At 41.2% G+C, this 72,089-nt stretch overlaps 1 protein-coding gene across 1 annotated transcript; it reads right to left on the bottom strand.

Annotated features, from left to right (window-relative positions):
- Positions 1-22,973: 22,973 nt before the first annotated feature.
- On the bottom strand, positions 22,974-65,866 carry hs3st2 (heparan sulfate (glucosamine) 3-O-sulfotransferase 2). The gene is made up of 2 exons (XM_066689755.1): positions 64,586-65,866; positions 22,974-24,424 (listed from the first exon to the last, which is right to left on the bottom strand). Exons 1-2 carry the CDS (start codon positions 65,128-65,130, stop codon positions 23,806-23,808), a joined length of 1,164 nt encoding a protein of 387 aa, XP_066545852.1. The 5' UTR covers positions 65,131-65,866; the 3' UTR covers positions 22,974-23,805.
- Positions 65,867-72,089: the final 6,223 nt, after the last annotated feature.

Below are 72,089 nucleotides of genomic sequence, written 5' to 3'. Positions count from 1 at the left end.
ATTGTGGGTTCGATTACAGGCTCAAAATGGCCAGAAACAAAGAACTTTCTTCTGAAACTTGTCAGTCTATTCTTGTTCTGAGAAATGAAGGCTATTCCATGCGAGAAATTGCCAAGAAACTGAAGATCTTGTACAACGCTGTGTCCTACTCCCTTCAAAGAACAGCGCAGACTGGCTCTAACCAGAATAGAAAGAGGAGTGGGAGGCCCCGGTGCACAACTGAGCAAGAGGACAAATACATTAGAGTGTCTAGTTTCAGAAACAGACGCCTCACAGGTCCTCAACTGGCAACTTCATTAAATAGTACCCGCAAAACACCAGTCTCAACGTCAACAGTGAAGAGGCGACTCTTTGATGCAAAGAAAACGTCAGACTGGCCAATAAAAATAAACGATTAAGATGGGCAAAAGAACACAGATACTGCACAGAGGAAGACTGGAAAAAAGTGTTATGGACAGACAACTCTAAGTTTGAGGTGTTCGGATCACAAAGAAGAACATTCGTGAGACGCAGACCAAATGAAAAGATGCTGGAGGAGTGCTTGACGCCATCTGTCAAGCATGGTGGAGGCAATGTTATGGTCTGGGGGTGCGTTGGTGGTGGTAAAGTGGGATTTGTGTACAGGGTAAAAGGGATATTGAAGAAGGAAGGATATCACTCCATTTTGCAACGTCATGCCATACCCTGTGGATGACACTTGATTAGAGCCAATTTCCTCCTACAACAGGACAATGACCCAAAGCACAGCTCCAAACTATGCAAGGTAAAGTCAGCTGGTATTCTGTCTATAATGGAGTGGCCAGCACAGTCACCAGATCTCAACCCTATTGAGCTGTTGTGGGAGCAGCTTGACTGTAGAGTACATAAGAAGAGCCCATCAAGCCAATCCAACTTGTGGGAGGTGCTTCAGGAAGCAAGGGGTGCAATCTCTTCAGATTACCTCAACAAATTGACAACTAGAATTCCGAAGGTCTGCAAGGCTGTAATTGCTGCAAATGGAGGATTCTTTGACGAAAGCAAAGTTTTAAGGACACAATTATTATTTCAATTAAAAATCATTATTTCTAACATTATTACATTACATTATTTGTCATTTAGCAGACACTCTTATCCAGGGTGACTTACATTTGTACCCATTTATACAGTTAGGTATTTTACTGGAGCAATCTAAGTGAAGTATCTTGCTCAAGGGTACAACAGCACTGCCCTACCCGGGATTTGAACCCACCACCTTCATGAGTCCGGAGCCCTAAGCACTACTCCACAGTTCTAACCTTGTCAATGACTATATTTCCTATTCATTTTGCTATATTTCCTATTCAAACTCATTTCATGTATGTTTTCATGGAAAATAAGGACATTTCTAAGTGACCCCAAACTTTTGAATGGTAGTGTATATAGGATATATGTTGGGACCCAATTGCCAATGAGCTATTTTTAGGTAATGTGGCTTGTTTTTTTAATGCTGTTTCCCTTAAGCCTGTTCAAGAAACCCCTGATTAGTGTCTTGTATCATTAATCAACTAAGAGGCAGACAATAATTAAGGGCCATTTGCTTCATCTTTGATCCCGTATGTGTTTGTGTTTATATTTATCTGTTGCTCTACTCAGACTTTCAGAAGATAAAGATCAGATCCCTCAAGTTAGTAATGCTGTGTGGCAGATTAATTTTGTGACTCTAAGAAGTGGCTCAAAGAAGTGGTTTTATTGCTAGTCCTAGTGCGTGATAACATTACATATTATGCAAGTGCATGCAATGTATCCCCCCCTTCTGAAATACTCTTACAGATATATTCCCGAGAGGTGGAATAAAACTGCTGGTCTACAGCCATAGACGCATAATAACCATAACCTAAATTACTCTATTTACGTGTTCGCCCCACATACACGCTCGGGTTCAATAATTTAAATAGCACTAGGATGTTTTTGATAAGGCAGATATTTAAACTTTTAATATCATTCACTCTGTTCTGTAGTGGTTGGAAATACATGACAGTGCCCGCAAGCGAGCCAGCGACTGTTTAAATAGCTGTGTGACACAACAAGTTGCTAACTAGCTTGATTTATGCGGCAGTCTGCGCAGTTAGCAGCCTTAATAAATGATTCCACGCAGAACCTCCCTAAAGTCACACACAATTGAATACCAAGAGCAGGAGGCCATCCTTTTTAATATAAAGTTTATTAGCACTTCAAAAAGGGGACTTAATGGGGTCAAAGCTGGAAACAATGTTATTTAATTACTAAAACTATTCGGGTTTAATGTTTGCCCGATCTACGAAATTCTCCCTCTCTCTCAAATATCCAATTGTTAAAACCTCCGTGTTTTATATTGTAACGGTTGTTGTGACTCAGATTTATCACTGTGTGAGTTTGTGGCCTCTCTAAACTCTCTGAACTACAGAGTGGCCCAGACACCTGCGTTCCCCTCAGCCAATCGAAATGCTCCCAGGCTTTCTCGCGCCGCACTTGTCGTCTGGGTGTTTGTGATCAGAGAGCTGGCGGGTCGGTTCGCAGAGAGCACTGCGCTCGTATTGCACCATATGGAACCGCAGCACCGCAGTCCTCCGCAGCTTTGCATTCAGCAAGGATAGACAAGGTGATGCTTTGTGACAGAAAACAAAACACTCACCTTCATGCTGTAGTTTTATGAAATCGCTGGGGTAAAATTAATGATCGGGGCCAAGCAACCATCTGTTATGGTCGTTTTTTTGTGTGTGTGTGTTCTTTTTTTCTCTGACAAATTAATTTAGGAAATTGTTTACCTTTCTTAACAAGCAGACACGGCCTCCGGGGAATGGCAGTGCGATGCCATGTTTTACAGGGCCTCAGATTGCCAACACCACTTTTGCAAAATGTTTTTTATTGTGCGTCACTGGCTTTAATGATGTAAAGAAGCAAGGTTGACGCCCTTCAAATCTTTTTCCTCTCAGTTTGTCATTACCTACAATTTCTGTCTGTTTTATAAAGGACAATGCAGTTAAATGACTGGGTGTTTGGGATTTTATCATATCTACCAGGAAGGACAGTCACCATCCCGTTAGTTAGGCTATAAGTGGAAATGCATTAATTTATCTTGCGTTTCCCTGCCCCTCCATTGAAATCAACAGATTCATTAATGAGATATATGAAATTAACTTATTTTTCATTTGCTCTGGTAAAGGGATAATTTAGTGGCTGTCCCATCTGTTGTACAGCGATACCTTTGTTAAAGTCAGAGAGGTTACGGACTTTGTGGAGACGTATTCCTTTTTGAATGCCGTATCGACGTACCAGGAAAAAAATGATCCTCTCAGCAGGATGGTTGGGGCTAAACATCTTCTCCATGAAGTCATTTCGTCTGCGGTCCCTTTTAGACACATTTGTTCAATTCAGCGGGTGATCTGACATTTTTTTCCCCACCACACATTTCAGTGAAATCGGGGTGGGAAGGTTAATTGTTTTGCAATTAACATAATTCATCGTCTCCTCATCACTCAGACTGGAATGGCAGGCTCAGTTTCTCCGTGGGTTTATGTGAAAATATTAGAAAAATAAGACACCTACTTTTTTTTTTTTTTTTTAAACATTGAAATAAATTTTCATTATCATTAGTTAATGACTACGCCGGGAAAGTTAAGGATCCCAGAGGAGAGCCGTGGAAGCTTAATGGACCTAACAAGGTCATAATGATGGGCTCCATATCTGTGGAAGTTGAATGCTATTTAAAACATGATTAGTTTATACAGATAATTTTTCTTGTTGACGGCAGTGTTGTTTTAAATACCAAGTGAAGAAACCCTGTCGAAGTGTGTGCTTGTGCCTGAGGAAGTGACAACTCTTGGAATTTGAATTAGCTGAGCTCTTAGTCACTGTAACATTGTAACCAAAATTTGTATTACCTCTATTAACTGCAATGTGACTTAGACCAAATCAAAACACGATTTGCAAATTACAAAGTTCTACCCAGTATTGTTGGAAGTTACTTTTTTCTGCTTATAAATAGTAACACACATGGTTACAAATTTGTGATTGACAGAGCATGGATAGGTACATGTTTTGATGCAGTCTAGGCCTTTGAGAGACAATAGGATTCTGTATGCATGCATATAAACTAGGCTTTCTTCCAATTCATTACATTGCATTGTCTTGCTAAATCAATTTTCAGTTGCGCTTCAACATGTCTATGAATTAATCTGGAGGCTGCTATAGACAACAACAAATATAAACATACACATTTCAGTAATATTTTTCAGACAGGTTTCCCTCTTTGAGATGTGTCCTTCAGGGGTTGTTGTGAAGAGCCCAGCCAAGGAACTCCAGAGCTCAGGGTCTCAAATAACTCCACACAGACAGCGCTGTGAAATTGGGAGTTTAATTTGGCCTCGCAGCACCCCAGAAACCAATGGTGATATGAAACGCTCCTACTAAATAACCACTTCCACGGATTGATCCTGCTCCCAGGACCATTGCGAGGGGTGACATGTTTTAAGGGTGAACTTCCTGTGTTCCTTAATTGCTCATCAGTGCTGAAAACAGGACCCTCGTGGGGGGCCAACGCCAAGACTTGAGACCCTGTGGAATGTGATTTCTGCTCCTCTCATCTGTCATGCTTTGTAAGATAGGGGGTCAGGGGGTTTACCGACCAACCAACCCACCAACTTACCAACCAATCAACTTAATGTCAGTTTATGAAAATAGAAGCAAAACATACCACCACTGCTCATGATTAGAGTTTTAGGGCTCTGGTTCTTAATCTCCGACTCTAGACCGAGACTGTTTGAAACCTCCTCCGCTGTATGAAAGGTAACCTGTAGAAATTCCCCTGACATTGACTGATGGACAGCAATGACCCTGGCAGCCTTGCGGGACCATGAACCCTCGGGAGCAGTCAGGTTTGGCTTGTGAAGTCTGGAAAACAAACGTAATCATGCATTGTTTATTCTATACATTTCAGTATTTTGTGAAAAAATGTTCGGCACTTTTCGAGAGATGGCGTTTTTGACAATTGAAGTTCTTATTTTAAGCGGCTCCGCTTCTTGAGTACACGGCACATACAATACAGGTGAGGTGATCCCACGGGGGAGCGCTTGCCCTACATTCCTGAGTACAGGAGGACCTGCTCCAAATTCTCCCCAGTCCCTCGCTCTCTGATTCAAGTCACTTATTTCCTGGGGCTGCAATACGAAAGGGATTCTTTAATTGGTTGGCGAATTTATTTTATATTTTATTTTCAAGTTCTTTCGAATCTCCTTTTTATTCTAATTCTTTTCCTTTTCTCTTGCAAACAGTCATTAATTGTTTAAGGTCACACTAACCAGACTGCCGAATAAACAGCTCCTCTTTGGGCACTAAATTACTCTCCTTAATAATAATTAGATGCAATAAGTGTTATATGGCATTGACTGTATGCACTTTAAATAATATGCTAAGTTAGTATTTATTTAGAACAGAAATAGTACTTTTGCAGCATGCAATATTTCACCAGCAGACAGGAGGCCGGGCGCCGCGGCTGCCCTGTGTGATTCTTGTCCACATTAGGAGTTAGATGCGTTCATTCATCCTGCAGGGAAATGCAATACTGCCGGACAAATATATACACTTTTGGGCAAGTGTGTCAGCATGGCATTATACAATACTTCTGTGAGGCTGGTGTCTAGTGTTTGTTGAGACAGGCAGCGAGAACAAAAGGAATAATGAATTGTGACCTACATAGCTAAAGTTACCTTGTTTTCACAATTTTGTTTGTGCGTGATGTGTTCATTCATTCATTCGGTTTCCCTCTGGTCAGACTTTTATATTTATATTCCTGTTTATTCTTTTTAGTCTGAAAGCATAACTTATTTTTTCTGCTACTCTAGATATCGGTTATAAAATTGTCAACTTCATTACAGAATGTGGACTTTAGCAGAAGCTGTGGAGTCAGACCCGAGGAAGACTAATGTACAGGGGCATCACGGCTCATATGTTTCAGGTGGCACATAGTCAACGAATTTACTGACCCAAAGCATATTCAAATATGAGAGATTGCCTTGGGCACATCGGACGTCTTGGGCTAACAGTGTTGACTTGTGAGTTTTTATTTAGAAACATCTTCCACCTCTTTTCACACAATGAAAATCCATTCTATTATTCATGTTGGATGGTGATAGTTCCTCAGATTTAGACACTTTCATCTGGGAAATTGTGTCTTAACTTGTCATTCACAGTATAATAAAAATAAATCTTTATTTTTCTATTTGAAATATTCCTTTACAACATTCAAAAGCTCTAGTAAAGCTATATTATTCTGTCTCTTTCTCTCATCACAAAAGCTTGCCATTCCACACAATATATATTTATATTTTGAGTAAAATGAGACCTAGTGGCGTTCTTTGGATGTATTAGTGCACTAAGGAAAGTCATCTTAATTTTTAAAGGAATGCGATCATTGCCACCGAGGAATTAATGCTGACTTAATGTTATTATTCATTGCTCCGCCGGTTTTAACATCTTTTCTCTTGATAAGTTTTGAAATATTGCTTTCTCAGTGCATTATGTTCCTTATCATTCACGCATAGGTGCCATCGAGAATACAGTAGCATTGATCAAGGGAAATTAAAGGGGCACGTCACATGGCTGGAGATGAAGTCGTGCGATCACAACCAGACCCTTTTAATTGGGCGACAGTCAACCCAGACCGATCAAGGAGACGAATGCTGAGATGCCAAAAAATGTAACTCTGCAATGTACTGAAATAATTAGTTAAGGCAGACATTGCAGACAAACTTACACTACTGATCAAAAGTTTTTCCAGTTTTTATTGACATTTGCGCAGTTCAATGTCTCAATGTACTGAAATTAAAGCATAGAACAAATAAACAATTGGAGATAAAATAAATCATGGAATTGTTTTGTTTAACAAAATGTAACCCCTTAAGCTGACAAACCCCTCTGTTACCCTTAAAAGGGCACCAAATCCATGTGCTTCTATTTAATCCCATGTGTACTCTTCACTGTTGTGTTGCTTGTCAAGTGTCTGGTATCCCACGAAAGCTGAGACTCTCCGCTTTCAAACGATGTGAAGCATTTTCTGATTTTGGTTTTTATACCCCCCTGCATCTACACATTCTCAAATGGGGGGGTGGGGGGATACTTGGTCTGAGTAGGAATACAAAATCTGAGACAGTATTGACAATTATATCATATTGTGGAACCAGACAGTCTACTGACCATCCATGTTTTGGTAGAAGCAACACACACCCGTAGAGAGCTCAAAATGTCAAGATGGAAAACTGTTTACAATGTATTATTAATACACAACAATTTTACATCATTGGATCTGAACTTTTCTGTGTTTGATAGAACATCAAATAATATATTATATATAATAATAATAATATACTGGATTCATCGTTAGGTTGTTCTGAACAAAAAAAGCCTATTTGCAAAGAAATCCGATCGGAACTGAGTGATCTGTGACCGTCTGAATGAGACCCCCTGAATGACGGCGGGCGACATAGAACTTTTTTAAACCTTGGCAGTTTACCACTTACCTTTGTACCATTTCAGGTTATTCACTGGACTGCTTACATTTCAATAAAAACTGGAAAAATGGGAGTGTTCTAAAACTTTTGACCAACAATGACTGTTGATGTATTTCATAAGGGATTTGATAAGTAATATGCAAGCATATGAAACATTGTCGTTTGTATTCAGTGCAGAATGAAAACTTTTCTTCATTAAGTGTGAGTTTTAATTATTTGAGGAATGTCCATCAGGAGGTGGAACTCAGTTACAGGTTTATCAATAAAATATATTTTCAGACCAATTTGTAAAAGGAGAGGAACATTCATATGCCAGACCTGCTGGATTTATTGCATCGAGAAGACCTCGGCAATTGTGTGTCTACTTCGGGGTGTTGCTCTTTGTATTAATCACGACGCTTTCCTCCGTGTATCCCTTCAGCGTGGCGTTGTGCGGCGCATTTTGAAGATGAGATTAGGCATTCATTTCTTCAGAATTTGACCTGATTTCCACATGCGTTTGACCCCGTGTCAGGATGAAAGAATTTCTCTTGATATGACTCTGAATGATGCATGTATGAAACATCCGCATCTCCAAGAGAATGTAATCTCCCGAAAGAATCACACTCTGTAATTTGTGATTGTTGATGTCCCGTTTTATTCACAAACTATTACTCATTTCCGAGATCCCGCGGACACTTCTATTCTGCGCCGCTACTGTAGTTTATAAAGGAGACAGATCGGAGCGTGATGTCGAGGTCGGCTTCGAATCCATCTGTCAGTGGCGGGCCGCTGAATAACTCGGCGGCCCGGGACAGCGTGCACGTTCTGTACAGGCGCATAGGCAAGGTTTCACAATCATTGCCAAAACGCATATCTGACGTGCTTGGAAGTCTCGGCAATGTTTTACTCCTGCTTTGCCATGTAGAAAACCACACTCCTACAGCATCCCAGTGCTTAGGTGTTACAACTGATGGACTGCAACAGAGATGTGTGTAGATACAGTGTTTGCCAGCAACTGCCTCTACTATAGTGGTTATTTGTTTGGATCAAGCTCTATATATGTGGTGGTTCTATATATTTTTAACACTTATTTCCATTAAAAAGAGAAGCACAGTTTCCCCTGTCGTTTGAAAGGACCAATTAATTTTGTAGCTCACACTGCAAAAAACAACCTCAACAAACAAAACAAACTAAATCCAGGCCTGTCTACGTGCCAGTTTGGTCCGTGGATGTCCCTTGGTCAGGGGATTAGTGTCCAGCTGAGGTCAGGGCTGTGGGGTGTAAGCGTTAGGCACAAATTCATTACTCAGAAGCTCTTACTTTTTCCCTGGGAAAGAACGATATCCTAAGGATTGTATAAATAGCTACCTTTCCATTGACAGCACAGGCCACATTGGGTTTAATGATGGATATCGTCGTGCCACCGGGAATTAGCTGTTTAGATCTAGTGTGAAGAAATTAAAGCTATTTTCAATGAAAGTGTTCTGACGCTAAATTATAAAATATATATATCACTTACCAGGAGCATGTCAGAGACTCCGCTTTTCAGTGGCTGCTTATCTGTGCTTGACCTTGGAAAGTAAATGGATGAGCTACTGAGAGAGAGAGAGAGAGAGAGAGAGAGAGAGAGATATTAAATTGAATGCTGGGAAATGGTTTAATTCAAATGTCGATCCATGTATTTTGACCCTCAGAATTTGTATAAGCATGAACATAACTGTAAATCAGTTTAATGAAATGCACTGATATCTTTCGCACTTGTATTTAAACATGTTGGATTTGTTTTATACTCTACAATTCAACTTAAACATCTAAAAAATTGGTTTCTCTTCTGAAAACCATGCTTTCACCATGAGGTCATGAGGTCCACTACAGTATCCAGTACAGTTGATAAAAATGAATCTGAATATTATGTGGATTTGAGGCTAATTAACTGTTATCCCTGTATGAAATGAAGGTTTGGACACAATAGAAAGGGTCATTCAGTTACATTTTGTTTAGTCGCGCATCAGCTGCGTTAGGGTTTAAGTCCCCAGTAAACCTAGGCTTTCATTCAGGTTTGAGTGGCTTTTCTACTGCGTTAACTGAATGGTATGTCGATCTGCATGGGCCGAGCTTCAAACATGGGTGTTGGCTGGGCCTGGTGTTAGAAGGGCGGTGGGTGACGTTGATCTGAGCATTTTAAGCTGGTTTAAGAAATTGCTGTACAAATGTGTACTATGCAAATTAGGGTTTGAGTTGCAGAATTGCTAATCAAACGAACATGAATATCCTCTCCCCTTTTTTGTGTGAATCAGATGTCTGGCTGTCTCGTGGTTTCCCCAGACGTCGAGGAAGGTTTAGTGAGGAGCGTTGACATGCCCATGGATGGGTCTCCGCTGTGCGTTACATTCCCCTTCTAATGGAGATTCTCCATCTCGCTGCATTAGCATGCAAAGGAGAACTCTAATTAAACTGCAGACAAATACCTAGCCGTCATCAAGCACATAATCAAATGTGACGCAGCAGTAAAGCGTTTACATTATTAAAGCTGATTTCAACAAGCAAGGACACTTACAAGTCTCAAGACGGACCATGCATTGTTGTTTTCTTTTTTTGCCAGCATGTGATGAGGATATCAACTGGTTGCCGGCAGTCACTTCAATTCAGTCACATCGAGTGAGTGTTTGTGGACTTGGTAGGCCATGTATTTCAACAATGTAAACGCAATGATTTCAAAGATTTACAGTTCATATAAGTAATTCAAGTCAATTGAAATAAATGCATGAAGCCCTAATCTATGGATTCCAAGTCTCAGATTTTGAGGGAGCATATGATTAGATGCTGACTGTAGGAATGTCCACCAGAGCTGCAGTCACGTTGAGACCCTGAGAAATCCCAAACCCACAGTGTCATCAGCTGTCTGGGCGGCTGGTCTCAGACGATCCTGGGCTGGCCTGGTGACACGTGGTCTGCGGTTGTGAGGCCAGTTGGACGTGCTGCCAAATCCTCTAAAACAACATTGGAGGCGGCTCATGGTAGAGAAATAAAAATTAAATTTTCTGGCAACAGCTCTGGTGGACATTCCTGCAGCCAGCAGCCAATCACATGCTCCCTCAAAACTGAGACATCTGTGGCAGTGTGTTGTGTGACAAAACTGCACACTTTAGAGTGGCTTTTTATTGTTCCCAGCACAAGGTGCACCTGTGTGATGATCATGCTGTTTAATCAGCTTCTTGATGTGACACACCTATCAGGTGGGTGGATTATCCTAGCAAAGGAGACATGCACTGACAGGGATGTAAACAGAGAAATAAGTGTTTTGTGTACATGTACAGTATCTGTGATGTTTAATATGAGGTCATGAAACATAGGACCAACACTTTACATGTTGCGTTTTATACTTACGTGATGCATTGAGTAATATGTATTTTTAATGCTATTGTATATATTGCAATCTGCATTTCTGCAAAAGAATGGCTTGAATGTACTAAATTCTGTCTTCACTCTGTCCAGAATTTAAAGAATCGTAACACGGTCTCTGAATACGCGACCCGCGGAGGGAATTCTGTGCTCTATTTGCGAATCTGTACAGACACCGCAGAGGAAAATGCCTTAAGTGAGGAATCATGCTCCGGTCCTGTAAAAGCAAGCAGTGCATTTATACATCCTCCAGGTAATATTGACCGAGAAGTCATATTTATCGCTTATTGGAATCCCCTGAGGGGTGCCGGAGCAGAACGCCAACAAAACCTACTAATGCATTGAGCTGCTATTTAAACATTGAAATATGTTTTTAATTTTCAGAACCACATACATTTACGATAATGCAATGGAAGCCAGTGAGTGTAACAAAGTAAATGTTTGTACAAAACCTGGTTACAGTTTCAGTCACACGTTATTAAGCTTATTAATAATTGTATCTATCTATATCTATATTGCAAGTTAATAGATCGTGTGAGGGTCTCTTATTGTACAGTTTGGGTAAGAGGACTGTGAAGCGAGGCTGATATAAGATATAAATATGTGTGTGTGTGTGTGTGTGTGTATCATTATATTTAATGCAACTAGAACATCTCACATCAGCCCCCTTCCAAATGTAATCTAATGCTGACTGTTAGCACAGGTATTTTAACATTGTGAGTGGAGTTTCTTTTTCCTTATTGCATATGAGAACCTGATAAACTCCAGTCTCTGTCACCCTGAGGTGTATAATCAATCAAGATTTGCTGTGCTGGTTTCCCTGAGCATATCTGTTCAATTTGCAAGCATTTTCTAAAGTTTTAAAGTATAGTCAGCACTGGGAATTAATCAAGTCAGCAAGAAATAGCACTGGAAAAATTGTGTGGAGTTTTTTGTACAGTGTAACAGAGTTCATACAGAATGCAAATCCTCTGAGCAGAATCGGTGGTGGAGTTTAAGATTTGATACGGTTCACTGCTCTGGTACTTGAACTGCATTCTCATCCCAAGATCCCCAAATTTTTAGCTACTTATTTTAAAAGAGTTTCGGGATGTGGCATATGAAATACCGAGTCTTGCAGACGCGTCTCGTTTTGAGTCAGCCGTTGTGTTCTCGTAATTGACATGTTTCTCACAACAAGCAGCGTTATTTCACAGACAAGAAAGTGCTCAGGGACTGGGCTGGTTTCCTTTTTTGTTTTAGATTTTTAAATCCATGTTTTTTTCTTAGAACTTAGCAAGCTTTGCATGCCTCATACCCTTAACCATATGGACGCTAGCTCTGGCCCTTGAGTGTCCAGATGGTACTACACTAACTACGTTCAAGGGAGTCTTCAGTAATATATATATATACACTCACCTAAAGGATTATGTTCAATTTCTCATTAATGCAATTATCTAACCAACCAATCACATGGCAGTTGATTCAATGCATTTAGGGGTGTGGTCCTAGTCAAGACAATCTCCTGAACTCCAAACTGAATGTCTGAATGGGAAAGAAAGGTGATTTAAGCAATTCTGAGCGTGGCATGGTTGTTTGTTCCCTGACGGGCCGGTCTGAGTATTTCACAATCTGCTCAGTTACTGGGATTTTCACGCACAACCATTTCTAGGGTTTACAAAGAATGGTGTGAAAAGGGAAAAACATCCAGTATGCGGCAGTCCTGTGGGCAAAAATGCCTTGTTGATGCTAGAGGTCAGAGGAAAATGGGCCGACTGATTCAAGCTGATAGAAGAGCAACTTTGACTGAAATAACCACTCGTTACAACCGAGGTATGCAGCAAAGCATTTGTGAAGCCACAAAACATACAACCTTGAGGCGGATGGGCTACAACAGCAGAAGACCCCACCGGGTACCACTCAGCTCCACTACAAATAGGAAAAAGAGGCTACAATTTGCACAAGCTCACCAAAATTGGACAGTTGAAGACTGGAAAAATGTTGCCTGGTCTGATGAGTCTCGATTCCTGTTGAGACATTCAGATGGTAGAGTCAGAATTTGGCGTAAACAGAATGAGAACATGGATCCATCATGCCTTGTTACCACTGTGCAGGCTGGTGGTGGTGGTGTAATGGTGTGGGGGATGTTTTCTTGGCACACTTTAGGCCCCTTAGTGCCAATTGGGCATCATTTAAATGCCTCTGATGGCTACTTCCAGCAGGATAATGCACCATGTCACAAAGGTCGAATCATTTCAAATTGGTTTCTTGAACATGACAATGAGTTCACTGTACTAAACTGGCCCCCACAGTCACCAGATCTCAACCCAATAGAGCATCTTTGGGATGTGGTGGAACGGGAGCTTCGTGCCCTGGATGTGCATCCCACAAATCTCCATCAACTGCAAGATGCTATCCTATCAATATTGGCCAACATTTCTAAAGAATGCTTTCAGCACCTTGTTGAATCAATGCCACGTAGAATTAAGGCAGTTCTGAAGGCGAAAGGGGGTCAAACACAGTATTAGTATGATGTTCCTAATAATCCTTTAGGTGAGTGTATATATATATATATATATATATATATATATATATATATATATATATATATATATATATATAATCAGTATGTGTGTGTGTATCTTTCATAAATATCCTAAACAATCTATACTTTATAACTGCCCATGTGATGGAAGCATAAAACCATTAATTCTACATTTGGTAGAAATGACAGACTCTGTGAAGTAAACTTCAAACAGTCTTGTAGTCCTGTGCTGTCAGCAGAACAATGACTTTGCTCTCGAGCATCTTCGCTGCCTGCGCTGCATCCTAAGCGATCTTGAAACAAAAGGCTCCCATTCATCTCAATGTGTAAGTTCCAGAGTATGAACATCAAAACCCTGTCACCTTCTGATCTGTTTTTCTCTGGACTTCCGACTTTACAATTATAAACTCCCCTCTAAGATAACGTGCATCTTGTTCCTGTTGCCTGTGTTGCTTGGGTAGCTTACACAAGAGATAAAAGGTCATTTCCTGTGTTCAGTTTTCCTGCATCTGCAAAATGTCTAATTAATTAGCAACTTGCCCAGTGAGACCATTTAGATTTCCTGTCTTAAAGATTTTAGATGGCTTTGTATTCAAAAAATGTACTTGCAGTTGTGTCTTATCGCATTTGAAGGACACTAAACACATTAAGAGTAATTAAAATTTCAATAAATTCATACTTAACATTTTAAGCCCTACGTGTAGTCTGAATATACCCACAGAGTTTATAGCGCCTTTAAAGAAACTAAAACTGAGATATAAAAATGTCCACAGAACCTTACTGTAGTTCCTGAACCCATTTACCAATTCAATCAATTAAAACTTAATCGTCTCTGATCTCAGAGTGTCAGGATATCTTTGCTGTCTTCTCTCGATACTCAGACACAGTGATGCTGACTAATTAATGTGGACCAGTTAATATCCTGCCATTCAAAGCATCCCGTTTACCTATCAAATCAAAAACAGAACTGGGACTTGGAAGAAACTTTTAAGTTGGATATTTAATACAAATAATAATAATAATAATAATAATAATAATAATAATAATAATAATAATAATAATAATTAAAAAAAAGGATGTGAAACTTAAAAAAGAAACTTGACAAGGCATTTGATATTTCCGTCAAGTGTATTATTTGTATTATTATTCTCACTGGTACACAATGTACACAGTGTCAGACATCGCTTTGATGGTGGACTTATTTGTGAAATTAAATGGTTAACAGTTGGTAGTGAATATAATGAAGCATTGTCTGACATTGTGTACAAAAGTATGGGTATATGTTACTCTGGAGTCCTTCAAAGTTCATGACATTTACCGCTGTTCGGCTCGCTTCCTGGTATTTCCTTTGAAGGTTAAGCTGGCCAGTGTGAGTAATTGCATTGTTACTCCTGCAGATGATCATAACAAATCAATACAAGATCTCTGGCTGCGGAGAGCCGGCAAGCTGCGCAGAGGAAACGTTCGCCCCGGACGCTGAGCTGCGCTCACGGTGGAAATTGATTGAGCGCCGGCCTGCGGTGGTGATCCCAAATTGGGAGCAGTAAAGAGATGCAGACAGAAAAATGAGTTAAATGGTTCGGATTTCCAAGAAAGCGCTTCTTCGGGGGCTTATGTTCCCATTACAAATGTGAGAATCGGAAACAAAAACCACTAGAGGGGAGAAATCGCCAGAGTACGCGCTCTCTGGAGTGAGCTGACTTTGGAGACTTATTTTTGTGTTCGTTTTTTTCCTTCCACATTAAGCAAGAATTACAAGTTAAGCCAGAAATTTTTAATTCACATCCCCAGCATCCGTAACTCAGATCCAACACGTGATTAAAGTTATTGTGGCTGAGCTTTGAAATATTTAGGGTGGAATAAGAAGCTGTCTTTAATATTGTACAACTGTGTAAGGAAGGGTTGTCACTTTTAATTAGGTTAGGTGAGTAATGTTGTGCTTCATGATCCACTCTTCCACATCTTCCAGGAAGTCATCCTGAAGTATTTGGAAAGTATGGTTGGATAGGACAATTTATTCCAGTGATAACGCAGAATCATGGTAATAGCACACACACACACACACACGTTTCATTGCCTTTTTCCTTCCTCCATACGGTGACAATATTATGTTTTTCAATAGCTGGCAGGGTGACCTTGTATTCTAGAGATGCTTATATAAATGTTTGTTGTAGAACATCTGCTTTTTTGCCGATGCCAATTCATCTCCTCCAGCTGGACTCATCTGTGAGAAATGATGGAGACGAGCAAAGTTAAACACCATTGTGATGCCCTCGGGGACGGAGGCATGCTCGGATGAAACTGAATCTCAAGAAGGGCCTTGGTGGTTCAAACATGGAAACCCCAACACACACACACACACACACACACACACACACACAATGCAATGTTTACACTTTTAATGCAGACAATACTTTACTTTATGCCTTCCATAAACATCAGCTTTCCTGGCACTAGTATTGCTCAGTATTTCTCTGCAGTTTTAGGGGCTTGCTAGGGTGCTGCCTCATATGGTGAATGCTCTAAAATGTCCTTTACATTTGAGTAAAGGTAAGTAAGGGTAAATGTGCTCACCTTTATTTCCCTGCTTGGACGATGGGGGTATGTAAGTCCTGAAAGCGCACGGTTTCATATTAACACAGCTGGTTTTTCATTCTACTTCAATGTAGACAGGTCTACTGTTCTGCTTACGCGATCCGTTGGGTTTGTAGGTGGATCTCATGGTTCTAGAAGGACGATTCTGAGGAACCCACTTGTAAACAAACAACAACAACCCTTCTGTATGTGCGAGAGGCTGCCAGGAAATGATCAGATACAAACCGTACAGATCCCCTAGCCTGTCAGTCTCCTGCGAGAGAATAATAATAATTATCATTTCAATGTACATTTATTGTTTGTTCAGCAGGGATGTTATTTGTCTGTAGTATCACAAATCTCCTGACTTTATGAGAGAACTCTGCTTGACCTTTGCAAACTCTGAGGCTGCTATAAATCTGCACCAACCTAACTTAACAATAATCAGTCACAGACAAAGACCTTCATGCTTATTTTACAAAGCGCCTGTTTTCGGGACGCATCCCACTGTTTACGGCGCAATTCCGTTCCACCCCGTTCTTTGGAGGCAAAGTGGATGCTCGTTAGTCGGCCCGTGATTGGGTCTGTGCTCTGTGCTCACGTTAATGTTTGATGAATGCACTTTGATCTATAATTTATGGTATTGCCCTTAATATTAATATGAGATTTTCATCGCGTATAGCAGAAGTCTGACCTATTGCCACCCAGCCATTCCCGCCAGACATGTTCTGTTCCCCTCACATGTCGGTGAACCCTAAAGCGCAGCACACGGCACACTACCCAGGTACTGTTGCATTTTAATGAGCCCGCCTGCAGCCAGGAGCGGTGCCTGTGTCTTTAACTGTGCTCTGCCGGCGTGATTTTACTCTATAATTTGGGATCATTTTGGATTAAAAAAAACATCTCTCCACCGCGGGAAGTCAACCTGGGAGCACTTTTAAAGGCACCTGAAAAGGGGGAAAACAATAATTATCATAATATAATTTAAATAATTAAAAATACTTCTATAAATAAAATATATATTTGTGCAGGTCAGTGGTAATAGACTCGGTGCCTGGCTGGATTCTAGCGTTTAAAAGTACATCTTAGAGGGTGTAATTTAGCACATCAGCCTTCACAAGACCTCTTCTTAACTCCGGGTTAATGGCATGAAATGTGACGGGCAGAGGGTGAAATAATGAACTGTTGGCTTTACATAAATGAATGGCGGATGATGAAAACAAAAGTAAACTATGCGATGGCGGTGATGCTGTGATCCAATTCTGGTTGGAGCCCCACAGTGCGCTAGCTGGATGTTGGCAGTTCATGGAGCTGGCTGTATCCATGATCCATCCATCACAGTCCTGCCACATGCAGTCAGTCCCGCCCGGCTCTCGCCTGTGCGCTTGTTTTTATCCTGGGAGAAACGTTCATATGTGTGTGATGACTTCTCCACCATCGGCAGAACTGCCATGTCACTCACCATCCAAGCTTACAGGCGTTATTTTGTCATTGATAATTTAGTCACTTCACAGTGAATTCGTTAGCTGTCTGTGTAGACAATGGAGGCGTAGCTTGGTTAGCAGTAGAAAAGTTGATAAACGCTTGACTGCGGGGTGGGGAGATCATTACACATGGCTTAGCATGTTCTTGACATGTTCTGTACACTCATTTTGTTTCTTAGACGTACTACTAAAATATGCTCCAATTTTCATATATGTGGAAACTACCTCTGCATGGAATAAGATCTTTTGAAGCTTTTCTGGCTTTTTATTTATTTATTTTTTGGCAGGGTTGTGTTTCCCCTAATCATGTGACCATCTGATTCTCCTCAAAACCTTTTCATGTGCAGGAATGCTTTTGGTTTCGTTCTGTCGCTGTTCCCGGGATTGAAGGTGCTGTCTCTCAGTGTTTACAGAAACACGTTTTGTTGTTTAGAATTTCTCACTCCTAATTGGATTGTCGAGATGGAATTGTGGAGCCAGATGACTCCGTTTCCAGCCATAGCCTCGGAATGAGACATTTCCACCGGCACAAAATTCAATCCATCCGGCTTTCACTCATCTGAATGCAATGCTCTTTGTGGATTTGCAGGTTTCTAGTTCACTACTAGTTACGTCTCAGAAATGGGGACTGATTTCTGTCTCCTGGACCTTAGTTTAGTGCCTCTGAAAATGGATGCCAATTAGGGAGCTACTGTGTCTCTCCTGTCCCTTTTAGATCCAGGTTTAGTGGCCGTGCTTTACAGCATGTGTGTAAGTGGGTCTGGGGTTCTGCTCTGAAAGGTTTTGATCTCCAGGACCGTGGCTCTGTGTCACTGAATATTGGTTTCTGAATACTGTCAGAGTCATGTGTGTGGATTTCAGAGGAAGTGGTTTTCTTGGAAGATGAGGTAACCAAGGAAGAGACATGTTGACATGATAACCAAAAACTATAAAGAACATGGTTTGGAAGTCCTCTTGTTCGCAACACGAGGCGACCGGACAGAGAATTAAAAAATGTAGTCTACCACATCATGTTAAAAATAAAACGCACTGGGGGAAAGAAAAAAAAATACCACAGCAATCCCTTTAAGACCAAACTAAATAAAGTATTCAGAGAGTGACAAACATTGTCACATTAGTTTTAAATCAAGCATGCCTTCGGGTTTCATTAATCCTCTGCTAATTGTACACGGAGAGTTGAGTTTCAGAGACAGATGTTCCCCTCAAAGCATGTTTTTGAATTTTTAATATTTTCTTTAAAAAAAAGAAAGAGAGAACGAGAGAGAGAGAGAGAGAGAGAGAGAAAGAAACAAAAAAAAAAGTGAGTTGAGTACCGTTAGCAGGAGAGTTGGAAGTTACTTCTGCAGTAAAATCCCAGTAGAGCCGTAAGGGGTTTGGGACTCTTATTAAACATCTCAGTGCAATTATCGAGAGAGTGCATTTTTGCTAGTGTGGCAAAGTCAGCACAAGTTCCCGCAACAGATGCCAGGCTGCCGGATCGGGTCGAGTCTGTAGTTCAGACAACGGAGGAAGTCTCGGCGGAGGTTATGTGAAGTATGCACAGTAGCAGTTAATAGGTTTTGTAGGATTTTCATTGCATTTGAAAGAGCCCTGTAATTGTAATCACAGTTCATCCTGAAGCCAGACACAGATGCGCAATAAACCCCAAATAACGTCAAGCTAGCTTGGGTAACATAAATTTCCGGGCTTATTACACTTCACAGCGTTATTGTTCTCGGTAATTGTTGTTGCAGTTTTCGTCTACGGCTGCTTATTTTATATATATATATATATATATATATATATATATATATATATATATATATATATATATAATATATATATATACACTCACCTAAAGGATTATTAGGAACACCATACTAATACTGTGTTTGACCCCCTTTCGCCTTCAGAACTGCCTTAATTCTACGTGGCATTGATTCAACAAGGTGCTGAAAGCATTCTTTAGAAATGTTGGCCCATATTGATAGGATAGCATCTTGCAGTTGATGGAGATTTGTGGGATGCACATCCAGGGCACGAAGCTCCCGTTCCACCACATCCCAAAGATGCTCTATTGGGTTGAGATCTGGTGACTGTGGGGGCCAGTTTAGTACAGTGAACTCATTGTCATGTTCAAGAAACCAATTTGAAATGATTCGACCTTTGTGACATGGTGCATTATCCTACTGGAAGTAGCCATCAGAGGATGGGTACATGGTGGTCATAAAGGGATGGACATGGTCAGAAACAATGCTCAGGTAGGCCGTGGCATTTAAACGATGCCCAATTGGCACTAAGGGGCCTAAAGTGTGCCAAGAAAACATCCCCCACACCATTACACCACCACCAGCAGCCTGCACAGTGGTAACAAGGCATGATGGATCCATGTTCTCATTCTGTTTATGCCAAATTCTGACTCTACCATCTGAATGTCTCAACAGAAATCGAGACTCATCAGACCAGGCAACATTTTTCCAGTCTTCAACTGTCCAATTTTGGTGAGCTTGTGCAAATTGTAGCCTCTTTTTCCTATTTGTAGTGGAGATGAGTGGTACCCAGTGGGGTCTTCTGCTGTTGTAGCCCATCCGCCTCAAGGTTGTACGTGTTGTGGCTTCACAAATGCTTTGCTGCATACCTCGGTTGTAACGAGTGGTTATTTCAGTCAAAGTTGCTCTTCTATCAGCTTGAATCAGTCGGCCCATTCTCCTCTGACCTCCAGCATCAACAAGGCATTTTCGCCCACAGGACTGCCGCATACTGGATGTTTTTCCCTTTTCACACCATTCTTTGTAAACCCTAGAAATGGTTGTGCGTGAAAATCCCAGTAACTGAGCAGATTGTGAAATACTCAGACCGGCCCGTCTGGCACCAACAACCATGCCACGCTCAAAATTGCTTAAATCACCTTTCTTTCCCATTCAGACATTCAGTTTGGAGTTCAGGAGATTGTCTTGACCAGGACCACACCCCTAAATGCATTGAAGCAACTGCCATGTGATTGGTTGGTTAGATAATTGCATTAATGAGAAATTTAACAGGTGTTCCTAATAATCCTTTAGGTGAGTGTATATAGATATATCAACCATGGCAATTAAACACACAGATAGGGAAACTGGCTTTTGATAAGTTCCCCCGCCAATTGGTAGGAAGAAGAGTTGTATTCGTTTTCTTCAAAGTGTGAAATGGTTGGTGATGAAAATGTATTTTGCGGACCTGCCATGGACGTGAGAGTTCGACATATGCTGCCCTGCGTTTCGGGCGCTTGATGATCTCACTAATTGCGCGCTTCATTTCACTTTCCATTTTTATCTTGGGCGCCTGAAGGCTGATTTAAGTCATGAGCATTCGCACCAGAGGGCCTCGTGTTTACACGTGTCAGAATCAGAGGTGGAGCACACACTCAGCCTGCTCTTTTCACGCAGAGCCGGTTTAATCTTTACCATACGTTGTTTCCCTCCACGTTTAAAAATGTGTTCTTGTTAATATATAAACCCCCAGCCACTAACCTCACACAAAAAACTGGACTAATAGCTACAGCATGGCAATGTCCATCGGTCATTTTTAATTGTAACTTTACCCCCAGCTCGTCTCAGAGATGCATATATATGGCCAATAGATATTTTCCTTGATGCAGTGCTAGATTTTGAGAGCTCAGCGTGACCTAGTTTTGTGTATATAAGTAGCTTGTTTTGACTGGCACATTCAAAACCTGAGTTATGTGCAAAGCTAGGAGCTGCATTGCTATTCACCTTAGACATAATCAGTCACTGTACGACAGAAATACCCTCTGCCTTTCATCTGAATTCATCATTCCCAGAAATTTGAAAGTGGTTGCTTTCTTTTAGGTTAAGGGATTTACATGCATAAAACCCACAGAGAAATGGGGCAGTTTACTTGTAAATGTACTTGCAAATTAGCATCTAGATAACCCCTGTCTGGCAGCATATGTAAAATCCAATCTTTACATGGAGGCAATGCAAAACGAATAATAATCATAATTCTTAATAATATCAAATAATAATTTTGGGGATTTTTTTTTTTATAACAAACCCTTTGAGGCATTTTTAACAACTTTTTTGGGATTGGTTTAATCTAAGAGTACCTTTATGTGGATGATCTTTAATGCCCCTATGTTGCCGAGCAGTTCCAGTTTTGGCTGCTCCAGCCCTGAGGTGGACTTATCACACACTGTGGCTGGAGTGATAAAACAAGTCTCACCTTTTAAGAGCTGACGACTGACAACTCCATTCCCTCCCACAACACCGAGCTGCGAGGAAACCAGGCTGGTTCCTGCAGCTTCATTAGCTAACATTGCACATGTGTCTCATGGATGATGAATACGCCAGTAATGTGTTAGACAGCGGAGGGTTCAAATTAAAGGCGGGGTTTCACCATCGGCGTCCCAAACACACCGAGGCCATGGCTTTCTGCCCAGCCCCTCCGAGCAGACACGGGGATCCGGAGTGAGGGCAGGGAAAAGCAGTAGGGAGGCTGTTAGATTAAATATTTATCCATCTACTGTGTACGACAGCGGGCCTTTCAGCGCGGGGAGGGACTGAATCATCAGACTCCGAATACTGTTGTTTTATGTTGTTCGCCACTCATCTGTGCTTAACTGCTGCTTGCTTAGATGCAAGGTATGTTTTAAGGCTGCTGGGCTTAAAACTGTGCTGTCACAGGATAGTCATATTTAATAAGGATATGAGCTTGTTCTGCTCAGAGGAACCTCTGCAGGGTTTTTGTTGCTGCAGAATATAGTGCTTATAGCCAGGCAGTGGAGAAGCCATCACGTCAACAGAGCAAATAAATGCTCTGGGAAAACCTCTCTCTCTCTCTCTCTCTCTCCCTCTCTTGCTCTCCCTCTCTCTCTCTCTCTATCGCTCCATTTTGTGTCTGCATGTTGTGTTTTGACATCGTTGAATTAAACAATACTGCAAGGCTTACCCAACCAGCTCAGGTGTATCTTCTGGACCGATAAGAGACGGACATGTTTTAAATGCAGGGGAACGTGTTGTTCATCTGGATATGAAACGTGACCCTGTGACAACATCTGTCAGAAGTCTGAGGCGTGTTCCGAGAGTCACCAAAAAGTTGGCATAATAACCAATTTATATGCTAATGCTGTACAGCATCCAGAGTGTGTCAGTAAACTTCAAATTTGTTGTTACAGACTAGGAGAAGGAGGTGCTGTGTTTTAAAATAACATATTCATGTGTTTTTATTGGGTATAAAATATGACCAATAAACTGTGATATGGAGCAGTCCAGCCAGGTGTTTTCTGTGCATTTGAATTCAGTGTTTTCAGTACTACTAAAACATCTGAGAATTAAGGTACAAAGGCAAATACTTATAATAAAGTGCTGCTGAGCATTCATAGTTCAATTTCATGATTCTCTGATGTAGTTAAGTTTTCTTGGCTCCGTTGTGAATCATATTAGAGGTTTTAGGGGAACCATCGACTTTTCCATTACTGTCGATTCTCGATTTCCTTCCCACTCCAACAAAACCGATCGCTCATCAGGGTAGTCATAGCATAAATCTGTGCTTTATTCACAGGACAAAATATTGTTACAATACAATAAGTCTGAAGACATGTTTTCAAGCATACATCACCATTTCCATGGCTATATTTATTTATTTATTTACCTTACCTCATGGGAAATAAAGGTAATTATTTCAAAGCACTTCAGCTCAGTCCCAGTGTAGTGGTATTGATTTTTGGGTTGGTCATATGCTTGTAGCTGGAAGGCCTTTACTCTATCGTTCAGTTGTTTGAATGAGTTTCACGTGAACCGACTGCGGTGCAATAATAAGAGTCCTTGGAAAACAACAGAATTTATATATAAAAATATTGTACTGATTAATAAGCAGCTGTATTCGTTTGCCTCTTGAGCCCAAGTCAAGGTCCTAAAATATTTTTTTGCCTGTTTTTTTCTTGTTTGTTTTGTTAGATCTCTGGAAAAAGTAAAATAAAAAAAAAGAAACCACTATAATAATTCTTACGTCTTGCCAATAATTCTTGGCAACCATCTGAAACGCATTAAAGTTCTACAGCCATCAACCTTTCATTAATTTGTACCTTTATGGAGTATCCCCGTACATTTTAAGGTGAGCGATCACCCTAATTGTAACCCCTCAGCCAATGTAACATCTCGGCAAACTGTTTGGTTCAAAGACATGTTGCACCAAGAAGGCTTATAATAAAACATCTGTATTGTGAGGGTGCTTACGAAGCCATCTACAGACTGACACTCATGCATATGACGAAAGGACTCGCTTGAGATGGCCGATTAAGGGAAGACTTCACTCTAGCTTTCTTCTGCACAGACCACACTGACACTTGCCCCCCACTGGCTTAGTCCCACCTAAAATTCTGCCCTACCATTTCGTAGAATTTGATATTATATGGCCTATAAAAGTCTCTGAGTTGCTCAATGACGTCTTGGTCTATCTGGACGTGAGTTCTGCCCTTTGACTTGCCCAGGCAGCGCGGCAAGCTGCTGCTCTCGGGCTTCTTGAGGCAGGGGAAGCCCTTCGTCTTGTTGAAGTAAAAGTGCTTGTCCGTCACAATCCTCTTGAGGCCGAGGAAGTCCTGCACCCTGCCCAGCTCCCCGGCCGGGTCCGTGATGAGCCGCTCACCGCTCACGAAGTGGATCTGTGACAGAGGGAAGTACTGCAGCCAGTTCTCCAGGTGCAGCACGTACATCCCGATCCGGATGGCGTTCCACGAGGTGTCCACCAGGCCCAGGGTCCGGTTCTTGAAGGCCAGCGCCTCGAAACTGGGGATGTCTGGCTTCTTGGAGAGCGTCTGGGTGTAGTCCGAGATGGCCCTGGTCACGGGGTTGCGCACCACCACAATCAGCTTGCTGTCCCGGGCCATGGAGTGGATGCGTTTAGGCGCCTCGCGGGTCACGAAGTAGCTGGGCGTCTTCTCCATGGTGATCTGGCTGTCCAGAGTCCGGGGCATGAGGCTCCTGGAGGTAAAGAGAAGAATGTGAGAAGTCATGAGCACACGGGTGTCATATGTGCAGATGGATTGCGCTCTGCGTCACGCGTGTGCTCACACCTGACCCTGCGTTAACGAACAACCCTGGCACAGGAAGATGAACAGAGTCTCCTGGCTGTGCAAAAGGCAACTAGGTCAGTTTTGTTCTTCAGCTGTTGAAACAGGTACTTTTTTTTCCCTGTGTTTCAATTCCAGTAATTTCCCTGGTGTTCTCAGCTGTGTTTGTTTATAGATTCACATTTTGGCTTCTATGAAACTTAGTGCCCCACTATCTTGTTGTGAAGAGGCTTACATCATTAGTGATGAGCTGGTTTGTCTACAGTGGACAAAGGTGAACTCGCTGGTTCAGTGTCTGATCTACAGCAGTGGTGTCTGTTGGTCTTTTTTGTTTGAAGTCATGAACATTATTCTGCCAGCTCCGAGACACCCATCCCCCAAGAACATAAAGGTACATACTTTTTGTTGTGCCCTTAAGCACAATACTGTACCTAGATTGCTGCAGTACAAACCCAGCTGTATAAATGGGTAATTGTATCTTAAAATAATGTCATATGTCATAACAATTGTACGTCACCCTATTGCTATTATAAGAACAAAGCTTTCAATGCACAAATATTCAGCTACTGAGAGATTAAGGAAAACTACAGTGGAGATGATATCAAATGTCACTTTTTCACCACACACACATTACATCAGCAGGTTTTCATCTACACTGGCTAATAACTGAAGGATTTATTTTAACTGCATTTTTGATGAATGGTGGAGTAGACCAAAGAAACGCTAGGACTATTAAAGAAGTCCCGGATGACAGCACTCCCCGATTTCATCCCACCTCTCGCAGAATTATTTGAATTCCTGGAATCCTGCTAACATTTAAAAACAACAAAAATATGCATTTCAGGAAAAGCAAACCAAATTAAAACAAAAACAGAAAGACAATGATGAGAAAAACCTCCCAAATTCACTGCAGCTTTTCAGCTCAGTTACCTTGATGTTTTTATTCTTCAGTTTGTCTCTGACCTGAAATCAATTTGTCAAACATGCAATTTTTTCTAGCAAAGCTTCTCAGCTGCAAGAAAAAAGAAACTTCTTTGATCTCCACTGAATATAATATGTAATTACTGTAGGGAAGGAGGTCCCCACTGGGCTGCAGTGTTTACTAATCAAATCTGTTCACAACGTGTCCTTGCAGATGAAGAACTATGAAACTTGAAAAAACACACATTGTGACTCATAAATAATGCCGCGGTAAGAGTTCAAGAACTCGGGATTGCTAAGTACTGTTTATAGCAGAACAGAGCAATAACAGCCAACACAGAACCGTAAACACTGTAATTATTGATATCTCGCGTTCATTAGTCAATGTGTTTTTTATTGTCACTGTTCTTAAATTCAGGCCATTAAAACTTAATGCTTCAAGGTTTCTGTAGCTTCTTGTAACTTTGCAAGCTTCCCGCAAACGCCTGAACTTGAAAGTGCTTTGTAATGACCCCTGTGGTTTATTAGCTTCACATCAGTTATGTTTTGAATCTTGCTGAGGAGTTAATTGACTACTTTCTTTCCATGCAACTTGCATCTCTACTTCTGCTGAACTTTGCGTTCCCTTACTGTAACACAACAAGTTTTACAATGCTTTTAGATGTCGCTTGCCATAAAGCAGCTCCATAAAGTAAAAGTAGATGATGTGTATCCTGAGAAAGGATTGCATATCAGTTCGTTCCCTGAAAGTGTTTGAGGGAGTGATCTTGATAAATATTAACTGAAGTAATGTCTCACGCAGGGAGTCGGGCAGAATTGGTCTTGTGGAGAGTACAGTTTGAGCCCCTAAGTCAAGGAATGCCTTGTTTAAACTTGTGCCTAATGAAGTACATATGCAAATGTGGAGATCTCAACAGGCATTGATTGTTTAATAATTGATACGGGCTGGCTGTGTGTTTATTTTAACTTCAATTTTAAACACATGAATAAATTGCCTGCTCAGAGAGATTCGCACCATGAGTATCTACTGTGATACTACATTGTCACAGCGTGGCACAAAATGACAAACACAATCTCAAAGGATACAATTATTTACAGTGAAGAAATGTTTATTTTTTTTCCAAAGGAAAGAGAAAATGCAGAGACTTCACATTGTTTCAGGCCTACGGTCAACCGTTATTATAAATATTTATTGAACAGCACCTGAAATGCATTAAGACAGTCTGGGGTTTATCCGTAATTTGTCATTTTTAATACGTCGAGTATTGAAAGACAGTGCTGTCAAGCGGTTTCTGAATGTGTTGATTGTTTCCCATTAAGACAACATTTTTTGTTATGAAAGTCACAGTGTTTTGGAGGAGTTGGATTAAAGGCCTTTTAATGATATAGTTTCTAATGCAAAACTTAATTTGCTGGCTGTGCTGATGACAGTCTCATTATCTTTTGTCCATATTATTTTCCCTTGCGTGTGTCATTTGTGCCTTTTAAGAACCCAAAACTCGGTCTTCGCAATTGAAGGCTGAATTTGCTGATATTTATTGCCAGGCAGTGAAGAGCCAATTTTCGGCAGCATTTCAAAAAATCTAAACAAAAACAAAAAACGGATGCATAAATAAATTAGCATATTTGACCTCAGGCAAGGAGTATAAGTGTCTGTCAAGCTTTATGCTTCATCCTTATGCAAGCTTGATATCATTATTTACGTGAACCTCCCCCCCCCACGTGACCACTGCCAGTTTCTCTGCCTGTGCCCTTTTGCTGTGCAGTGCCTTTAATTAAAAAGAAAAGCAAGACCGCAATGCAAATGCATCTCCTGTCGCCGCACATTAACTCAGAATTCTGCAGACTATATGGCTTGTGTTTGAATAATACAGGAAAGCTCATCCGTGCTTATTAGCTTCTCATTTGACTTAGCAGACAATACACTTGGAAACTGATACACAATGTAGAGTAAAAATGTAATTAATAAAACGCTCGATTGGCTTCGTAACCCAGAACGACTAACCATTAACCATTGCAGTGTTCGGCGCAGAGGGCGATGAACAGCATTTGTTTTAGAGGAACTGAGAGACTGTACAGTACGCGTGCACGTGCATCGATGTGTTTCATTACTGCCAGAGAAATCCCCATGATCTGAAGTGTATTTTCCACTGAGTCAGAATGTAAATAGAAGTTGCAGTAAAACAATCAAAGGGCTTTGGTGTGTAGGTATATAAAACGCATATTAAAGTCAGATAGAGATGCACATTACTTTGTTAGGTTGTCGAATGATTTCACACTTGCCCTTTGTTCCACAGCGTAACTTTTGTAATGTTTCATGAAGGGCGTTTTAATGAAGGCAGCATCACACAGGCAGTCACCACAGTTCGACACTCCTTTCTAACTCTTTCCGTATGTTCCTCTAGCTGCACTGGTCAATACCTCTGAATTGCAAAACAAAGAACAACCGTTCACCTGTACCTTGGCAGTCTCTGTGGGTCGACACCCAGATTCCCCGCTGCTGTGATGAGGTGACAAAATAACAAGTCCTTTCTTCAAACAGTCCCTTATTATGATCATATACACTCACCTAAAGGATTATTAGGAACACCTGTTCAATTTCTCATTAATGCAATTATCTAATCAACCAATCACATGGCAGTTGCTTCAATGCATTTAGGGGTGTGGTCCTGGTCAAGACAATCTCCTGAACTCCAAACTGAATGTCTGAATGGGAAAGAAAGGTGATTTAAGCAATTTTGAGCGTGGCATGGTTGTTGGTGCCAGACGGGCCGGTCTGAGTATTTAACAATCTGCTCAGTTACTGGGATTTTCACGCACAACCATTTCTAGGGTTTACAAAGAATGGTGTGAAAAGGGAAAAACATCCAGTATGCGGCAGTCCTGTGGGCGAAAATGCCTTGTTGATGCTAGAGGTCAGAGGAGAATGGGCCGACTGATTCAAGCTGATAGAAGAGCAACTTTGACTGAAATAACCACTCGTTACAACCGAGGTATGCAGCAAAGCATTTGTGAAGCCACAACACGTACAACCTTGAGGCGGATGGGCTACAACAGCAGAAGACCCCACCGGGTACCACTCATCTCCACTACAAATAGGAAAAAGAGGCTACAATTTGCACAAGCTCACCAAAATTGGACAGTTGAAGACTGGAAACATGTTGCCTGGTCTGATGAGTCTCGATTTCTGTTGAGACATTCAGATGGTAGAGTCAGAATTTGGCGTAAACAGAATGAGAACATGGATCCACCATGCCTTGTTACCACTGTGCAGGCTGCTGGTGGTGGTGTAATGGTGTGGGGGATGTTTTCTTGGCACACTTTAGGCCCCTTAGTGCCAATTGGGCATCGTTTAAATGCCACGGCCTACCTGAGCATTGTTTCTGACCATGTCCATCCCTTTATGACCACCATGTACCCATCCTCTGATGGCTACTTCCAGCAGGATAATGCACCATGTCACAAAGGTCGAATCATTTCAAATTGGTTTCTTGAACATGACAATGAGTTCACTGTACTAAACTGGCCCCCACAGTCACCAGATCTCAACCCAATAGAGCATCTTTGGGATGTGGTGGAACGGGAGCTTCGTGCCCTGGATGTGCATCCCACAAATCTCCATCAACCGCAAGATGCTATCCTATCAATATGGGCCAACATTTCTAAAGAATGCTTTCAGAACCTTGTTGAATCAATGCCACGTAGAATTAAGGCAGTTCTGAAGGCGAAAGGGGGTCAAACACAGTATTAGTATGGTGTTCCTAATAATCCTTTAGGTGAGTGTATATGTCTGTGTATATATGTCATTGTTGTTCTTTAATTTTCTATAGTTGTGCATAGTTCAAAACAAAGGACTTGCAAAATGGATTTTAATAAGCTTGGAAAATCACATTTATATAGAGGCACACATGGTTATGTGGGTGTTTTGTTTCTTCGAAGAAAAGATTCTCAGAGGTTAAAATTGTAGAGGCGAGAAAGACTGCAATTAATGCTGGTGCGGTTCTTTGTAAATTCCCTTTGAAAAGCTATGAAAAAGAGCCGACCTGTGGAGCCTTATTAGACCTGGTACTCCTTGAAGTCACCCTCAGATCTTGCTGTCTGAATGTAGACGCTAATGCCCTTGAACTGAAGCACTAGCCCCTCTCTGATAGGTAGATCAAAGGTCACATCACTTTCTTGTCGTACAAGGTTGTGTTTTTCTTGCGCCCCCTAATCTTTTTCCAGCGAAGCTTCAAGAATAATGACAGGAGAAACTAAAGTCAGATGAAGAGGAGCCGAGGTCTGCTTTCTCCAGTGTCGTCCAAGCCCGTATGAATACCTTTCTGTAGGCTTACGAAACTTGAAAACCCTTAAGATGTTTGGGTTTAGATGTAGAATCCAGAGGGGGTTGAGAACCTGCAGACTTTGTGATGACCTCACGTGTTCCTCCCGTTGTCTCCCTCCCTGTCTTGTGCTGTTAATTCTCTCCGGCGCCGCGATGTCTTTGAAGGTAAGCGGGGATGGCAACGCAACCCTATTTTGCCGCTACATTCCAGTTCAGCGCTGAATAAAACTTTGCCACCAGCATGTGCAGTACGAGTCCATTGTTCTTAGAGAGTTATAGATGGAAGTAGAGAATTTGTTGAAATTAATAAATAAAATAAAAACTATCGAATTGTGTCACTCTTGAAGAAGATAAAAGTTTAACATTTTATAGCAGGAAGGCGCTACTCTGGTTCTGGAATGCCGCCACATCATCAGTTTATTTTTTATTGTTATTATAATTTTTTTTTATAGCATATGAGCCTTTAATGTTTTGTTTACTTTCTCATAAGGAAAATATTAAATTTAATAATGGGTAGGAAGGTGTGATCTTTATTTTTTTCATAGGCCAAAATTGGCACATTTTGAATATTTTAAATATATGGCGTATATTTTAAATACATTTTAGTCTGTAATCCATACATTTATTTGGGGTTTAACCTCACCATGTTCAACTTCTCGTCCCATAAATATACAAAAACGTGTCAATTGTGATATATGAAAAATATAAAGATCATACATTTCTAACGCATATGATAAATATATATATATCTGTTCCATACAGGTTGATCTGATTCACTTATTGATGGTTTAAATGCAGAGCTGTGGTCCTCCAGAACCAGAGCTGTACTATAAAAACAATAACAATCAAACCTCACATAAAACTAAAAATAGAGATCTTTGAAGTTTTGAAGTAATACTAGCACTATGCCATCTCTCTCGGGCACCTTTTGCTGTCCACTGTTTTGGTGCTCACTGTTGTCAGCAGAGTGAACTGCTGTCTGATACCTTGACCAGGTAACAGCAAACGCACAAAAGACTGCCAGTTTCCAAGTTTTGCAGTGGAAGCTGTGGTTGACTGTATTAAGTTTTGGATGTGGAGCTGGGATTTTGCTTCCCAGGACAGAGGAATAGCAGTTCGTTGAGTATTTTGTTTAGCTCATGCCAATGCAGGAAGTACATTTTTCATAATTATCTTGCATGCCTGAGATTAAATGAACAGACTTAAAGAATTAGACATGAAAATGATCCAGGCTGGATGATCACTGCGGACAAACCCACACTTTTGAAGGACGTTGCCGTGTCATTGGTTTCACTCTGAGTGTTGTTGGTGTTTTACGTGTCAGCATTTTGAGAATTATGTTTTATATTACAGGCAGATATTTATCCAACAGATTGAGAACAATTTTAAATATAACATTATCTTTTGGATTCGCTCCTTCATTTTGCATCCATTTAGCCGTAATCCTTAAATAATTGGAAAAACATGCAGAGGAGGTTTTGAATGTTACAAGACGGTTAGTTCAAGGAACTCACAGTGGTATAAACTTTTATTTAAAGCATTTAAAGCTTTTGCGTTTCCAGAACCATTTCTCAGATTTCATTTTATAAGCGAAAGGGGCTTTTGTTGCTTCAAATGCCCTGCTGTGGTGTTCATTTTAGCACATGTATATGATCAGAAACTGGAAAAAATAATCACATCTTCGGAAAATGAAACAGAGGGATTAACAAAGTGATTGGGGGTTTAAATGAGTCGGGACAGTCCAATAAGATGCAAAAGAAGCTTCCAGATTGAGATCCCATTATTTTTTTAGACCTCCATGTAACTTGCAGTCACGTTTATGAAGTGAACTGCTTTTTATATTCCTCCTGCACAGGGAACTGGTGGGAATGGCCAGTGCAACATCTCAAAGGCCCGCACGACTTCACACGGAAAGATCAACATGCGCTTAACAAGACAGGCCAGGTCAGGGGAGGAGAAAAGCACACCGGGCCCAGTTTCCTCAGCAGCTCCCTGAATGAAAAACTCTGCGACACAAAGACTATCAGATTGACACGCGGTGCCACACTCTTATTGCAGAGCCGTCGCCCCCTATGGCTATGGATGTATTTCAGTCCTCTCCGAAAACATCCCTCAAGTGACTGAGGTTGTCGAAGCCACTGTGAAGTTATTAGGTCTCAGCTGGATCATGTGTTTCCACTTATAAATCACTATTACCAACGATATGGGGGTTCAGAGGAAAGATTGGAATTGAAAAATCTGGGGCACTGGAAATAGGTCAGAAGATTATGGTTCCTTCATTGGGAAGAACGGAAAAGGAAATCTCTCTGAGATTAATGCAGACATACAGCATGTTTTTGGGGGTATTTGGGGGTAAAACAGGTTTGTCTGACTTGCATGAATCTTATTTGTGTGCATTTTTTCAAGAGGAAAATGCTGCGTATATGACATTATTTTTCTTCTAATGTGCTTGAGCCATCTATGCAGAAAGGAGGCGGTAAACATGTTACATTACAGACTTTCCTAAGCATTTGAGTCATGATCAAAATTGCATTTTAAGGGAAATTAAAATGGTACTAATGTCATTATGCCTTTACTTGCACTATATTTATTCAGAGCAATCAAGTCACAAAACATTATCGGAAACCACTTAAATGCGTTCGTTGAAGCATATTATTTAATAGACTTTAAATGAACAGTTCCATTGTTGGCTCTGTAATTGATACCATAAATCTGGTTGTCTCTTCCTTATTTAAATCACTTAAAAGTCAAGTGAGTCAGCCAGTTCTTGGGGGGTACAACTTTGTTGATTGCAGAGTTGGTGACAGACTTTCACGTGAAGTAGTCTCCTCCGTGCCTTTTATTCATCCATACGTTTGTTTACCTTGACTCCGCAATTCCCTGTTGTGTTTGTGTTATTGTATTGTCAGATAGCGATCTCCACTGTCAGGTCTTTTGTAGGAATTAAATTTTAGTGTCGAGAAGACAAAATAGAGGGAGTGCTGGGTACCGTGCTTTCAAAGCCGAGTCTGACACCGAAACAAAGTGAAACAGTCTTCACCGCTGCCGTTATGTTTGTAAACCTCCTCTGTGCTTGACACATTAAGGCATTCTCAGAGGTGCAAACCAAATAATTCAAAAGGTGCATTTCTGTACTGTTTAAGAATGCATGCTGTTCAAAAAATTGTTAACGGCATGAAAAACTGAAGGAAAGCCATTGGGGGGAACGCAGCTCTCTTCTGGCTGCCTGCACTGTGGAGGCTTTAGGGGATGAAATAGAATTTCAAATGCAATGCCTTCGTTTGTGGTGTTGGTTTGATTTGTTTGATTTGTCTCTCTAATTTGGAAGATCTAATTCTCAATTTCGGCTCCTGGCTGAAGCGTGGCGCACTGGGACAAGATGATAGGATCAGGACGGCTGTTTTCCTGTGATTGTGACTCTGCGTTCGGGTGCACAGAGCTGGGAGATGATACTTGAATTAGAAAGATTCAGGGTTCAGCTTCCCATCTAGTTCATGATGACCTAGCAGCAGGACGGAGAGGGTCTTCTCTGGAGGTACCTGCTGCTTCTATAGGGCTTGCTAGAGCAACCCAAACCCCACAGGGTGGCTCAGGAGATACAATCTCGGCAGCACAGGTTATTCAAAGGGACTTAGATAATATTCAGTTGTGGGCCGACACCTGGCAGATGAAATTCAATGTGGACAAGTGCAAGGTATTACATGCAGGTAACAAAAATGTCCACTATAATTACACTATGGGAGAAACAGAACTAGATGAAGTAACGCATGAGAAAGACCTAGGAGTCTACGTGGACTCCTCACTTTCACCATCCAAACAATGTGGGGAAGCAATAAAAAAGGCAAACAGAATGCTAGGGTATATTGTCAAAAGTGTAGAATTGAGAACAAGGGCAGTGATGTTCAGACTGTACAATGCACTAGTTAGAGCTCATCTGGATACTGTGGACAGTTCTGGGCTCCACACTTCAAGAAAGATATCAGAGGAGAGCAACCAGACTTATTCCAGGTCTGAAGGGAAAGTCCTACTGAGAGACTGAGGGACTGAACCTTTTCACCCTGGAACAGAGGAGACTACGTGGGGACTTGATCCAAGTCTTCAAAATCATGAAAGGCATCGACCACATCAAACCAGAGGAGCTTTTCCAGATCAGCAGGGACACACGCACCCGGGGACACAAATGGAAATTGGGCTTCAGGGCATTCAAGACAGAAAACAGGAGACACTTCTTCACACAGAGAGTCACAACTGAACAAACTCCCCAGCGATGTGGCTGAAGAGACAATTTGGGAACATTCAAAAACAGACTGGATAGGATCCTTGGATCACTTAGTTATTAATGGACACCAAACGAGCACAATGGGGCGAATAGCTTCCTCTCGATTGGACACTTTCTTATGTTCTTATCGGTCTCAGAGGCCAGTATCGTCCTCCCTGGAGAGACCTAACTCTGCAGATCACTTGCTCACTTGCACAGTCCTTTGTAAACAGGAAGAGGTGAATAAGAATTAGATTTTGAGTCTTTTCAGTTTTTATGTATCAGTAGACTGTGTCAGGAAGAAGCAAAGTCATCAAGACAGTCACCTTGACACAGCCAGGTGAAGAACCAGGGACGTTTGCCCCACGCCTACCCCTCTGGGAACCCCTTCGCTACCACATACATTTCACATTACCTGCCTGCAAATCTCCTGCTACTACATGGAGCACAACAGCAAGGACCTGACAAAAAATATCTAATTTCCCACATTGTAATATTATATTATCAGTGTGAATTAAACTGCCTTGCTTGGAGGAGATGGCAGGCCATGGAAACGTTTCATCACGACTGCAATGTCACATGAGATTTTTGTAAGAGGATAGGCATGAAGGAGGTGTGGGGCAGGACTTGAACAAGCTGGGGGCTTTCGTTGGACCCTGTCTGGATGCTCTTGAGACGTGAGAAGGCTGCAGTGCTCCGAACACATTTGCGGGCAGCTGGATTCCAGATGTGATCCAGACAGACAGAGACTAATTGCTGTGAAGAAGGAGAACTCTAATTGCATCCAGTAGGAGACTCAGACTGTAAACAGGAACCTGCGGTGATGTCTCCCTTCGCATTGCCATAGCTGGGGTCAGTAGCTCAACAGGGATTTGTGTCTCACCTCTACCTAAAGTGAACGTATTACTTAATAGGTGTAACGGTGTCCCAATAGGACTGCCTTCTTCCTGGACCTCAGATTGATGTTTATTGAGTGCCGTGTATTGTAATCTGGGTGGCTGTCACTTCTCATTCATCCTTCGCTCAGCGTGATCCGAACTAAACAGGGTTAAACAGCAGAACGATTTTGCCTGCAGTATTCAGATATGATTCCACATGTCTACTCCTGTATTCCCATGTGGGCAGTACCCTCTCTATAAATGTTGTTACAGGAACTGAAGGCTGAAATAGTTTTTATTTTTTTATTTTATTTTTTTTAAAGCATCTTTCTCACACGGCGCATTATAGAGAGAGAGCATTCACGATGTTGCCCTTTGAAAGTTGTATTTGTTGCGAAGACAATGCATTTTCCAGACACATCCTTTTGGTTCACAAACAGGCTGTGCCTCGTGGTATTTTCTTTGCTATGAATCAATATCGTTATTGCTGATAGCATCTCTTAATGTCAGCATTTCCTAGCTGTAATGTATACCTCACACATAAGTCCAAATAAGCTTTTGCAACAGAGATAAGTCATTTTGTACAGTATCAGGGAGACATTCTAATGCTGTGCAGTGTAATGTTTCAGCTCCAGAGAAGATATATTCATTGTTGTTTTTTTCTCGTGCTGTGACATCTACCATCCAACAACAGGGCGTCCTCCTGTTTGTTTTTTTGTAAATCTGATGCTTGAATCTCTTTAGGGTGAAAATTACGGTTCAACCAGCAACTCCGTTAATTTATATTATATACACAATTAGCATACACGCTATTTACCAGGTCTCCTATACGCAGTAGATTAATGAGAGGTAAGTAGATTAATTGCCACTCAACATGCATTTGCAAGACGCTTACTGCCACAGTAGGCAAAGGGTGTGTGGTTTAAAAACAACAAGGGGATATGCGATTGTGTGCAACGCTGCTTTGTTTCAGTCAATTGCAAATGATTTAGGGCTCCTGCAGTAGTGTTTCCTGAAGTAAGTACAACCCACAGTTACCTGGGCAGTCCCAGAAATATTTATCAGTTCGCCTTGATTAATGGATCGTGTGCTCCATGCCAAGATGTCTCTGTTAGCCTTACTAGCTCCAGGCCATTAGCAGCCATTAATCTCGAATGGAGGGAACAGAACCTCTTGTATTTGTGCAGTTTTCAAGTTTATCATACTTGTGTTTAAATGCACGTGGCAAGTATTTCAGGCCGTGGCTAATTCATTCACACATCGCTGTTCTCGTAAAATGCCACGTTTGATGTGGTACCTTTTAAATGTATTAATTATTATAATTGTAATTAGTTTAAGGATAGATTATGACCTTAAAAACCAAATCTGTACACCTGAATTGTAGCCCTAAGGCTGTGAAAGTTTACACTGCTGTTACCATATGATATTCTGTAACATTAAAACATCCCCAATGCAGGCAAATCTTACTGGCCTTCTGACATCTATATCATTTTTAAATCTAGGACTGAGCTTCTGTCACCAGGGTATTTGTAACCTTTAATTAAAATACACCATTTCCCTGACAGTGCCTATAACTTAACAGATTGTAATAACCCTCATTAAAACCCTGAAGGAGCAGAGAGCGAACCATCCATATTGAATTCTTATATTTCCCGTAACTCCGTAGCTTCGAGTTTCAGGGTTTCATTTAGATGCATTTCTTAGCCTCTGTCAACAAGAAGAAACACACAGACAACAAATGTGAGAAAAACGGCATTACTCCTGTTGACGTTTGCGACTATATTTATTCATGTTTAACAACGTCGAAACTTTCTGATCTCGCTTCCCGGGGATTATTTCGGAGGAGGAGAAAAATAAATTTTCATGACTGCTTTGTCATCACCAGACATCAGGCAATATGCAGCTTTCTATCTGATCCTTATGTCTCAAGAAGCAATTTAATACTGTACAAGATTATAAAGACAGCTGTGGGGGAAAAAATAAGAAATAACGAAATTGGACTGCAAATAGGATGTCTTTCAAGTGACTTAATCTCCTCAGACGAACGCTATCAAATTACTGAAGACGTGCCAGAGATCTGTATGCAAGGGCATTCTGTGTGTGAGGAAATTCGCATCTCACTTTTGATTAAACTTTTCAAAGTGTTCTTGCATTTTTTTTTTTCAATCTGTTTACTGTAGCCTCGGATGCAAGACGAGATATCCTTGGCTCTAATAAATACATCGATCTGTTCCCATATTAAGATTTCTGAACTGGCAAATACAACAACAACAACAACAACAAAATAAGCGAAAGCCTACCAGTCCCTCCAGGCAAGCTAAGGAATCAGGAAACATTACATGGCATTCCCCTAGAGGTTTAGTACAATAATAGAAGGTACCAAAACAAAAATGGTGTTGATCAATAACACTACAAGCCTAATGCCTCCTCCTGAACAGCAGCAACATCAAACAACGTTGTGGTGTCTGACGTGCGCCATGTCGGTTTGAAATTAAGCTAGAGACGCATTGCAGAAACATGCCCTTAAACCAGACTGTATTGATGTGGGTAAGAATGGGTGTGAGATCACTTGTACGTTGGTGTTGTGGTTGAATTGCTCCAGACATTTCATTACTTATAGATTAGGGCTTATGCGCATGCATATCGAGGCAGAAGCATATAGCTCTGTGACTCGGCAATGCTGCACAATTAATTGAGGCTGATGTAGACCGCAATTGACAGGAGTATCTATTTAACATTGTCTGATATTGACCTTCTTGTCCAAAACTCATTAAATCCTCCCACAAAGCACAAACAAAAAGCAAATAAAAAGACAACCAACCAACCAAACAAACAACTAACTTCATTTGGGCCAATCTGCACTTCGGGAGAAACATCTGTACGTCTTCAGAAGGCAAACCGCAGGCTGTCTATGCCTCCTATTTTCCAGCATCTATCTGACCTTATGTTACATCATTTCTCAACAGTTTCTTTAAGCCTTCCCTTGTGTGGTGTCAGCCTTCCCTTCGGGGTTTTGGATTAGTCACTGCAAGGCAAAAGGCCGTGGCCAGGGCCTCCTGCCCTGTGAGGGTCAACGCCACGAGGCCGGCCAGAGCTCAGTGGACTTCAAACGGACAGCAACATATATGTAATATATAACCCTGAAACAGCCTACACAGGTTCTCCCGAAGAGGCTAATCAACAGATGAAGATATATTTAAACTTTTTTTTCTCTCTCTCTCATTACTCCGAGGTTAGCGCCCCCATTTTTTTTTTTTTTTGTTCAAGATTTCCTCTCTCAAATACAGCTGTATTTAGTGAGTGAAATGTGAGAAAAAGGACATAATGTGTGGGGGAAGATTTCCATCTGCTTTAGAGTTAAAAGTATATATTTTTCATCACCATGAAAATAATGTATACATATATATATATATATATATATATCAGTATTTTTACACCCTTTGGAATGTACATGTATAGCTGCCAATTTCTTAACTTTAAATGAATCTAGCGATGCACAAATAACTTCCGTCTGTTTTAATGACTAGTGGTATATATAGCGTTATGTGCACAGACTAATATACAGAAATATATTGCATTGGAAATGCGTCACTGAGTTGTAAATCATCTCAAATATGGTAGAAAATTACCCCCCTACCCACTCCATCATTAATTTTGTCTGACTGGAATCAGCAACTAAAGAATATGATCTGGACCAATGATTGTGTGTCCGAGGCACCGTCCTTAGCTCTCGGTGTGAGAGAGAGTAGACGACAGGCTCTTTATGAATGTGAGAAGATGTTAATAATTGACCTGTTTGTTTCCATTTCCAACACCACGGTATAAAGCAGAGGGACTGTGGGATACAGGTGTCAAACATGGGCTCAGCGCATGAGACATTTATGAACCAGTCTGTCTGACCAGTGCGCATCTGTCATAAAATTTGTGCCCAAGTTGTTTTATTGTCTTCTAAAATACACTATGGATTGTTTTCCACTTTCACTGAAACATACAAAGGAAGTGCTCAAACTCAGAATTTGACTAATTTATAGTTGGTACTGGTGGGTAAAATTGTTCTGAATATGACAACCCAATACTGGGAACACAACCTTGTGTTACCATCAACTGGAGCACAATGATCTGCACAACAGGTCAGAATTTGTCATCGAGCGAAGCCCATCACTTTACACTCAATACTCCATCATTGATCAAGTTACTGCGTGTGAGTGTATGATTATTTGCATGAAATCAATTTTACTGCTAATTAGTCAACCTGAGGAAAATGACTGTGCCTTCACCAAGCTGCTACAACTCCACATCCATTAGAAGCAAAGCCTTGTAATTCGAGCAAAGATGCTCCCCCCCCCCCACCCCACCGACCGTGCACTGCCTGAAATTAGACTTTGGGAGGAAAGAGAAAAAGAGAAAAAAAAAAGCCACTTATTCCACTGGCGCTTCTCCCGTGGGCCCTGTAAAATATTTCAGTAACAGGAAGCATATTCCAACCTAACAGTGTGGGAGAATTAGAGAGTGGAGCTGGTGCTCTCTGGATTAATTTACACTCCAGCGAGCCCCAATGAAACTGACAACCTGATGGATTTCAGAGCGAGATGGGAACCCGCGTCACAGCACTGCAGGAACATCAGCCCCGGCACTAAAGAAGCTCATTAGGCCCAGAACACTCACACTCTCTCTCTCTCTCTCTCTCTCTCTCTCTCTCTCTCTCCCCCTCCCTCTCTCTCTCTCTCTCTCTTGCCCTATCTCTACCTCTCTCTCTCTCTCTCCCTCCCTCCCTCCCCTACCCTCTCCCTCTCTCCCTCTCCCCCCTGCCCTCTCTCTCTCTCTCCTCTCTCTCTCTCCCTGTCCTACAATTCACACCTCGTAAACAGTTAATCTAATGTAAAATTTTGCCGGGCTACCCTGTGTAAGCCGAGCTAAATGCCACGTCTCCCGGCGCTGCTGTACGGCGCTCTGTTGACCAAGGTGAAACCAGACATTTGCAGTTAAGGAGCATTATACATGCAGATTAAACCGGACTAGGCGAGGCTTTTAAATGCTGCAGTGGCCGTGGCATCTAGGATCCGTGCCAGAGCTCGGCGCATCGGAACTGAAATTGGCTGGATGAGGGGAGAGTGCTCACGCTTCGCTCTGACCTCGGTCGAGCGCCTGGGGACGCCCGGATCGCTCTGAAGCACGATTTCTCCTTCTTCTGATTGGTTTCCAACACAATCTGCGATGTGGAGACGAGGCTCTGCGTGCTTCTTCTCTCTCATTCCTGTTTCTGGGACCGAAATTGAGCTGCCAAGGTCCACACTGAGCGCAGTCAGTAGGGCCACAAGCAAGCCAGCGTACTACGGCACTGCTGCTGCATTGTCTGATGCCAGAAACCCAAGATCTCAGGTCATGCAGACGTGTCCGAATCCTGCAAGAGGCGTCCGCACTTCCAAAGCTTGGAAGGCACACTTGCCTGGGCTTGATATTCTACCCTGAGGCCAATCAGGATCTGCAGTCGATCCTCAGGGTCTGAAACTGATCCTCAGTGGGTAATTGGCTTGCCAGCGTTCACTGATCAATAGTTAATAATACTATTGAAGCATTGACCAATCATGCACCGTCATTCCCGCCCTATTGCTAACCCTTGCTCCTTGCTTTGCCTTGTGAAAGTTTGCCGCCTAAGGATTGTCAAAGTGAATGAAGCCCCTGCATGTGAAAGTCGTACGTTGTTTTGCGTGTGAATACCTTACCACTCCGCCTGTAAATGTCCTTGGCACACAGTTTAGTCCGGAGTGCTGCCCATGCTGTGTAGTGCATCAAACTTGTGTGCGAACACGAGCAGCCTTAGTGACTGAAGAACCAAAGAACATTTCACTCCAGTTTGACTTTGACTGGGGCTACGAGAACTAAATTCATAGAGTCATAGCGCCTTCATAATTTCAAAGCAAATACCATTTAATGGCCTGGGGAACAATTATCAAAATGTAACCATCAGGGCCTCTCTCCTGAAGCTGTTGAAATTATTTTATAATGGATGGCTGCCAACCAATTGAATTCTCTTTTAAGTGTAATAGCTTGCCTTCTCCTATTTATAGCCCCAGTGTCAGCTTGATTTAAGCAACACAAGGAAGTGTACTGTGAGTGAGTTCTTTATTCACACGTGGTATTAAAAGTCCTCCTTTTTAGTATTTTTTATGCCAGTTTTAGCTACAGAGAAATTATAACTTTATGATGGATGAAGGCATGTTTTCACTGTTTTCTGCTCCGCTTCCCAACTTTCCCTCTGACATCTTCGTAGTTACGTCACTGTATAATTCAGACAGGATTGAAGGCTGGGGGTGTAGAAATATTTCATGAAAATGACACCGGACTGGACCCAGGAGACTCCTCTATTTAAATCTGTTGTCAGATCGGAAAGCTCTCTCTGTCGCAGTACTGCCACGATGTTTGAATTACATACCCAACACACCTGGATGAATGGCGAATGAAATATCCTCTTAAAAGCTCAAACAAGCTGTCGTAGGAGCTGATGCATGATTTAAAGGTTGTTGACTCCCACCATAGAAACATGGCTTTCCATTACGAGGTGTTTGTTTGATTTTTGTCTAATGGCTTCCGGCTCACCGGAGCAGAAACCAAAACACACGGCGCTGTTTGAGAAGTTTCTAAAAACTCTGAGACGTTGGAGGAAGAAAAGACAAAATATTCGGATTCTCCTTTCCCGTTTTGGGATTATATTATTTTGCTCTTGAGAAAACGGGACTCGAACGAGAACAACTTGGGCTACGTTGTCCTAAAAACACGTCTGTCTTCAACGAACATGAATCTGAAAGGCCGCAAAATAATCCAGACCCATTTATCAAAATTTTATCACAAATTTGATGCATGTCCACATAATTCTAGAACTTTAAACCAACGCATATCCAACCTATGGAATAAAAACACCAAACTCTTATATTGATTCCCCAGCACTTCATAAGACCTACCTAGTTTAAACTACCTAGTAAAGGGCACTTCCAATCAAGCGCTGTACGAATGTGCTCTGACCTTCTCGTGCCTGTTTTCCTACCCAAGGTGGGCATTTGTTAATATAACCCCTCCGATACACCGATCGCAATTACCCTACACTCGGTTCCTTCGCTGTGTTGTGAGATGATCATTTCCCACTTACCTTTACGGTTTTCTGGGCATTCCTCAAGCTATATGCGTTCACCACATGTGGCTTTGCTATTAGCGCGGCACGGCCAAATGAATACAAATGAAAGACATGCCATAATTTGCAGGGAGGTTACGTTATGAAGGAGAACGTTCCTGCTTAGATAAAGTATGTCAAATCGCTCTAATTTACTGCCAGGGGAAAGTACTCTGCTCACTCCATCACTAAGTTTTCACAATCAATCAGCGGCCGACAGCTTTATAACTGTTTGCTATTAACAGAAATTGGTAAAGCTGCTGTTACATTAATGGAACATCTTCATACTTGTTACACTTTCATTACAGTGTCCATTAAATCCATGTATTTGACAAATGAAGTCACCTGCTCCAATCAATTATGAAAAATGAAACAATCCATTATAATAAATTAGAAAAATGAAACTGGAAATTTCCAATTAACTCCCCTTCCTCCCCTCCGGATCAGTGACTTGAGCTTGCTGAGACAACAAAACCCCCTGTGATTGGACCGATTAATCACAAAATAAACTTCAGTATCCCTCTATCGGCCTGGTCTTCATATTTTTAAATTTGTGTCTTCTGCAACCTTTTATAGCATTAGCTAAGGTGTCGTTTTCATAGGGAACTGACACCTCAATTGCAGTTCTTCAGAGATAATCCGTGTCTCAATAAAGGTGTTGCGTCATCTTTTAACCAGAGGAGTTTCTTGAGGAGCCGACTGACAAAAGCTCAAAAAAGTTGCCTTATCCGAGGCAAGATGGTCTCGTATGTAACATAACTTAAAATGATAAATACAATTTGTTCATCGCAGCTATTCAGTAAACATTACCATCGTCAAAAAATGGATGATTACCGATTTATCAAGCTAATTTACCAGGAATATTTATTCTCTTCCAGCACTTAAATATTACCAAAAATATATAATTGCATGTAATTCTTTTCCCTGTTTTTTATGACAGGTCTTTAGGCTCAGTGCTCACCTTTTTAAATGCGTGCATTACAATTTAATTTGAAGATGATATAAAAGTGTTGCTTTGAAAAATGAGCACAAAGAGAGAAATTGTGGTAATTATAGCAGGGCTACAATTTTAAATAGCCTCATTATTGTCTGTGGCCATGAATAGGATGGAATGAATTAAAGTGTGATCTCGCCACGCTCCTTCGTGACACTTAGTGCCTCATCCATCAAGTTCGACCTAATTTATGCAACTTTAATGAATTTTTTCCCAGACTTATTTTATTGTGGTTGCTATTCTATTTAACAGCACTATTTATCAATATTGTAATTAATAGCTGTGCGCACAAAGTTTGATTAAAGTCTGGCTATTTACGGGGCAGATTTAGTTTGGACGATGTTGATTTACTTTTATTGGATACAAGGCAAACAGCCGGAGTTCATTTAAGATTCAGATCATACGTGTTAGAGAGGTTGTGGCTCGAGGTTTGCTTGGATATTAAAATGACTGTCAGTTCAGGAATATGATGCGCCTTGATGTCCTTAAATAGAGTAAAGGAAGTCTGTAACTTCCCCTCGTCAGACTGCTTCTTATCACTTACTTTCATGAAGCCAGTGGCAGCAGTTCAGAGAAATGTCTGTCAAACCTTTTTAACCACTGGTCTCTTGAGTTTCAGTGGCCAATGAAATGACACGTCGATGTCACATAGTTCCCCACATAGTCCTGTTCAACCTGGGACATTGCAGTAGTCAAACAGGTTTTTAGGAATTTTAATTTTGCTCCTTTTTAACAGTGTGATATTCTTAGTCAATTTCTAGTCTATCGTTTGAGGATTGTGAGAACTGGGTTGATAGTTTTCCTGTCCACCATTCGGCCTCTGGAAGACCTTGGGTGCTTGAACCACACTGAGAATTTGCAAACTTAAAACCTCACCTTTCATTTGCCCACATGCTTACCTTGGTGTGTTTGGAGGTGTTTGTGAGAAGGAAATACTACCAATACAAAATCATGAGTGAGTTACACTTCTAACTGAATGGGTTTTGATTTATTGGGTCCAGCAGTGACCTGGGGATGCAATATTATGACCATTGGGACAGTGAGACCACTCATACTTAATTACTTGCTGGGTTATTGTAGGCTCACGGTCTGTACAGTGGGAGTGTACAGACAGACAGCTGAGGGAATGTTTTTATCCTCAGATTCAGGGTCTTCAGATAAGCTAGAAATCCTCTTTCCCTTTTCTCACAAACACTTTTCCAAATAGTAGCACATTATATTGCGCTGAGCTGTTGTAACTGTCACTGATTTCCAAACACTAGGGCCAAACGTGGCACTCCGAGGGGAGGCTTTTACTGGTTGAGCCACTCAGCATGCTTTTGTTGGAAACTGATGTGAATTCATTTTGTCAAGGAAATTAATATTAAAAGTACACATTGTATATTCCCCCTGAGCTTTGGGTGGGGGGGAGAGAAAAAAAAATAGCAAAAGAAAAAAAGAGTGTCGCCTCATTAAAAATTCCTTTAACTCACAGTTTCCTATTCATTATGAGAGCCGTGGCTATTTTTAGTCACTTCTGCGAGGACAGACATGTTATGGTTTTTAGTGAAGAAAGCGAGAAGAAAAACACAATTGAAAAGTCACAATTCACACCAAATGCAGATTGTCATATTTAAATCATTAAAAACATACATTGGATATTCACTCTATGCTTCATAATGAAACCTATCTTGCCAAACAAAGACAAATACTTAGTCTGTATTAATTATCATTCTGCTATACAGTTACAAAAATAATCAGTATATTCCACATGGTTCTTAATATAATTCAACAACCAAACTCTGTGAAGACTTTGGTTGGCCGACTATTTCAATCCAAAACAATTTAATTGAGTTCCACTTGTCCCAATTTAAACAGGCTTGTGTTTGCTTGTGTTCCCAGACTAAATCTAATGGATGCCATATTCATTTCAAATCCTCACCACACACGATGTCTGAGCCGAGTTCGGTTAAATTTTCTGCTATGTCTATAGAAACCGATGGATGATGCACGCCTGTGAGCCCAAGCTAAATCCCTCCATGGTGTGTCTCGAAATCAGATCATCACATCGAGCCAGTGCTTTTGAAAACAGGCTACTTTCTGCCTGGGCTGCAGCAATAATGAGCCATGGTTTCATGCCTGATCGCATGAGATGCCATTATATAAAGGTCCGTTGGATTTCAGTGAAATGTATGGTTTGTGTATGTTTTCTCTTTAAATGGCTGTTTTTTTTGTGTGTTTTTTTTTTTTTACCAGTCAATGGACCTAGAGACTGATCGGTAAATCCTCTGGTTATCAGAAGCTCGTAAACAGCAGCTGAAGCTTAAGATGTGGGAACACTTCAATCACAGCCGGCACAGCTGTCTGACAGCTCTGTAGGACACCCTCACTTTTATTTAGACGCATCCGAACTCTTTGTGCACTCGCGCTACGTCCATTGCATGAAGCCAATTAGCATTTCAAGGTGATAGATTGAAAGAGCTACATCCATGCTAAACGATGGCTGCAGGGGGAAGTGTGGGGGGGCGACTTGATCTGGAGTCTGGAGCTTTGTCTGTAGGAATGAATAACAACAAAATGAATCCAACATCACAGCACATCTCGGCTGTCTGCGGAAGAGCTGAACGTGTCTTTTAGCGCACAGAGGGATGTGTGTTTGGAACCGGTTAAACCTGGTTCAGAATCATCTCCTGGTTTCAATTCAGTTTGCAAAATCCAATATATGAAGCATTATTTCCAGGTAAGAAAGCCCTGCCAGATTCTGTGCTGTCCAACATAGAGTTCTGTTTTCAATTCCCATTTTTGGAAGCAGGAAACCCTGGCTCTTTGTCATTTTTCTTTATTTCATCTTATTAACGTGTGTTTGGTTTTGCCCTGGCTCTTGTACTTTACCTTTCCACGGTACATTACTGTCATACAGGCCAGGGAAGCGAGAGTCTCTAACGAACAACTTCTTGCAGCGCCGGCAGAACTGACCTCAGAACGGGAACTCAGATGTAGACAAAGGGCGACGGCTGTAGTGATGAAATGGAATAAAAAATAAAACGAGGAGATCCAACAAATGAGGAAAACAAACAAGCAAACATACAAACCAGTATCAAGAAATCAAGGAGTTGCATGTACATAAATAATGCATGCGCCAGCCATAAACCAATTGCAAGTCACCTGTGTGACACACGTACCATTAAAGCAGACATGAATTAAACTTCCTCGAAAGATTTATGAACATTTGCATAACAAATTACCTCTCGGTTACCATCCTCCTCCTTGTCAAAGCAAGATTTATAGGACTAATTTATAGCGCTCTCGCTTATTCTAGTTATTGGAGACACTCTAAATATCTTAAGTCAGTATATATTACAGATTAAATTTTGACAAAGTACAATTTCCTTAATCGGAGTAGCTGCACGGCTGTGATTTTATCAATATGTTGTCAGTTTCCAATATGTGTAACCAGCACTTTTCTAGTTCCTCCCCGTTGTACTGTGATAAACGTTGGGTTACGGATGCAACCGTAGGTATCTGAAATGGAGAAACGGTTCTTCTGCCTTTCCTAGAAGGCTTTTCATGTGTTTCCATGTCAAAGGTGAGGACCCATACTCCCTTGGGGGACTGTTTCAGAATGGAAAGCTAACCAGGTAGACTGATGCCGAGTACATTTTAGATAGAGATCTTATAGGCAAATGCTCTACTATAAACTTGAATGGCAAGACAGACAAAGAACAAAAACAAACATCTGCATCTCTATAAGCCAGACCCTTTAAATAAAACGCTGCCTGTTGCAACAGAATCTCTTCCCTTTTTTGTCAATTATTTACACATACAGGATTATTTTAGGTTCACTTGGCGCCGAAGCGGTTAAATCTCATTCATATTCACTTCCTCCATTTTCGTTTCATACCTTTCTAACATCTATCCCTTCTTATGCGGCTTTATAACGATGTGTCCTGCATTGATCCGTCTAGCTTTCAAAGTCTTGGGAAGCGTAAGCCGATGCTGAAGCATCTTGTCTGATACGGTGTCTTATTTTCGTTTCCACCACCACCTGCTGTGATTATCTGCCGTGATGCTGCATTCCTGGTGCTTCATTTTGAAAGAATGCAAGCAATAACATTAATAACAATAACAATAGTTTTCCTCAAATCACTGCTGGGTGTTGTCATTCCCAAGATTATGACACCAACTCTCAAGTCCTTCCATTTCTCTTCTTTTCCTTTGCAGTGTTCATCACACAGGCTTTTATATCATCTATATTACATTTTTATACTCTCAGATCTTGTCTACACTGCAGGAAAAAACTATTTGTTAATCCCCTCCCCTTTTCAATTTATATATGCGATGCATGTATACAACAGTCACAGAATATGTTCACACTTCAAAACGATCCCTCCTTCAGGCTGAAGATCTTTCTGCATTCACACCCAAGTGGGTTCTCGTGTGACGAATGGGTCGCTCGTGTCGATGGTGTGCCAAGTGCTTCATCGTGTTTGTCTTATATATAATTTCTTTATATCCTGGCCCCCCTGACCTCTGAGAGAGACGTAATTCAAAGACATTCCTATCCCCCCTTAAGACGGGCTAATTGAAAAGGAAAAGGGAATGGGATCTTTAATTTATGGCTTCTTAATATAATACTTTAAATATGACAGCCAGCGTTAGAACGGTTAACTATTCCCTATCTCTCTCTCCCTACGCTCTGAATTATTAATTTGGTTCTAATCTGCCTCCAGGCAACCTGCGGCCCGTACAGCTCTTCCACATTAAAGAAACATACGCTTCCTTGCCAGGCGCGCGGCTTTGATGTCCAACATGCACATGAAATGCTGAGTTATAGGGGCTGCTGGAGCCACAGATAATCTCCCTGCGAAAACGTATTCAAACCTTTGCAGTATCATTACAAGAGTGTTTTGGTTCAGCAACTGAGGAGAATGAACTGCATGCTAAAGCTGTTGAGTAAATGTTTGCTCATGTAGCGCTTTGTGTACAGAGGATTTTCACAGCTGATCCTTGGCACTTGCCATAGGTATTACATTAAAGCCAATGTAATCCTTTGTGTATGTGTCTTTTTCGTGTGTGTGTGTGTGTGTGTGCCTTTGTTACTCCCCAAGAAGGGGTTGGGTGAACATTCAATAAGAAAAGAAAAGAAGAGAAAAGAAACAAAAAATAATTAGCTTTTATAAAGTGTTTCTCTACTGCCAGACATCCTTGGATTTCTAATCCATGCAAGTGTGCTTGTGTGTGCGTGTGTGTGCGTGTGCGTGTGTGTGTGTATGCTTGTGCTTGCGTGTGTGTGCGCGTGCTTGCGTGTGTGTGTTTTGGTGTCGCTGGAGCATCCCTACTCGTCAGAATTTCTTAGCCAAGTTTCCTATGCAAATCATTTTCTCCCCCATGCATTTATTGTTTTTGTTTTGTAGTTTGACAGGATTCAAACATCTGGAGGACGGCTAATTTGATCTCTTTAAGACGTGGAGCAAATTTGTGCTGTAAATTCACTACCATACTCCAATTGATAACATCAAAGAAAAATAATAAAAAATAAACTTGGTTCAAGATTACTTCGGTCAATTTGAGGTTCTTATTTTCTCTCTGACTTGGCAAAATCGACTTTGAAGGAAACCACTAAAGTGTGTCACAGCGGCAGCTCTGGGATTTGCTCACGTATGTTTAATAAACTCTGAATTACTTCAACTCTCTGTTCTACTGATGATGTGGAAAACGTGGGGTTTCTGTTAGTGGCCGTGCAAAGCTGGGAAAACACCCAGTTCATTTCAACCGTCCACTATTACTCGGGCTGAGCTGTTAGAGGGATCGGGAAAGGTCTCTTGTTCAAATTGGAAACCATCGATCATTAAAACCAATAAGGCAACCATACCTGCTATCTCTTTAAGTCGAGTAATAAATAACATTGTGATAAGCAGCCTTAAGAACAACCATATAATGGGCGAGGTCTTCTTTTTGTGTGTTTTTTGTTTACTGCTGAGACTTTGAGATCTGAGCAGCTCTATGTCAAAACCTCAGCCACAGGCAGAGCGGCTGTAAACGAACTCAGCGAGGTTATTAGACCGGGATGAGGGAACTGCTGAGAAACGTGTAATTAATTATACATTAATAATGTATGGCCGTCAACAAACATTGGGGTAATCTGCGATATTTGTTGGACATTGGCCATAATTGGTCTGCAAGGCCTTCGCCCATTGCTTTTTAATGTGTCCTATTCGAACTCTTTTGATGTTTCATTTGGTCTACTTGAAACCTTTTCAAATATTTATCAACAATAAAGGGAATTAGAAGAAAATAACCTAATGGTCTTGGCATAATGAAGCACATGAAATGGAGAGCCATTTATTTCTCTCTGTAGAGCTCTGTAACCTTTTCTGCAGTACGAGAAATGTGTGTGTGTGTCAGACTCTCTTCACTGCCTTTACTACCTGAAACAGCTATGGCCCATTTTTGATAATTTAATAGTTTTAATGTGATGCAGGATACTGTCATGGGAGGAACTGCTACATATTTAGTAATTTAATTTAAGGCTATTTTTATTTGTACAGAAATGTAAGTGGTTAATGGTGATATTCTTGAATTGATAGAGATTTAAAGGGATTTGCACGTTGCAGGTAAAGGATAAGGCTTCAATCTTTTCTGTTCACTCTCCTTTTCAATGTCAGTGATTCACAGTGTTGTCTTGATGGATATTTATACTCTCATATATTTTCTTAACTGTGTAATAAGCATCTCCCTAATGACTGTGTTGTCCTTTGCTTGACAAAGGATAAAGCCGTATATTTGTCATCATACTCAATCTAATCTAAAAAATATTAGCCTTTTTTGGCTGCTGTTTGATGGCTTCAAATGTCAGTTCCTGGGAGAACCTCCAACTTTTCAAACCTATGTAAACCGGGTTCAGAAATCCTGCCTCGGTCAATTAAGAGTTAACCAGGACCAATCTAAACAGCGACATCATTAGAAGGCATGTCAGCAGAGTCGTTAATCAGCCCAAATGAGAATTTCAAGTCACTGGCAATGAGAAACTCGCAACTTAATTAAAAAGCTGAATCTAAATGCAGCTCTTTAAAAATGTATATGGTTGGCCCAGTCATCAATTTACCTACTATAGATTTTTTCATACTTGAGGGAAAATTATGCTGCTATAAAAAAAAAAAATCTGTACAGGTTTATCGATTTGAATAAAAATAAGTCAAACCATTGTGCCGTTTCCCAAAGATGCGATGCAGCATTTCTATACAACCGGACAGAGGAACGGAAGAATCGTATGACCAATGTTTTAAATAGAGATAACCTTTGGGTAGTAATGAATTGGCTCTACAGAGAGCCACAGACGACACTCAGCTTTCTAGTTTAATCTAGTCCTGGCTGGGTAATGTCTGTGTAAAACATTATCATGCACCTCACTATTCAGCACGACTGTCCATAGGGGACCTTTCTGTACACACAGAGAAGTGGGTGTCTGGAGCAAATGGCCCAGCCGAGTTGAAGAAGCTGAATTTTTGGAACCCTTACCAAATAAAAGTGTATTGGATTGTGGGATTGATTTAACCACTAGCAAGGAAATAAGCAAGAGGCAAGACCCCTCCTCACCCGTGACCTCTCTCAGGTTCCCCCTGTTAAAGTTACAAAAGGTTACGTGCACGGCAGTGAACACAAACAACTTTCAACATGCAACAAAACATGAATCTGCCCACGCATGATGGCAGCACAGCAAACTCTCAAGCCGGTCATGTTTGGAGTGACTACAGGACAGGCTGTTCTCCTCCGGAAAGCCCGGCCCCCCAGGAGTGACCCTCGTAGGGAATGACTGACTGTCCAGCCCAGAATGGCAGCTTGTTACTGCGGCCGGCGCCTATCCTATGAGCTGCCCCTCTTGCAGAAGCGGCGGTCCGGCTCATTCTCATTCCAGGGCTGTTGTACCGCTGATGTGTTTGCTGGCCTGTCGACCTTTTCAAGTGCCCGACTGAATCTCGCAACACCGGCGTGACTCACATCCTGCTCTCGCCCGAACGCCGATGGAGAGACCTAGTCTGCCGAGCTGCCGATGAGGATGGAGTCTGTGCGGCTGGAGAATCGAAGAGTTCATCAAGTGCTTGTACCCAAAATACAGGAAGGATGTACCAAGTCTAAGTCATAGCCAAGAGTAAATTCCTGGGAATCAATTATGGTAGAGGATTCAACTTTACACAAATTGCCTTCCTATGTGTCTGTGTATCTGTCTTTCTATGTATGCCCTGTCAGTAAGTTTTGAATTGACCTGGAGCATTGATGTTTTCTACTTATAGTCAGAGGAGAATTTAGTATCAGTTTCATGTTATTTAATTTCCTGCTTTTTGTCGATATCATGAGGTGTACTTTCTCTGACTCTCGCACTTTCCCCCTCATTGCTTGATTCATTCAAATGGAACTACAATCATCTACACAACTACACCTAGAGAACATTATACATAAACATTGTAGACAGCAGTGTCTTCTTCACTCACCCAGTAACTAAACTATTCATCCACCCTGATGTAGCTCTACTCGGTGATCCTTCACAACACACTGTGCTCAAGCACCGGCTGGAACAATAAGCCAGAGATCACATCCGGTCGCTGTTCCGGTGAACAATAAAAGTCCGATGCCATTTCATAGGCAGCGTCGAACAGCGAGATATTTGAGAAATATCTTTAAATAACTCTGACAATACTCAGCACTTTTCGTCTGACCTATCCTCGGCCTCGTCTTACCGATTGATTGCAGTTTTCTGAAAATTGAATATTTTTGATGCTAGCAACCCATTTCAACATTACATTATATTTTTCTCTACCCCGAAAAATAAACATATATATTTGTTGTTCTGATGGTGGAAAATGTTAGTCTGAGATGGACGTATCAACTTTTTCACTCGTCTAAAAGCCTCATTGTAATGGCATGCTTTGCCATTCTTATGACTTGTAGCAACAATTTGTGTGAAATGTGCCCACAGAGTAGCTGCACTCTATATAAATATACGAGCAATTTCAGATGAAGACTCACTACTTAATGGCAGTTATTCCACTCATCCAAGTCATTGAAACAGTCTCTTATGTAAACCTCCCACAGGTAACATAAATACATTATCTTGTCATATCTTTTGTATCCCCTTTTCAGACAGAATCAACTCTACGGTGTGACAATTGTTTACATCATATTTTATCAGCGCTGAATGGCTATGCATCCTTCTCGTTAATCGAACCACAGCCACATTAATTCCAATTAAATTTCTGCTGAGCTTCGCATGTGACACGCTAAAAACACAGTATCAGTATTATATCCCGTGTTAATAGGAGAGGGAAAACGGTTCGTCTTGGCTGGTTGTCCAACTGGGAATTAAGATACAGATGGTATATACTTTTGGGTACCTAGAGTGACATTGTGTAGAGACTGGGAGCAATCAGTGACACTTTTCAGTCTAATGACATCTTAAATCAGCAGGATGTCATATGTACCGTATCATGGGCCCAAACAAACCCGGGAGAATAGAATTTATACCTTCATACCACCAATCGAAATTATTTTATTATGTCCATGGGTAAAGAAACACACTTTCTGTAGTTTTAATGTGTTTTCTGTGCGGTTGCCTTTCATTGTCAGTGTTTTTTGCAGTCACAAGATCTGTAGTCACTGCTTGAAGCCAGTTCCAGTGGCGCCCAACCCAGTATCATGGGAGTGACCGTCTCACTCAGACTACTGGGGGGGAAAAAATGTAAAGAAAAGAAAAGATGCATTGTGTGAAATATGGAAAAACCTCAGAACCACAAACATTATGTAACGATCGTGTCGTACTGCGTGCTACACGGGGATGAAAGATGCCAAGAAATCAAAGTACTATATCATAGCGAGATACAAGCCCAGTGTCTTCTGAGGCTTCAAGTCTTAATTTAAACATGTGGTGTTCAAGAGCTAGAACAATGATTGCCCTTGTGTGTTTGTCTTTGTGGGCATCTCTGCATGTCTGTTTGTGTTTGTATCATTGGAATATGCTTTTAAGACGGGGGGGGTTGGGCTGTGCATCTCCCACTCAAGAGTCTCTCACAAGGTGGTTAAGAGGCTTGTTCAAGATAATACAAAGAGTCCGTGGGAGGGAAAATACTTTTTTCCTTAACCGCTGCACATCCTAACCTTCAAATATACTGCCATATTAGTCCCAGGGCCTGACTAGCTCATCCTGGAGCTTCAGCACACAAAGACCTTGACCCCAGTGAATAAATCTCACTAAACTGGGAACTAGAGACCGAGCGCTTTCAAACGATGTCTTACTCGCTTGTGTAGGATCTTACTAGACTGAGCTACAGGTGTGTCAAATATCGTTGCAGTGAATCTTTATTTTAATTTTAATTAAACATAACAATCTTCCCAATCCTTCCCATCTAGAAATGCTTCAGTCCAGGATCTGTTGTAATGACCCGATAGTAGCCGATCTGTTGTGTGTTTTCATGCTGGTTAAATGTAACATATCTAGTTATTAAACACACATGTGCATCCTGTGAAACTCCTGCACGGGATGACCTTAATACACACGATCAGAGGTACAGGTATGTTTGGAAATGCTGCTCTGTGATTGGCTAGGTTCTTATATGTGATGTATATGATTCACAAGCAGTCATCAGCCTAACACAGAGAATTCATTCGAGTTTTCTACGATAGCAGGCTGTGTTGCTGTGGAAATTAAACCCCTCCCACAAACTATTTACGAATTGGAAAGCCAGTCATAAGATGTGTCCTGCTTTTCAACCCCTTTTACGTCTCAAATTAAAAGCCTTAGACTTAAGCGTGTGAATTAAAGGACACGTCATGGCCTTTCAGAGAGCTTTCGCTGCTCATGTTCCATCTCTGTCACGCAGGTCAGGGGTGCTCTCTGTATTACACTACAGGGGAAGGTATTTCTGGTCTCATGCTCGTCGTATCGACCATCTTTTGTTCATGAGGGCAGCTGTGGAAATGTTGTCTATGTGTGTATGTATTTATTTTAGAAACAGAAGTCATCCTGAGTTTTACAGGGTGTAATCTAAGCTCAGGTTCAGCCTGCCTCGTGTGTAGGGTCCATGTGTGGATAGCAACATGGAGTGAAGAGGGTTCGTTCCAGTTCACCTTTACGGATACATAAAAAAGCCACCGTCTTCCATTTTAAAATACGCTCACTTCAAGGTTTTCCAAAGACTCTTAATCTGTGTAACTACATCAACCTGCAAGATACTTCATTGTGCCATTTCAATTTGAAGTTCCAGCTTTCATCAGATCAAAAGACTGATATCTTTAATATTAATATTAATTTTCTTTAATACCTGACCACACATTAATAAATATTCCTGTGTACGTAATTTAGCATACTGCCATTTCAGACACAGACTCTAATAACTGCCAGATGGTTCCTATATGCTGGAGAGAAAAAAAGAAAAAGCCAGGACAATTTAACGGAGTGATTAAGTGTTAATTGCCCAAATGTTATTTTTGGAAGAATTAAGATATGATGCAGGTACAGGAAATAAAATAAAACTTAATGCCAAGTGATTTATTTTGAATGACCTTGAGCAGAAATTTTTAGATTTTTGCATAAGCATCTCATATTGATTTTTGTTGTTGTTAATCCTTTAATACCCTCCGGATATATGGAAATAACTGGTTGGGTATGAGTTTCTTTAGTTTTCTGTCTATGTATAATGCGCCTGTTATATTTCTAATACAGGCAAGAGAAATATGTGCCACAAAGACTCGGTTCACTATTGATTTTCAGCGAACATTAAGCTCATTCGGGGCATGGCGAATTCCAAGCCAAGATAAATTGAATGAAAAGCAAAACATCTCATCTTCAGCTTTTAAACAACTAAATATTCAAGACTTCTAATGGCAATTAACTGGCCTCATCCACAGCCTAGATGCATCCATTCAGGCATGCTTGGAAAATGTATTGATTTATTTGTCCTTAAGCCAAATGGTGGATTGTAAAAAAACAACAAACAAACAAACTAATATGTAAAGGAAAGAAAGCAAACTATGATGATTCACCTTTCATTTAATATGTTCAGCTTGGAAATCATAAAAATATCTTAATATCTATATATTTCTTTAGCACTTTTTTTGTTTTTCTTACACAGAAAAAGTAAAGATTAGTTTCTAAGGAATTCAATTCCCTGCTTCATTACTGCATCAATCAGAGATCATTTACCTTTAAATGCATTTAGTCAGCACTCTTATCATTGCAATATTAAGTTTTGTATGAATATGTTTGCTCCGGTTCTTGTTTTTTGCGTATTTATTATCAAATCAGCGATCCATATGGCTGAAATGTTATTAAGTACTTGCTTGTTATTCTCCAAGCCCGGGTTCTGTGTGCACCTTAGTATCAATATCAGTAAGTGCTGCAGTGGATACATTAGTTCATTAATGGATTGCAATTAACCCATAACTCCTTGTATGAGCACTGAAGAAATCATTCATAATGGGAACAGAGCTATTAGGCAAACTGAAAAGAAAGTTTACCCTGTAGCTCAACCAATTGTCAAGTATTGCTTACCAAACACAAGAGAGAAACGGGGAAAAGAGCAGTTTTTGCCTTGCATTAGTGCCCTCTGAAACAGGGAAGATAATTGTCAGATAATCATGTCTTCGTTAAGCCCTCTGATCCACACTTAGCTCATCACTGTCAATTATCTGCCAGGTAATGCTTGTTGCGTTCGGCGTGGAAGCTTAAGTGAATGTTGAGCTACTTCTCTACATTTTAAGTAGTTTCTTAAGTACATTATAATGAATCCAACTCTAAAGAGAATTCGTTTTTTTCCTCTAAAACATCGTGCTTACAGATAGTGACTGTTCCCGTCCTGTGAAAGGAAGTCATCAGACTTTAGCGGTTGCCAGGTAACAAGTCTCACATGCAGTGGCCTTGCTATTACAACTAGGATCATGTTACACTTCAATCAATGAAAACTGAAAGCCTAAGCACTTAAACAATTTCAAGCCTCTCTGGATGGACTGCTTTAGCCGGCTATCTTCTGTGCAAATATGAAAGCACAAGGTGAGTGTGTGGTTGGGGGTGGGGGTGATGGCAGGCCAAAGTTATTAACCCAAGAATGGCCACAGCCAGGCCTTTCAGTTACTTGATGTGGTCAGACCCTGTGGTCAATTGTTCAACTGAACCAACTACAGCCAACCTAACTCAGACACAGGCGTCCTCCGAGGGGGATGTCCTGCAGTGGGAATGTTGTGATGGACCAAGGAGAAGTTCTCACTCACAGATACTCCACAGCAAGTGCGTTTTGAAGTTCGTGGTCATTTCCATCATGGGAGATTTCCATATTTCCATTTTTCTTGACAGAAATATTAGCTCCTGAAGGCCATGGATAGGGATCAACATTGAAAGCATTTTGAATACTTTCTCTTTCTCACAGAGAGTTATACTTATCACTGGTGTGAGAAAATACTAAAATGACATCATTCAGTACCTTCAGTAAATCATTGAGGGGAAAAATGTATTAAAATGTAGATGAAACCCTGAGAGCAGTGACGGAATCGCATCACCCGGCACTTTGTTTCATAGCAATATGTTATTTCTGGTATCCACTGAGGAAAGATAATGGTTTGAATACCACACAACTAAATGTGTCTTCCCCCTCCCAAACACACATTCCTTGCTTTTATCTGTAACATGTTTATTTAATTCATATAAAACTCAGGTCCTTGTTGTTGGTTTGGCTGAGTAAAAAGCATTATTTCAAAGAATGTGAAGACTTCTGAGGATGCACCGAAAGCTTTGCACTGTAATAAATGAGAATGCAAATGCTTCACGCAAAACCTGACATGTTCAGATATGTAACAAATCCAAACAAAAAATAAATAAACCGCTTGCAATGCAGTACGGATTATGAAAGCAAAATGCTGGCTACTTTCTGAACTGGTGTCCACTGTCGAAACGATGGTTTTTGCTCTGAATGTTATCATATCCGTGATCAATTGAGGAAGCTGCTCTGTTTCCTGACTGATAAGGGTGTTTGTATGCACACCGTGTCAGCGTGTCCAAAATATTACCAGCAAACACGTTTCATAGTACCATCCTCTCTGCTGCATTTATACACATCGCAGCTCTTTCAGTGCCGCTGCTGGTCTCCACTGTCGGTCAAGAAGGAGAAACGCTTCACACAAGTGTCATCCGAAGCCCTGGCGCTGCCCCGACAGGTCGAGGAACCTGTGAGGGATCGTTCCCGTTTGTTCAAAGGGCCATTTCTGTGGATCTCCTGTTCAGAGTGGCTCCGCCAGAGAGGAAGGCCTTCGACTGAGTCATCTGAGCGAGATTTCAACGGCCTGAGCGTAATTGTGTTAACTCTCCTAGCCTCTCCACACTTGCAGCTGATATTGATTATTCAGTTTTATTTGTATTTGTGTCCTTCAAGGGATTCAGATTAGCAGGCATGGACATTAAAAAGACAATCCACCAATTCTAGACATGCCCCATTAAATCTGCTGCCTCTGTGTGTTTGGGGGCAATGTAAATATCCATGCAGGTAGGAAACTGCGAAATTAATGAGATGAAAGGAAAAAAAGAGAAGGGAGAAGGCAGACTGCTGCACGGAGCACTCTGGTACCCCTGTGAGATGCCACGGGGAGTTGTTTCCGTAATTAACGGGAATTGTTAATCTCACTGTGGATGCTCACGGCTATTTTGGAAGTAACATCGGCCATTAATAATACATGCAAGGTGCTGGGCTATTACAATAACACAGAGGATGTCCTGCCAGCCCGGTAAAATGCAAACCTTCAAGTCTGTCGCAGTTGGCCCTTCTGAAGATGCTGTTTACGAGCCGCTGTTCCTCAGAGTCTATCGTGACGGACCGCTATGATATTTGCCATCACTGTAAATGCTAAAAGGCCATACTGAAAAATATACACACTGTTCTCAAGCCCAGGAAGACAAGCAGCTGTGTTTCTGACTTCAGCAAAATCAATACAGCTGAAATGCACTTTCTGTGTAAGTCTGGTTTTCCCCCCAAGAACTGGAAAGAGGAAAAAGAAAAAAAAGAAAGAAGGAAAAATAAAACGCGTTGGGGGGTGTGTGCTTCGCCTGCGGTTATTTGTTTTTAAATATATCTGTATAAATTAACTGAATTATAACCAGTTGGAGGAAACGCAAAACATACAAACACAAATGGGGTTCAGAATCCGCTCTCCCTACACTCAGATACATAGGGAACTACCAAATCAAATTTCAAATGTTCCACATCTCCAGGGCCATGGAGCTACATCTGCCATATTGTGTGTATGGCCAGCTTGCCATTTGTATTGTATTTCATTGTACATCATGTATAGCATACTCCGTTTTAAGGTCCTAACCTCATTTCCAATACGCGCTGCATCACAATTAATTGGATATGCCTCTTTTATAGGATTTTGGCTTGTAATTAAATGAAATAATTCCCTATGGATCCACGTAGTTAGATTTCAGTCTTTATGGAGTGGTTTCACAGACCCAGACGAGCCCTGGTCTTGGTCTGGTGCTGCCCAATGTTATTTTAGTGTAGGGAAGGTAGTCCAAGTCTAGTGCTGATCAAGGTCAGTTAATCCAGCTGTATGAAAACCACGCCATGACCAAAAACCAAAAACCAAGATCAAATGCCAATGATCAACATGTCAACACTGGGTTACTGTACCTGAGTAAAACACAAACTAAATTAAATAAGTCACCAGTAAAGAAAATGGTCCAATATGTATCAACATGTCTCCGAGCAGTAAGCAGATACATACATACATACAGATAGTATACAGCCTTATTGTTCCAGGCATGCGAAGAAGGCATGTTAGCCCGGTTCTGCTTGCATTCGGGTTTTGGCGACACAGAGAAGCGAGATAAAGGTTCATGCTTTAATCCAGCTCATTCCCATTGAGTTTAATGGGTTTGAACCCTCATTACCGAGATTAAAATAAAGTGTATAATAAAACTCTTTTAATCACGTAATTAAAAAAGGTTTATTTGGCACTTTTGATTTAATCGGCCAAATAATCTTTCTTGTTCCTATTGGGGCTTAACTGCTGCTTTTTCATTTTTTCTATTTTTATTATAACGTTTATCTCGAGATGTCAATAGCTCGGGAGAATGAAGTTGCATTCAGAAAGGATTAGGAAGGGAACTGGGGCTGCTCTGGCCTTTTCCATTCCTTTTTTCCATTTCCTTTTCTATTGGCAGTAATGTATGTGTATGGGTGTCTATATATAAATATAGAGTTAAGTCCATAAATATTTGGACAGTGACACAATTGTCATCATTTTTGCTCTGTACACCACCACAATGGATTTGAAAGGAAACAATTGTGTGACAATTGGAAACAAGATGTGCTTTAAGTGCAGACTTTCATCTTTAATTTGAGGGTAGTTACATCCACATTGGGTGAATTGTGTAGGAATTACACCGATTTTTATATGTGGTCCCCCCAATTGTAGGTGCTCAAAAGTATTTGGACAAACTAACATAATCATGAATTAAATTGTGATTTCAATACTTGGTGGCAAATCCTTTGCAGTCAATGACTGCCTGAAGTCTGGAACCCATAGACATCACCAGGTGCTGGGTTTCTTCCCTGGTGATGCTCTGCCAGGCCTGCACTGCAGCTGTCTTTAGTTCCTGCTTGTTCTTGGGGCGTTTTGCCTTCAGTTTTGCCATCAGCAAGTGACATGCTGCTCAATTGGATCAAGGTGGCATACACAGCCAAAATGATGACAATTGTGTCACTGTCCAAATATTTATGGACCTAACTGTATACCCTCGCCTGAACCTATACATTTACCCAGTCCCATTCTCTCCTACATGAGGGTTGAGTTGAAAATGGTGATTCATGTTCCTATTCATGATTTTTATTAACAGTTAGCTTCAAATAGTTTGGTAACGGGCTTAAGTTTGTGTTTTCGTTTCCATGCTATCAGGAATTTGAGGGCTTCAGCAGTTTTACTTCCCTAAAATGAAACACAGTCAATTGATATGCAGGTTGTAGCTTCTCTCAGCACCCACGGTCTGAAGCAACAGCTTCCCAATTAGATTTAATTGAAAGCTCATGCAACTCATGGGTTATTGTTTGTACAGAGGAACATTTAGAGATGCAGTTGCTAGGTTCAAATTGGTAATAGATTAGGTTTCGGGGATATTTTCACGGTGACTGGGACAATGCTGGCCTTCTCCTCGAGAATGAAATGCTTGCAGAAATGAGGAAATTCGAAACAGACTCCGCCGATCGGGTTTTAAAGAAACCAAGCCATTTTTTTTTTCCTCCATTCCTCATTTTATGGCCAATGTTGTTTCTTCCTTTAGAGACAATGGCACTTGTGTGTTTAAGATCTCGCCTGTGAAGCATCGGTCAGCATGAATCATCACTAACAACCTGAAGGACACACCACCGCAGAGCACTTCATTCACTGTATGAATCGCATTGACTATAAATGAATTACCCGAGATCCATCAACGCAAACGTTCCTCTCTGACCCTTTCTCATGCAGGTGGAGAAACAACGCTGCTGTTTATTAGCAACTGTTTTGTCCAAAAGCCTCAATCAAAGGTGATGCCGTGTTGACTGTTAATCTGGTGTTTGTCTTGTTTCTGTTAATCTATAATCTACTGTACCGGGGGAAACTATTTATTTATTTTCCAGGCAATTAGCATTTCCCATCTTAAAAACAAATATGTGAACGCCTCTCTTCTGAAATTAACATCATTGAAACATTTCCTTGTGGAAAACCTGTAACTCTCTCTCTCTCTCTCTCTCTCCCTCTCCCTCTGCTTCTCCCTCTCCTTCTCTCTTTCTCCCCTCTCTCTCTCGCTCCCCCTCTGCTTCTACCTCTCTCTCTCTCTCTCTCTCTCTCTCTCTCTCACACACTCTTGGTATTGAACAGGAAAGAAACAATGAAGAAAAGCAAAGCTAGTGAGGAATCTCTTAAGGATCGCACTGAAGTAACAAAAGGACAAACTTGAGGATGTCCTCTCTCTGCGGCAGTTGTCTTTTCATCACTGAACGAGGCTCTGGGAATAACTGAAAGACACGGCCATCCCATCACACACACTGCAGCTCTCAGTCCAGAGGTGGACACAGACGCGGCTGAAGGAAAGCCGGAGGTGGGTTTAATTTCTGCTTCAGGGCACCCCCTGCTGGAGCTGTTTCTGAAGCATGCGCAGGTGAAGCCGTAGCGCTCAGGCAGTTGTTATTGCCTCTTGGCAGCCGGTACTTCTTTGCTGATGATACATAAAGGCAGCATATAGGCTCTTGGGATACTTTTGCCTTAGAAGCATTCAGAGGAAGGGCTTGATCATTAACCGGCTGCACTGATCAATATTTTCCATGTTTCCGCTGGTGATGTACCAGATATTTGAAGTTGCTCTCCTCTGTCAGAGATATTACCCCTGTCTGCACCGTTTTCCCCCCAGGAAGTGGCGCACAGTAATTGTGTGTTTCTGGAGGCAGGTTACAACCCTGGACGACAAAAATAGACTCAGTCTTTCCTTAGTGACAGTGTTGCCCCTGCATCTTCAGCAGTGAAACATACAAATGAATTCAAGGACTCCGGCTCTCACTGGGGGGAAGTACGCATTGTAGCCGGCAAGAATGCACAGAGATTTGGTGGAGTTTTGGCCAGGCGGGGTTAAAATGGCTCCCTTTTCACATTCAGCCCCCAGATAAAACAACAAACATACACAAAATAAACCTGCTGGAAAAATGAGCCGCAGCACTGTGATCGTGGCGTGAGCAACACAATGTGCAGCTATCAAGGCTCAGCCCTTGAAATGTGTCATTGTTTTTAGCAATCGAGAGCAATGTTCATCTTGCTGTAGTTTGAGACGGTTTGCCAGGCATTCGTGGTCTCTTTATTCCTGTTGCTCACTGTAAGAAATGTATAAGCCTCTTCTGTTTCCCTCAATCAATAGTACTGTGCTTGTTTGCAAATGTTAAATAAATACAGTATACCTGCCATAAAACACACACACACACAAAACTGACATTTTTTGAGATGCAGATAAAAGCATTACACTGTCTGGTCATTCTCATCCCTTTGCTCGAGGGCACGGATGGAGCTCTCCTCAGCACCACGCTGCCATCATGCAGTAATGGCATTGCATTGTATGTACTTGTTTAATCTGTCAGTGTGAGTTAGTGTTGGCTGCAGCACAAGGGAATTTATCCAACCTGCATCTGAGAAGTGCATTGAGGTGCCTGATGAACATAAAGGTCACAAACTCGCATTATTAACAACGGAATATTGCTTTCTTTTCATTCAGAAATCATGTGATAACTCAAAGGAATTTGCCCTCGTGTTTTTTCTAAGGCTTCGACATTAAAGCATCTTTCTGCCTCAGGACCACTCTGAGAAAGCGAGGGGTTTTATGTGACACCTGGGCTGACTTAAACAATGAACTGGTCTATCTAGTTGTAGACGTATAAAATGGGACAGTGCTCTGCCTAGAGATTCCACTTTTCAGGTGTAGTTTGAAGCATACTTATGATTTTTTCTGTCACTTCTTTGTATAAATGTCCCTCTAACCTTAAACCGGCAGAGACATCCCTGCTGAATTCATTATGCTGTTGTGTGTGATTTAGGGCAGACTGCTTCAGAGTGGAATGGACTTCAGAATCATCTCTTGCGATTACTCTAGCTGCAAAACAAGAATGACAGAGATGCAAATTGTGCTCAGCTACAGTGTCTCCGGATCATAGTTACACCCTTGCAATAATAATAATAGTTAAGGTGGTATTGAAGCAACGTGTGTTGGGGTATAACATCTGCTCCTATCCTTCGATTAGACTGCAAGTCAAAGTTTTGATCTGCACTCGTTTAAAACTAGACTAAATGCTATTTCAGATGTGCTTTGTGGGTTTCGAGATGATTATTGTATCGCCTCTCAAAGGCCAATCTTCATCTCAATCATGTTAAACACAAAGCAGTTACACAGTTCAAGATCATTTCTGTTTTCAACTCGGAACAGTGCCACTGCAACATGAAATTACATAAATACAACTGTTTGCGCTTGATAAGGATTGTTATTCATGTCCTTATGACACTGCTGGAGAGCAGCCAGAGAACAGGGGAGAGAGCGAGTCGTTGTGGGTTTTCTGTGCATCTCTATGCATTTCTGCTCTGATCATCCCATCATTTCAGACCAGTGCAGCTGCCATAAACCTTCCATCACACCGGCAGACACATTCAAATTGTTATTATTTTTCTGTTTCCAAGGGCATCCTTTCCTTTCCAAGTACATTTGGACATGATGGTGGTGGGGGGGTTATGCATGGAAATAGGATAAAATATGTCATTGCATTCTGCACTATATAATATTATATAATATTATATTATATATAATGCAATATATTAATACATCATGACTAAATGAGCATAGCTTTCCATACAGTACAACAATACCACAAAAGAAAACCTTGTAATATGCAATATTCACCGTCCAGTGTTCCTTAACAAATGTGGGTGTCATTTCACCCTGAGAGATTGTTTAATCTCCACCTATATCATTAATCACCGTCTGATTACATTGAATGATTACTGGTCAAGCAATGGGGAAATGTGTGAATGAACTCGCTCCATTAATGCATACTTTGGCTGCAAATCTAAATATTGCATTATAATACATTGAGGAAAGTCGCACACAGAGGGGAAAGAAGCCCCTTTATCCGCTGCTGTTGTATTAGTTTAACAATAATCGTCCACTATTTATATCCTACTGTTCAGGTGATTAGCAGGTAATTTGCCTGTACAACTATAGTGGCATCGTAATACGAATGAAGTGTTTACTTCTGCGCAGCGCAGTGGCTGTTAAGTATTATAAATGCTATTGACCATAAATAATGTTCGACTCACCAAATGCAAAAATATCAGCGAAACTACATTTGAAACGTGTTTGTACACAGTGCATTGGTAAATTAAGACAACAGATCAACAATCAGTGTATTAAAAAACTTACTAGAAGTTTTTAATTTTTTTGGCAAATAAAAAAACAAAACAACATGATTTGCATGATTTCTGCTTGTTGCTAAATTAATGTTTTTAAAGGATGTGGGGGTTGACAACTTGTTCAGAATACAGTCAGATGTCTGTCGATCCCATATTTGAACTGATTGTAAGGACAGATTACACATAGTATCAGTATATTTGAGAAACCTTAATGGATGCATTGAGAGATAGGCTAATTGTTATCCATGTGTGCTATAATAATGCACAACTATATCCACTTTATAATTATACATGTTTTTTGAGAAGTCGCTTATGGAGATGTCCCCTCACACGGGTGCGTCGCGTACAGGTCAGCGCGGTGCGCAATGCTGACCAAAACCAGCCTGTCGCTGTATACTGCTGGGATTGCATGAACTGTTTGATTATACATCCAACCTGTGGATTGTATGTTCACGACGAAAACCGTATTTGAGATTACCCCTACCTGTAATAATTATTATGTGTTATATGTTTTATTGGATGCTTTGTATTGGATTCTTTCTTTATGTTCCAACCCCACTTTTAGAAGATTAGCTCGTCTTGACGCCGAAGTGCTCCTTACCTGTACCAGTCTAAACCTCTGTCGTAGTTCCTGTCGAAGAAATGGGGCTCCGTGCCAACTGCGCGCACATCTGGGTGGACCCTAATGAACTCCAGAACCGCCCTGGTGCCCCCTTTCTTTACGCCGACGATGATGGCGTTGGGCAGCTTCTTGTTGCCAAATTTCGGGGTGCCGGTGTGGTTGGCCCTGCGCTCCGGCGCGCTGATGCTCCGCAGGGTGCCGAGGGAGGCCGCCAAGTTGCGGCTCTGGTTGCGAGCCTCCCTGGGTCCCTGGCGGGTCAGACCCACGTTGGAGGTCGCGTCCCGGATACCTTTCGCGTCCACCGGCAAAGCGCAATAATGCGACTTTTGCAGAAGTTTTTTGCTCTGGAAAAGGAGGCACCTGTGCTCCTCGTAACTCTGGCTTTGCATGATCGTGTCGGAGCAGAATATGAGGCTGTAGCACAGATAAGTGAAGGACAGCGAGAGTGTGAATATGAAGAGGAACCTTCTGGTTAGCCTGTTTGAGGATGGCACAACGCGGCTGGTGAGGAACCTATATGCCATGTCTCCATGGATGAAGAGGTTGCATGTTTTTCCTTTTGGATCTCGCCTGGGACATCTGTAGGATCAAACAGTATTCCAACAAGACAGACAGGCTCAAAGAAGCGTCGTCAGCGCCAATACGTTATAAATGCGCAATTTATTATTTTTGCCTCGATACATTGAGCACAATTCTTCCAAAACAGACAAGTGAGGTGTCTCGGGGTGGCGGTCTTGCCACACGGAACCTCCTGCCAGGGCATTTCATTCTTGTGAGAAAAAAAGAATACGGGCTTCCGTTAGTTTATGTAGTCAAAATGAGAAGATGGGACAATCTGAGATTTGAGCATTACGCATTATCCAAAGCGCATCGCCAAATGCCTTCATCAGTCCTTTGCTGTCCAGCGCATTTCTTGTACCTCCTGGAGTCCCTCATTGCAACGGCATTCCCTTTTGCATGTTCAGAAGTCCCCTGTGAAATAATTATCCTTTTGAGAAACTCAAGAACGGCACTTTTAAATGCGCACTCATTATTAGTCAAGGGACGATCTTTATCTTAAGCCCTGCAGCCAGTGCTGTCTACTTTGCGCCTGTGCCTGCTCGGTGAGGGTGCTTTGGCAATATCTCAGGGCTTGGAAACTGTGCATCTCAGCTCCTGCTTTCTCCAAGTTCCCAAGCATGCCTTTGCAGCAGCAAGGAGCTGAGGATAAATATTTAAAGGCGCCATCTGACGTCAGTTCTCATCCTCCTGGATGCGTTATTTAATAAAAGGAATACCCCGAGCATTTCACTTGGAAATACTGACGCAGAAAACGCGAACCGTCTCTTAAGTTTGCAGTGTTGCTGCCCCCTCCCTCCCCAATCCCCCCTCAGTTATCTGTTGTCTCTGCAGCTCGGCTCCATCCCCAAATCTTCAATGCCTAATGCTTTCTTTCATATGTATAAAAGATTTAACCATACTTCTGTTGGTTTGTTTACGCGTGTCAGCTGGCATTTGAGTCAAGAAAGATTGCTTTGTAGTTGCAGAATAGACTTTCTTCTTGAAATCACATTGCATCCACATAATACGCTTTATTGTCGGTTTATTAAAGCTTTTTCTTTTTAATCACAAGTCACGAGTTAGGGCGGTGTTACATCACTCAAAAACACTACAATGGTCGTATAAATCTGGTCGTTTTCAATTATTGGATTTATATATAATTGTTCATTCTTTGCAGTTATGTTTTTACATTTTCTTTAGATTTTTTAAAATGTGATTCTCCTCTGCACAAAGCTATAATGTGCGTGAGTATAACCGTGCATATCATATTATTTGTCATATCATATGCATTACTTATATCAATACAATATCAGACTTTTCAGATAAATCAGACTCGGATGGTTAATGTGCTCATGTCCAGCCGAAAGAAAGGCAGTGCAAGACGCCAGACGGTGGCGATGCATTAATCCTGGTATCTAGTGATGGCAAACGTGGATCTAATGCATCCTGAGGCAGTTCCTGCTGATTTCCTTATTAATGCTGCCACTAAAACTGATGCAGGGATACGCTTTCAGTCTCCTATCTCATCTTTACACATCATTAGACTCCCTCTAGTGTCGGCAAGAAATAATAAAAAAATCAAGTACAATTGTATCCCTTTCAGGCTGTGGAGACTAGAGGTGGGAAATTACCTTTATCTTCCGCGGTTATCTTAGTAATTTCCAATACTGTCAAAATGATTTCAAAGCATGTGTGTTTTTATGTTTTATACTCTGTAACATATGCATTGTGTTCTGTATTTCTGTCATTATTCTTTATGATTCGTATTTTGATGATGATGATTATTACTACTACTAATATCCTAATCATAATAACAATAATAATAATATAGCTTTATACTTTTAAGCGAATACTATAATTAATATGATTAATAACTACATTAAAAATAAATACTGTTCCCAGAGTTATTAACAGTACTACAAGAATTCACATCAAATATGATCATAAGCACCTTGGCTTACTATATATACTAAAATAATGTGTTTAATGTATTGCCATTAACTACAACTGAGCAGTTTCCAAACAATGTTGCTGTGGTAAGACCAAAATCCCAATTTAAGACCAATGAAATGGCCCAGGGATACTTCGGACAACCAATTAGTTAAGCCAACAAAATGAAAATAATAAAATTTCTTAAGGCAGACACATCGTAGCAGGTCCAAATACATTTAGATAAAAGCTTACTCAGTGTAAGCTGCCGTCCCAGAGGCCTTTGGCAGTTCTGTCTGGATCATGCTAAAAATGAAACGTACCTTAATCCAAAATGACAGCAACACTGCTTTTTATACGTAATGAAAAGTGTGTAATGATTTTATGGAATACATTGCTTCTAATGCTTATTTTTAAAGTGCAGTTAATGCTATTTTACTTCTCTCATAACAATATTTAGTTTCTCAGTTTTGGTGAAATTCTGCCATAATTCTGAAACCAGCGTGTCTCTGTGTTGCCCCCCAGGGAAATAAGCAGGAGTTCCTGCCAAGCCCCCCAATGACTGATTCTGCACCATGAAATATCACAGTGAATTGTGCATAAGCAAAAATACTTTGGTGCTTCTACCTTGATGTGATGATTGTTTACGTGCCAGCGAAGAAGCTTTACATAACAGGAGGAGTACATGTATGGAACGCTCCCAGGCCGTATCAGTTTACAGAACTGTGTTTACTTCAACAATAAAGTCTTGCTTTTAGCACACGTACTCTGGAGCTAGAACGGTTTAAAACACCATTCCCCAGCCATGATGTCACATGAACCGAACCACGGCATGATCATGTCAGGCCAACCGCAATGGGGGTGCCGTCTCGGCTTCTACAAACTCGATGTTTACAATGATCTGAGTTTTGGACATTGGCATTTGTTATTGGTATTTACTCTTCCCGGTTGAGGCTTTCATAGAGGCTGGGTGAAAACGGGGATGGAGGGGGTTGGTTAAAGTACCAGATTTGTAGAAAAGCATTTCCTTAATAACTCCATTTGGGCTCTGTCTTAGACAACAGGTGGGGATTACCAGCATCGCTCCATGGAGATCGACTGGAGGCTTAGCCCACCATGGTGAAGGCTGAGATCTGAAGGTGTAGAGGGAAAAATAATACCTCGAAATATCCATCCGGGGCCCTGCTGGTTAATCAGGTTAGTGACAGGGCATGCAGGTGTTCTCACCGCCCAAGCCTCCGTTATTAAAAAAACATGATAAGAAATGACAAAGTGAGTGATGGAGATTGCAAGAGACAATCTCTTCAGCATTCGAATCCCCACCGCCTGCCACCGCGGTAGGATTTACTTTGCATTAAGACTAACTTCATTGTTGAGAAAGTGGCACAGACTTCACAGAGGGGAGCAGTAAAGCAGAGTTCGCGGCACACAGACACAGCGTAACGACACAACAGGGCGCGGGAAGACAGCCGTTAAAGGCCATTCGGAACGGCCATCATTTTCATAACAGGATTGTATTTCGAATAAATGGTTCAGACGGAGATGAGGTTATCTCACGCTGAGGAAAAGGGGAATTTTGATATGTCCCCAAGTCCTGGGCAATTTAATATGGGCATGATCACCTCTGAGGTCTATCCACGGTACTTGTCTGGATTTCTCGCTCCTCCACTTTTCCCAGTTTATTCCCATCGGCTTATTATTCATTCCAGGGTTTCTGCTTTGTCTCCGACAGTCACCTGGCTGAGGGAGAACAACGGGGCCGTGCCACTGTCTGTATTATTCTTAGTTTTTTATGGTAAATATTTAAACATAAACCGCGAGACATAGCTTCCCAGACCTTGAATTCCTTGTCTTGGGTCAGCTGCTGCGTTGACAGGGAGGTACAGTACAGTGTGACAGTCACCTCCATCTTCATGTATGCCACCCCTTGAAGCAATAAACCCAACAACTTTTTTTTGTGTACGATTTCAAACTAGCGCCTCAGTGTGTTTCTCTCAATGTGCACTGATTTAGCTCTCCCAAGCTTGGACCCTGAATCACATTACTGGAAGTGTTAAGTAGCAGCTGTGATTTCGATATTTATTTTCTCTCTCTCTCTCTCTCTCTCTCTCTCTCTCTCTCTGCAAGCAGATGGTGGTGCATGACAGTAAGTTAGTGAGAACCACAAAACATTATCCTGCCCTAGGATCACTCCCCACAAAGTGTCTGTTTGATCAAAACACAGCAGTGTGAAGAAACTGTATGTTAACTAGTCTCATCAGTGCTGTGCCCAAGGCCTTGTGTCTGTGTTTCCTGCGCTGATGGCAGGAAAGATCTGCTCGTTGCTTCAGGAAAAAGCAGGTGAGACGCCAACACCGCTTGTCCATTAGAACCGCAAAAGTAAGCCACAGGAATCTAACATAATATGCCTGTAATAGCATGTTGCCTTTGTTTGAGTTTTTTGGAGAATGATGCTCAAATCTCCCAGAACAAAAGATTAATCCGTCTCTTGTGACACAACATGGGAGCATCCAAAACATCTTTGGGGTTTCTAAAATACAAGATTGATTTAGTGACGTTCCTATTTATTAACTGATTAATGTATATCTGTATGCATTCGTTTGTCATTCCAATTAAGACACCTGGTGAAAAACAAATCATTAACACAGCAGTAAATAAACATAAGCAAGATAAATTAACAATGTATTAATACATTAAACATCATCAGGGAGGGATCTTCAGAGTCTGGCATTGAATGTTTAGGAGCATAGAAAGGTAGTATTCTGCCAAGAAAAAATAAATAATAATAATAATAATAATAATAATAATAATAATAATAATAATAATAATAATAATAATAATAGTATAATATAAATAGGAGCCTGTCTTGTGAGAACAGACCTGCCTACGACTGAAATCCGTTTCAATTTGGGATTGGTGGTTGTTTGTTTTGAACTGAAATGCCAGCTTTCCAGCACAGCCCCTCCCCAGAGACGGTCTGCCCCTGCGGTGGCTCTTAGAAACGAGCTTCTCCGAGACGCTTTCGCCGTGCAGTCTCCCAGATACGGCACCGTCTCACTGCAGCTCTTGACAGGAGGACAGGAGGCCGGCAACTCCACAGACAAAAAGGGGAGAGAGAACGCGATGCTGTTTTAACTTCATCCCATTAAGAACATGCCAGCAGCCGTGGATGAATGAGACCTCGGGGAAGCAGCTAAACATTTTGATCGCATGTAGCTACAGATTAAAGGAAATGTAGTGGGTTTTGAGATGTCACAGCGAAAGGAAATATTGTGTTCTTCACTGTATGTTTTTAAGGGAAGGGCCAGGGTGGGCAGGTGGTTATCTGGGCTTTTATATTCTTATTTTACTAGGGGCTGCCAGTGTAAAACATAAACATCTTTATTTGTATTCATATTGCTATTCATGCAGTTGTTTTTCATGCACCTTAAGCATTGCCTTCCAGTATTGTTCCCTGTTTAGCATTTATCCAGAGGCGGCAGAATCGCATCTTTGCATGAGCTCTGTTCGGCAATTTACAGTCTTAACTGTTGAGATGCAAAGCAGTGACTGATAGATGACAAAGGCCAATTTAGCAGCTGGATTAATTGTGTGACCCTATTTCGACCCCTTCCCTACTTCCTTGTCGTAAAATATTCAGAGGTTGTGAGGGTACGTCCTGGCTGCATTTGTAAATAATTTAAACTTGAGTAATTTGCTAATGGTTTTTTTATTTTTTAAATATATGTATATTTTAATCAGAGATCTATGCAGCACATAAAGACCTACCGTAACTCCTTTGGCCTCTGTTAATTTATGGCAGATTCTTAATTAATCTAATTTGCTACCCCCACGTTACATATTTCTGGCGTGCTCAGACATTCCTTCAAAGCAATTCCATATTATCACTCCGCTGTCCAGGGATGGGAGGAATAAGCATAACTAAAAGCCATTAAATATCATTGTGTATGCGTGGCACAATAAAATTAGAGTTGCAACAATAATGTATCTCTACATCCAGACTGATCTATACATAACATTTATGAACTGTTTGACTACCCTGAAACAAAGTGCATTTAGACTGCAGAGCATAAACATCACACACACATCTCACCAGGCTAGAGGTTTAATTTGATACATTTATATTGTTTAAAGACAAGTACCCTGGGCGTTCTATCAGACCGTATTGTGGAGTCTGACTCTCCTATAAATGATTATTGGATTATCTTTATATATTGGGATTGTATCCAGTTTGGGATGAATACAATAGTGATTGATTTTAAAGATTTTATGAGCCATGTTTCAGGCAAGTAGCAGATAATCAATCCTCTGTTTTCCTGTAATATGAGTGGTTTTAATTTGCATTCTTTATTTCCATTATGATTATAATTATCATTACTCTACACACTTAAGGAGATTCATAATGTCTCAGTGTTAAACAGGGACGCTGTTTGGTTTAATGTGTTGATTTCTATGGAAAAGCCAACACCAAACTGTCCTGGGTGGTAATCAGCCACTATTCACGTGGCAATATCTGGGGTTTGAGCCTGTTATTCGTTAAGCGTGATTAGAGACCAGGGGTGAATCAGGCATCAAGTCACCAGTTCAGTTGAATTGATGTGAGGAGGCTGGAGACTGAGGGACTGACTGATCTGGGGCTTAATTACCCTTTTAATGCCTGCAGGTCAGGGCGACAATGCTGTAAAAGCGTAACGCCATGGAGTTGACACAGCCTGTGTTAGTGCTGCAGAATTGGCTCGCCTCACTGTGGAAGGCAATCGGTGGCCCATACGCTTCGATCCAATTATCCCCAGCGCCATGTTAGCATGTTGTTTTGTAGTGTGGTTCATTTTAGGTAACCAGGGAAACCTAAATCGGTCCTCTTTGGACCATGTGGCGCAGCCTGATTAAACAGAGATCTACAGACCTCCCTGCCTTCTGGTGGGACTGAGACTCAAACCACCAGGCTTATGTGTGAGACAGCAGTGCAGACTTGAGAGCACTGTCTAGTCCAACCACTGTTATGACTGGACAG

The sequence above is a fragment of the Amia ocellicauda genome, chromosome 17 (assembly GCF_036373705.1).
Source record: "Amia ocellicauda isolate fAmiCal2 chromosome 17, fAmiCal2.hap1, whole genome shotgun sequence".
Classification (NCBI taxonomy): Eukaryota; Metazoa; Chordata; class Actinopteri; order Amiiformes; family Amiidae; genus Amia; species Amia ocellicauda.
The sequence above is the reverse complement of the archived record's forward strand: the minus strand, read 5'-3'. Positions and strand labels throughout refer to the sequence as shown.

Excerpts from the sequence above, each read along its gene's own strand:
- hs3st2 (XM_066689755.1), bottom strand. The coding sequence starts at position 65,130 with ATGGCATATAGGTTCCTCACCAGCCGCGTTGTGCCATCCTCAAACAGG. Across the intron at positions 24,425-64,585 it reads AGAGGTTTAGACTGGTACAG|GAGCCTCATGCCCCGGACTC; the intron begins GTAAGGAGCACT and ends CTTTACCTCCAG.